Source organism: Carettochelys insculpta, chromosome 2, assembly GCF_033958435.1.
Source record: "Carettochelys insculpta isolate YL-2023 chromosome 2, ASM3395843v1, whole genome shotgun sequence".
Lineage (NCBI taxonomy): Eukaryota > Metazoa > Chordata > Testudines > Carettochelyidae > Carettochelys > Carettochelys insculpta.
The window spans coordinates 131,684,274-131,756,362 of record NC_134138.1 but is presented as its reverse complement, the minus strand read 5'-3'; the positions used below and the strand labels follow the sequence as shown (position 1 = coordinate 131,756,362).

General features: G+C 43.8%; 2 protein-coding genes across 2 annotated transcripts; both read right to left on the bottom strand.

The window, feature by feature from the left end:
* Positions 1–20,434: 20,434 nt before the first annotated feature.
* On the bottom strand, positions 20,435–62,029 carry VPS4B (vacuolar protein sorting 4 homolog B). The gene is made up of 11 exons (XM_074987774.1): positions 61,881–62,029; positions 51,186–51,297; positions 44,337–44,484; positions 42,122–42,189; positions 36,551–36,670; positions 35,896–36,052; positions 33,827–33,975; positions 33,560–33,641; positions 29,314–29,533; positions 26,328–26,468; positions 20,435–21,962 (listed from the first exon to the last, which is right to left on the bottom strand). The coding sequence occupies exons 1-11, from the start codon at positions 61,902–61,904 to the stop codon at positions 21,861–21,863; spliced, it is 1,323 nt and encodes a 440-aa protein (XP_074843875.1). The 5' UTR covers positions 61,905–62,029; the 3' UTR covers positions 20,435–21,860.
* On the bottom strand, positions 47,958–50,347 carry LOC142008678 (uncharacterized). Its single transcript, XM_074985936.1, has 2 exons — positions 49,101–50,347; positions 47,958–48,924 (listed from the first exon to the last, which is right to left on the bottom strand). The coding sequence occupies exons 1-2, from the start codon at positions 49,575–49,577 to the stop codon at positions 48,361–48,363; spliced, it is 1,041 nt and encodes a 346-aa protein (XP_074842037.1). The 5' UTR covers positions 49,578–50,347; the 3' UTR covers positions 47,958–48,360.
* Positions 62,030–72,089: the final 10,060 nt, after the last annotated feature.

Below are 72,089 nucleotides of genomic sequence, written 5' to 3'. Positions count from 1 at the left end.
ACATGAAAATGAGTCACTTACAAATGGTGGATTATTATCTGTTACTGGCTATGTCTACACTAGCCCCAAACTTCGAAATGGCCATGTAAATGGTCATTTAGAAGTTTACAAATGAAGTGCTGAAATACATATTTAGTGCTTCATTAGCATGCGGGCGGCCGCTGCACTTCGAAATTGACGCGCCTTGCCGCTGCGCGGCTCGTCCCGATGGGGCTTCTTTTCGAAAGGACCCCGGCTACTTCGAAGTCCCCTTATTCCCATCAGCTCATGGGAATAAGGGGACTTCGAAGTAGGTGGGGTCCTTTCGAAAAGGAGCCCCATTGGGATGAGCCGCGCGGCGGCGAGCCGTGTCAATTTCGAAGTGCCGTGGCCGCCCTCATGCTAATGAGGCGCTGAATATGTCTTTCAGCGCTTCATTAGTAAACTTTGAAATGGCCATTTACATTGGGGCTAGTGTAGACATGGCCACTAATTTATCTGGAATTCCATAGCGAGCTAACTATGATGTAAAAATCTCAATAGTAATGAAAAGCAGTGTACAAATAAGAGGTAATCTTAGCCCTCTAACTCAGATAGTTGGATCAAGGTGGTCAGAAATCCCAGTTAGTTTGTGTGTTTCTTTTACATTCTGTTCCTTGTGCTTATTGCAGATTTTATATTTGACTGCCTTGTCTTCATTAGCAACATTGCAGCCTGGCCATAATAAGACAACTTGGATTCTCCTCTTGCACTTCTCAGTGCTCACAGGGGCACAGTGAATTATGTTTAGTATTTCCAAGCTCATGCTTAATTGACACAGAACCTTATCCAGTGGAGAAATTTAATCTCTATAGTTTCTATACGTGTTTATGCTCAACAAGGTATGGACTTATTTTGCTGACCATCCCTCTAGAATTACTTTCTCAAGCTATTGTAAGGTTGGGTCATTATGGGCATCTCATTTAAGCTTGTCACATTTTGCTTAAGAAATGGGTATTATTGAGTTATATTTATTTCAGCCTGCTCCTTCTACTTTCTCCACACACCACCCTCTCTCCCCCTTTTTTGCAGGTAGTCTTGAAAGCATATGTACTACAGGGTATAAGAATTTTTGTACCAGACCTGTAATTAATGTGTACAGTACTTTAACAATTTCATATTTATTTTCTTATGTCTGGATGGAAATTTTACTCAATGGTTTCTGTAATTGGATGTCCAATGATTTATGGTCTTTTTTTCTACCATGATCTATTTCAGTCCATAAACATATTCATAAACTTCATGCAACCAAAGCCAACTGCCAGCATTTCTTTTTTGATCTCAGCACAGTTCTGCTGTGTTTTAATCAGGACTTTGGCTCATGAAGATCAGACTGAAGAATGACAGTTGCATCAGCTGAGATTAATTATATGTATACCAGTTGTTATGGCCTGCTTGTGCTCCCACTGGAATGTATGAGATATCTCCATTGCCTCTAGGCCTGCTCCAAATAACCGTATAGAAGATCTTACTTTCTCCATTGTCTATATGCAGCTTGCAGGAATTTTGGAAGCACTAAAACCACCTCCTTCGATGCTCTGCCAGGTCTTTTTCTAGACTAAAAGATTCAGCTGATTTAATTTGACCTGGTGAAGCTTACATTTTCTTCTGCCATCATGTAATAAGCCTGTGAAACACAGGCATGCTGGCAAGAGATTTGTGTTTATTTCCTTGCTCTAATTACATGACATAGGTCACGGGTACCAGAGATTATACATCAGTAGTCAGAATCCACTAATGAGCAGCTGCTGTTATCCAAGGGTAGTAGGAATTGTGTAAGAGGCTCTCCTGTATCTAACTCAGTCATCTTCTCCAAGCCAAGCCACTGGAAAAAAAGCAACAGGTAGGAAGCAAGAGAATCTGCATTATAATCCCTTCACACTACAACTTTATCTGGTATCCCTCCCAGCATCAGGAGTGCTCACAACTATTTTCACTGCTCTGTCCCCACACGACAACAACAGGAGCTACTTGCAGCCTAATTGCACAGGATGGCAAAGAAATAAACATCAGTCATCATCTATTTCCTGTCACTATTTCCTTCTATAAACAAGTGGAGAGGAGCAGATTTCAGATTCCTGTTGGCTTTGAAGGTCTGGGGGGAAAAAAAGGAGTTAAAGAGACAGACCCCATTGTTTTCTTCTTTCCATGCTCCTCCACACAACTTTCTTCAACAGAAAAGATAGAAGAATGGAAGAAAACATAACTAAAGGAAAAATGAAGACACCTGGTTCTTTGAAATAAGAATAAAGCAACACAAAGACAATCACTTTTCTTTTTCCCTCTTTTACAGACAAAGGAAAGGAGACCAAAAACAAGGGGAAAAGAGGGGATTAGAAAAAAAAATAAATGGAAGAAAGAAAAGCCAGAAAAAGAAGAAAGTACTGGTGTAGGAAGAGGTGTGGGAGGGGCAGAATAGCATAATTGAGGCGTAAGAAAGAGGTAGACAGAGATTGCTGCTTGAATGTCAGGAAAGGGACAGTTTACTATCCTGACCTTTTCCCCACAAAAGGCAAGAAATCCATCTCCAATGTTTATTTTGGCACAGCATGAGCACGCCTTAAACAAAAGAATGTAGAAAGAGAAGCATACACCTTCAACAAATACCGATATCAAAGACATTTTTATTGAAGTCATATCTACAACAACTGAAATTCAAGCCTCTGTCAGAGATCTGCCAAATAAGGTGAAAGAGTTAAAAGGCTAAATAGTCATACTGATGCTACTAAAGATTTGGAAGATCTGAAGTGCAAGCTTGGTGACTTTGACAATTATAACATCCCTTATTTTATGCACTGGTCCATAAAAGTGTTTTAGTTCCAGCCCCATGAAAATCTGATTGATGGGGAGGATTGGACTAAGCTGTTCAACAAAATACCATCTAAGTCTCAACACTGTAACAGCTAAAAAAACAGTAATGGCCTTTTTAAGGATGCATTGCAAAATGAGACAACCCTGCCTAGATAAGAAGGGGACAAGTGTAGACACAGCCCAAGTGTCTTAATAGTTGGATCTTGTACTTCTATAGATGGTTCTGAGCCTGTTGTCTGTGGACACCTTCTATTGATACAAGTGCTGATGAATGGTTATGTTACAATGTTAAGCAATTTGCTAACTTATGGAACAGGATTCTAAGTATATATTTTGAGTGTCCCTAGGCTTAGTGTCTTGACTGTACATATAGGTGGGTTATTTATATTAGTAAGCGTATATACAGTGTGTGGCAGTGCTTATACACACTTGTAAAGAAATAATTTCAGCACTGTCATTGGGGCACTCTCTCCTGGCAGAAGACTATTGTTGTAGGTAACTATGGGCGTTACAGCTAATGGAAGTGAGAAATCGTTATTGGCTTTCATGCTGACAGTAGGAAGTAAAGGGAAATATGGGGTGGGAGTCTATTATGGTCTACACACAATTTTGCATCAAAACAACAGGTCTGAATTTAAACTGATTTACTTCTTGTGATTCAAGCTGATACCTAGAGCATGGATTGACACCATAAAAGAACAGACAGGAAAGGACTTTGCAGAGACACAGGCCCTGGAATGCAATTGTCAGGTGGAGACGGTTGATTGCACATCAAAAAAGGCACTCCAATGACCCGTGCAATTATGGCAGCGATGATGATGACAATGATGTTAAGGGATAACCTATAAGATATTTAAGAAGTCTTGGCCAAATGAGGGACCTAACTGGTATTTACATTATCCTTGTCTTTCAATTGTGATTTTTAGGCTTGGTCTACACTTGGGGGCTAAATCGATGGCAGATATGCAATTCTAGCTATGGGGAGTAAGGGCACTTTGAAGTTGCACGGGTACTTCGAAGTGCCACGGGGAGAATTAGCCTAATGAGGTGCTACATATTCATTGCAGTGCTTCATTAGTATTCTCTGATCAGGCTGATTACCATGCCCTCTTTGAAAAGGGGGGCAAGTGTAGACAAAGCCTTGGTCTTTCCTGAGGGCACTACAAATGAACTATATGTAGATGGGGGTTTCTGGTGCATCTCCCCCCCCTTTTTTTTTGGTGGAAGGGTTGTGAGGGAATTATTAATCTTGTAATATTGGGAGGTATTTATCTATGAATATTTCATATTGTTTAATTTGTATGCCTGCTGTGTTTTCTTTGACATTGTATTTGAACACATCTATATGAATATGTTAAAACTTCTGAAGAATAAAAAAAACCAAAACAAAACAGCATTTCCTGAATGGAAAATGGTTTTGCTTACAGTAGCTGAGCTGCTACTTTTTCAACAGGTTTCTTTGTGTTTTTATTACATTTTGGCCAAATTCGTTGCTATTGTAAATGGGTTAAATTCCCCTGAAGTCAAGAGAGCTATGTTCACAGTTGAATGGTCATAAAAGAATATTTAAGCCAAGTATGCAGACGAGCCCCTATAGTGACTCAGAAAGTTCCGGGTTAATGGGCACAAAACAGACATCAAAACACTCCAGATCAACAAACCAGTTAGTCAACATTTTAATGGAATGGGGCATCCTATTAATGACCTAAAGGTATGTGTGTTACTGAATGAGAATTTTTGCACCGTTCTTCAAAGGGAAGCAGCCGAGCTGGCTTTTATATTCAAATTCAGCACATTAACACATAGTTTAAACCGGGACAGGAACTTTCTGAGTCACTATAGGGGCCGTCTGCATACTTGGCTTAATCTAATTCTTGACCTCCCCCCACCCCTCCACTCTCTGATTTGCTCACATTGATTATCTTTTTCTGATTTGTCCTCCTTGCTTACTGTTTTTGGTTCTCTGTGCCTTAAATATTGAGTCTGTTCTGGTCTGGCTATGGTCTGAAGAAGTGGGTCTGTCCCACGAAAGCTCACCTCATAAACTATTTTGCTAGTCTTTAAAGTGCTACTTGACTGCTTTTTGTTTTGATAGTGTATAGACTAGCACGGCTTCCTCTCTGTTACTCTGTAACAAAATGTTATGATCCTTAGGAAAGGAATAGATAGTAAAACAGAAAATATCATATTGCCACTATATAAATCTATCATAAGCCCACATATTGGTAATGCATGAAGTTCTGATCTGCTTATCTCACTAAAAAGACACCAGAAGTGGAAAAGGTACAGAGATGGATAACAAAAACAATCAGAGGTATGGAACAACGTCTATATGTGGAGAGATACAAAAACAGTATTCTGTTTTGTAAAGAGACAACTAAGGGGAGATAAGATAGAGGTCTATAAATTAATGGAGAGAAGAAAGCAAAGAGGGAAGTGATGTTTTCCCCTTCACAGAACATAAGAGCCATGGATCACACAATGAAATTAATAGGCCACATAAAACAAATACAAAGCAGTATTTCGCATTATGGGAAATCAATCTGTGGACCTCAGTGCCAGTGGACCTGAAAGCCAAAACTATAACTGGCTTCAAAAAAGAATTAGAGAAGTTCATCAAAGGCTAGAAGCCAAGATGGTCATGGAAGCAATGCCATGTTCTGGGTGTCCCTGAACCTCAGACTCCCAGATGCCAGGACTGGATGTGAGGGTATGGATCACCAGGTAGTTGCCCTCTTTTGTTCATTTCCTTTGGAGCATCTGGATCTGGCCACTGTTGGAAGACAGGTATAGGACTAGATGGGCTGTTGGTCTGACCCAATCTGGCCATTCTTATGTTCTTGTATTTTCATGAAGTTAATAGAGTAAACCCTCGAAATGCGCACTTTCAGACTGCGCTTAACTCACATTAATGCAAGTTAAGCGCAACTCGAGATCCCACTACCCCTGGCCCTGGCTTAATCCCCCTCCCCCACCTCCCTGCAACCCCAGTTCAACTCCACCCACCTCACCACCTCAGTGCATGTCTCCAGCTCAACCCCCCCCCGCGGCCTAACTCACCAACCCCACGCATGGTTCTGGCTCAACTCTCCCACCCCAGTTCAAACCCCCTGTGAGCAGATCTGGCTCAGCTCCACCCCCCCAGATCCCTCCACAGCCCTAACCCGCCTCAAGCTTAACCCCCCCCCTTTCCCCTCTCCCATGGCCCCAACCCACCACCAGGCTTAACCCTCCTCAACTGCTGCCCACAACCCCAGGACTTCCCTTCAAAAGGAACTCCAGGTGCTCATGTTGCTTCCCCACCTGCTGCATTCCACTGGGGAAAAAGCTGCTCCCCAACTTAAGTGAAATTCAAATATGTGAGGGTGCATGGGAACGCAACCCTTGCATAACTCAAGGGACTACTGTATTAGGTACTGTTTTTCATCTATTAGCTTTTTGTAATAAACACCAATAAGTTCCTGGGAGATGTAAACAAAATAAACCCCCCAATACAATGGGCCTGGATGACAGTCCACTAAGAGATGCTCCCCCCCACTTCACTTGAGTAATTCAGAAAGCTTACTCCTCTTTTCCATTTTCTGAGTTCCCTCCCTCTCTTTTCTAATCAGTTATTGTCAGGGTGCACACTGGGACATGGAAAAACACAAAATAAGTGGTGTGGAAACACATGAAAGACAGGAGCAGACAGATATTCAACACTAGAAAATTTTGGTAATTATCACTTGTAGTCTGACTGTCATACTGTTGCAGGCAGATATGACAAGAACAAATGAGTCAGAGGGAATTGTTTATGGTTTAGAGAGCACGTGCAATTTTTATAGATATGTGACATCAAGGTCCCTGCCTTGAATAACACAAGATTTAAACAGGCTCTGGCATCAGAAGGAGGTGGGGCAGGTAGCAACAAACCTAGCTAATTCATGACTGGCTGCCCTATGCCACTTGGAGAACAGAAGAAAATAAAATCATGGCCTTGCCCTCAAAACTTATATACATACTCAGGACTTTCAGTGACATTTGTCCTTGGTGATGTCCCAAAATCCAAATATAGGTCAGGATAGAGGATGGGAGCTCCTTGTGCTAGAGTTGAGCACTTGACCAAATCAACCCTCAAAACACATAGAATACCCACAGGCACTGAGACCACATCTGGGCTGAGTGAAGTCTTTGCTCTACAGCCATGGCTGAGAGCCAGCTGGCCTTTAGCTCACATGGTAGAGTGCAGGGCTTTAGACCCTATGCTTGCAGGCCCTATCCCTAGGGCCAGCAAGCTGGGTCTGTCAGTGTTACACACAGTCCCCTTTGATGCTGCAGAAGAAAAATAATGGCATTGTGCCAGTGAGATATAGGCATGACCTGAAAGGTTTTTGTTTTGCTTTTATTAGAAATTCTCGTATTGTCTATCATATTCTTTTCATGGAAAATTAGAGAGTTGGATGCCATCTTAGGTGTTATGAAAATGAAGTGTGATTCAGATGGAACAGGATTCTTATTTAGACTTGAAAAAAGTGTGTTGATTTTTAACAATACTGATTTGAACCATAGCACCCTATAAACAGCTGCAAGAAAATTCCTTGATAATTAAAACAAGCCCAATTTTCCAGTGAAGGGCTGAAAAATCTTCCAATTCGTATCTGAAATCTTCTACTCAGTCCTCCAGGTGACTGAGGTATTATGGAGCTTGAAGATCCTGATGTTTATAGGGCAAAACAAATTTCTTTTAAATATGCTTAAGGACTTCACACAAAGGGGGGAAAGTGTTTGTGCCCCCTTTCCCCTGCACAGGTCATTTTTATCTATGGTGTCAGCCTTGTTCTTGCGTATAATGCACCCCACAGAAATATTTACAAAGTTGTGATTATGAATAACACCACACTTGATTCTTATCCACAGACAATGTAATTAGTATGCTTGGTAAAAGAAGTGGGTGTACCACATTTAGACATTGCTCATAAGGAGGGCAATTGTAAAGCAACTTGTAATATCTAACATGGTTCTGCTCTGAAGGAAATGATGTGAATCATACTTGTGCAGTTACGCTTGCTGGTCTTTTGCATCCCTGCTCTCTGCAGACAGGTACTTTAAAGATCACGTCACAAATTCTTAGCCGGAATTACTTTCCCAGCATTTGTAGAAACACCTCTAGGTTTTAATAATCTAATGGACCAATTAACAGTAGAACAAAAGGTCATGGTGGATTTTCCATCACTGAGAAGTTTAAAAACGAGATCGGTTGTTTTTTCCAGGAATTATTTTGAGGAAGTTATTTGTATGAGCTGTGCTACACGGGAAGTCAGACTAGAATGACAATGATTCCTTCTGGCCTTGAAATCTATGAATTCAAATGTTACCGTGCCATGTACCCAAAAAACACAAGGCTTTTATCTTGCCTTTCAAGAATATTTGAGTACTGTTTATGATATCAAAGAGTGGTGGGGGTAGAGGGTTGTCTTCCCACTCACATGTACTAACTGCAATAGTTTAGGACCAGTTTAATTATGAAATTATGGAATTTTATGTTTGTTTTAAGTTTTCAAAGGAAACTTTCTCAGAAGGAAAGACTTCATACTCCAAAACATCTTTGTACGTAGAACACTTTTTTGCAGGGTTACCATATCTGAACTTGCAAAGAAAGGGGACATGCCTGAGAAGCAATATACCTGTATCAGTACCTACCAACTCACATAGCGTTAATGTGTTATAATACATACAGTACATTAATACAACATGAACTGGTGGTTGCCCTCTTTTTTGAAAGTTCAAATATGGTAACTTTTTTTGTAAATATTGTTCATCAGCACTACATTTTTAAAACTCTTTTCTAGCAATAGCCTGATGTGCTAATTAACAATGGGATTTTTTGTTTTGTTTTTCAGCCGAGGACTAAATTGTCAAATCAGAATTTCTCTTGATATAGGAAATAGGAAAATTTATCTGACAAGGTCCTTTCTCAGGTTATGTCGACACTGTAGGCTTTTGTTGACAAGATACCCATTTTATTGGCCATACCTGGGGAGTGTCCAGATTGCAAAGCGTGTTCTGTTGACAGTGAGTCGACAGAACAGAGCTGTTTTGTTGACAGCTGTACTCCGGTCGCCCCAAGGAAGAACACGTCTGTCAAGAGAGAGCTGTTGCCAAAGGTGGGTCTGGATGTTCCTGGGGGGCCTTCTGTCGCCAGAGAAGGCCTCCGGGACACTGCACACATGCCCTGGTGGACACCTGTCCACCCCAATTAATCAGTGCTCGATGGTTCCCCTCTCTGGCCCCTCTTAAAGCAGGAAGCTGAGAGTGCAGGAGCAGCTGAGCTACACGCCGCAGCCCCCACACCCTCACAGCAGCACCTTTTCTCAAACCGTCGCCGTAGCTGAGCACCAGGGAGCCCAAGACCCTCCTAGACCCTCACAGAAGCAGCCTCCTCAGAGGTGCCAGGCTCTACCCTAGGGATACAAGAAGCATGTCCCCTCCTGGAGTGGGGCAGAGAGCCAGGCCCTCCTGGACCTCTGAGCCGAGGGGGAGACCATGCAAGACTCCAAGACTCACTGCAGGAATGCAGACATTTGCAGTCACATGCCTGACACCCTCGCCCAACAGGGCCACCCCCAGCACCCCTGGAGCAGGTGCAGGTGAAAGAGCTGCAGCAGGGGTACATAATGGCCCAGGACACTCGGGGTAGATCCCCCATCCTCCACCTACGACCAGGAGCTGCACCGCACCCTAGGCATGAGGGGGGCACACCAATTACCCCTGGGCTGAGCCTGGACTTGGGCTCAAGGACTCATGGTGGAGGAGAAGCCCAAGGAGAAGAAGGACCAGCCATGGGAGGGCCAACCCCTGTAGGACCCAGACTCCAAGATGAGCAGCCTCATCATTGTCCCAGACCTTGTTCCCAGGAGCTAGGCCACCTCCCTGGCCTTCTCCGAGCTTGAAGAGGATCTCTCCAATGAGTGCCCCATGTGTCACACATCCCAGGGTGTGGGAGGCAGGTGCAGATGGAGAGGGCTGTGAACGTCACTTGGCCAGCTCGGGGGGACCTTGTGCTGTGGTCCCGCTCTCCCCTCCACCCCTCACACTCCCCCAACCCCGCTTCCTGAGAGTTCCCCTTTAGCGGGACACCCCCTATTCCCCGTGCAGGGAGTGCTGCCTGAGACTGTTACCTTCATGAGGAGGGCCCCCGATGGTGCACTTCCCCATGCCAAACTGGTTTCCTGAGCCTATGTCTAGACTGTAGGCCTTTGTCAGCAGAAGTTTGTGTTGGAAAATATCTCGTTACAAAACTCCTGTCGACAGAGTGTCCAGACACCAAGGTGCAGCAAAAGCGATTCACTCTCCCGACAGCGAGCAGCCAACAGCCCGGCCACTCTCTCGGCAAAACTGCCACCTGGTACCACATCAGCTTGGTTTACTGTCAAAGGGGGAGGGCATATATAGTGTGACCCTACAGGGATCAGTTGTGGGTCCCATATTATTCAATCATTTCATTAATGACTTGGATAATGGAGTAGACGGTATGTTTATAAAATATAGTGAGCACCAAGTTGGGAGAGGGTTATATGCATTTTGGAGGACACAATTATAATGCAAAATGACCTCAACAAATTAGATAATTGGTCTGAAATCAGCTAGACGAATCATAGAATCCTAAGGCTGGAAGGGACCTCAGGAGGTCATCTAGTCCAGCCTCCTGCTACAAGCAGAATCAACCCCCATTAAGTCATCCCAGCCAAGATCTTGTCAAGCTGGGACTTAAAAACCTCTAGGGATGGAGAATCCACCACCTCTCTAGGCAACGCATTCCAGTGCTTCACCACCCTCTTGGTGAAACAGTTTTTCCCAATAGCCAACCTACACCTCTCCCTCTGTAACTTCATACCATTGCTCCTTGTTCTGCCATCTGGCATTGCTGAGAACAGTTTCTCTCCTTCCTCTTTAGAGCTCACCTTCAGGAAGTTAAAGGCTATTAGATCACCCCTCAGTCTTCTCTTCTGTAAACTAAATAAGACCACATCCCTCAGCCTCTCCTCATAGGTCATGTGCTCCAGCCCCTTAATCATTTTTGTTGCCCTCTGCTGAACTTGCTCCAGCACATCCACATCCTTTTTATACTGAACACAATATTCCAGATGTGGCCTCATGAGTGCTGAATAGAGGGGAACAACCACTTCTTTAGATCTGCTCGCAATGCTCCTCCTAATTCATCCTAATATGCCATTAGCCTTTTTGGCAACAAGGCACAGTGTTTACTCATATCCAGCCTTTCATCCAGCAAAACCCCTAGGTCCCTTTCCCCTGTACTGCTGCTTAGTCAGTCAGTCCCCAGCCTATAACAATGCTTGGGATTCTTCCATCCCAAGTGCAGGACTCTATACTTCTTGTTGAACCACATCAGATTTTTTTTGGCCCAATCCTCCGATTTATCCAGGTCACTCTGGATCCAGTCTCTACCCTCCAACGTACCTACCTCTCCCCCTAGCTTAGTGTCGTCTGCAAACTTGCTGAAGGTGCAATCCAGTCCCTCATCCAGGTCATCAATGAAGATGTTGAACAACACCGGCCCCATTTGAAACCAACCACCATCCAGCTAATGAGCAATTGACCACTAATCGTTGGGCCCGACTGTCAAGCCAGCTTTCAGAAACGAGTACAAAGTACTACACCTAGGAAGGGAAAAATCAGATGCACAGTTACAAAAAGGGAAATAAATTGCTAGGAGGCAATACTGCTGAAAAGCATCTGGGAGTTATGGTGGATCACAAATTGATACGAGACAACGTGATGAACTTGTGAAAAAGGCTCATATTGTGGGGTATATTAACAAGAGTATTGTATAAAAGACATTGGAGATAATAGTCCTATTCTACACAGTGCCAGTGAGGCTCCAGCTAGAATACTGTGTCGAGTTGTGGGTACCACAGTTAAATAAGTGGACAAACTGGAGAAATTCCAGAAGAAAACAATCAAAGTTATAAGACGGGAAATCTTACCAGTGAAGAAAAGTTAAAAAATGTTCCATGTTTAGCCTTGAGCAAACTAAGGGGGAGACGCACCTGATAACAGTCTTGACCATGGTCAGCTGTTCTCCATGTTCACTCAAGGTAGGAAAAGAATAATCATCTCCACTTGCAGGAAGGGAGGGTTAGGTTAGATAGTAGGCAAAACTTATGCCCCACAAATCCATTTACAGATCCAAGCGTAGATCCAGTCCCATCCGTTACAATAGTGGTAAATTTACATAAAGGTAGATTTGTTTTTGCAACTGCCGCCATCAGTGCTCCTTTCACATTGATGCCACAGCTTCTCTATCCAGGAGCTTCTCACTTACTATAAAAGCATCTGAGACTGTCTGTATGAATATTGCTAACTGAGATTTGTCCTGTACATCACACAACTTGTCCAGGGGAGTGCTGAGGTTCTTGCATTTCTGAAGCTTGGAATACAACTGTGATTCAAAGGCTTCATTTATGTCAGAAACTCTGTGTTCACTGCATGGTTTGAGATCTGAAGGTCTGAAATTTTTCTTTTCTGATTTTTGTCTGCTGGAGATGGGATAGAAATGACATTTGCGAGGCATTTGTTAAACTTGACCTTGCAGGATGGTTTTCTAGCACCAGCTAGGTTCCAAGCAGCTTGATAGGAGACAACTGTAACAGTTTGAGATTGCCTGTTAAGTTTACTGAACACTTGAGTCTGTTTTTCTATTTGTCTTTTCAATGTTTTGAGTTTGTGTGTACAAAGTTCATTACCTTATGGAAATTCCCAGTCATCATGAGCGTGGTGTGTGGTGAAATGGCACTGCAGATTCAAAGATATGAAGTGTCCCAACAAAGAGTGACATATCAAACAGTGGTTTACCACTGTGCTCAACGAAAACCAAATATTGCATCTCCCACTCTGTCACAAAAGTTCTGGTTTCTTCCTTGTATTTTCGCTTGTGTTTACATTTCCCTTCTATATTTAGGGAAGAGTGTGTAAAGTCAGAAGTTGCTAAGAATCTCCTCACGAGGCCAGATACAGGGGCATTGCCATGCACAGCCTTTCCACATAGGGCCACTGCTGCCCTAAAGCAATCTCTTTGCTATTGAATATGGAGGTGTCATCAATTTTCAGGTGTAATGTTGTAATGGCTGCCAGGTGCCGCTTTACGGAGCTTAGGAAGTGGCCGGACCGTTTAAGGTGTAAAGATAGTAAAAGGAAGGTGTAAAAGTTACTTAAGGATTACAGGAAGGGGTGCTGAGGTAGGAGGGATGTATTTGCTAGAGTACCAGTGGGAAAATCTTGTCCATTTATGCAGGTAGGTTTTGCATGTGAACTGTGCTGTGCTATGCAACCATACTCTTTGACGTTCTGAGCCTTATAATTCCTGAGCAGAGAATCATTGAGGTTCCAGGGTTTGAGATGCAGTATTTGAATGTTGGGGTGCTGTGTTTGTGTTCCAGGTGTGATAGCTGATCAGGATTTAGTAGAAGGGTGATCAGTGGGAAGGAGGACATCCTGATGAAGGGGTACCGTGGTTGTCTGGGCCACAAGAGAACTACAACTGTTAATTTGAATTTTTCGTACTATCCTGTTGAATAGAGGTATTGGTGGGAAGGTGTATATGGAGAAACTGAAGACAAGCGTATTAGACAGCCTGGAGTGCAAGTCTCATTGAGGATGTTTATGTGGAGAGATTTTGCTGAGGTGGACCATAAGCCCTGAGCGGTGTGGTCCGTAAGGGGTGCTCCCCATTGTGTGAGAGAGGCATCTGTGGTAAAAGTGATGGATGGATCCTGTCATGTGAAGGGAACCCCTGAGCAAAGATTGAGAGGGATTGTCCACCAGTGTTCTATTTATTTCCATCCCGAGGTGGAATGAAGTGTTGTGTGCACCGAAGCACATGTGGATGTGTATCACCAGTAGAAACATGCTCCTGACTGTGGCTGAAGAGATCCAGCCTTTTAGTATCACAAGCCGAAGGGGTAGAACAGAAGTGCTGCTGTTTGCTCTTCTGATGAGCAGCTTCCACCTGCAGGAATTTCAGGGCTGGATGCGTAAATACGAAACTGGACCCTTGGGTGGGATGCCATTTCCTATCTGCTCTTTTGCAGGTAGGTGTGAGGGCTAGGGTTTGCTAGATGGTTTTGGTAGAGTCCATACCACGGTGGGAAATCCCTGGCATACAATGATCTTGATCATGATGGTGCCAGGGAATCTGAGAGGTGAAAAAACTGCCTCCGTACCCTCCTTGTCCTCTCTTGAGAAAGGAGCTGAGGGAAGCAGTGAGATGGTGCTGCCGTGCCTGGAGAGACATGAGAACCTAGGAGTGGGCAGTTGAGCACTGGAGAAACAAGGAAGTCCCTGTGATGGGTGAATTATAGTGCAGGTGTGGACAGTGCTGTGAGCTGCAGTACTGCAGCTGGCGATAGTGTGGTCTCTTGTCCAGGGCTGACAAGGGTGAACAGACTATCAGTGTGGCGGGAATGTTGTTTTGTTGATGCCGTGTTGGTGATCTATGCTGGGTTCAGCCATGGTGTGGGTGGCATGGCACTATCAGTGCTGTGTGGTACCATTGAGGGAGAAAGGCAACTTTCAGCTTACTGCCTCAGGCTCAGATGGGTAGTTCTTAAGGTGCGGGTGGTGCCAGGGACTTCTGGTGCATTATATGCATGGTGTGGCTGGTACTGTTGGCATCAAAATGCTCAGAGATTGCCTAGTGACTGGTGGATCCCTCTGAGGTGAAGAGGCCATGTAATTTGTTGAAGTCTCTCTCTCTCATGTAAGCTGAGGCACAGAGCATACTGTGGAAAGATTCAGGGCCTAGGTCTGAGGCAGGCTGAAGAGACTTTTCCATAAGCATAAGTTTTAGGTCCTTGCTGCAGTGGATGCATTTTTGGGGTAACATGGGCTTCTCCAAAAAGTGGGCACATTGGGAGTGCCCATCTGAGATAGGGATGGCATCCTTACACGTCATGCTACATTAAAACCTGGCGAACCAGACATGTTGTCTAACTAAGAGGAGAAAAAAAATGGGCAAGAAAAAGAAAAGAAAAAATGACCTGGGGGTAACAAACTTATCTAACTAAAGGCAGGTAAAAAAGAAGAAAAAGTTTTTTGTCTGATGAACTCTGCAAAGCTCTGTTTCAGATCAGGGACGGTAGAAAAGGAACTGAGGAGAGAAGCCACTCATGCACAATATGAAGACTTGGAGGCGCACAGGCCAGTCACTGTGCCTATGCGGCCCACAAAAAGACACCAGCCTAGAAACTTCCATTATATGGGGCAGGGTCGCATCAAAGTACCTGTGATTTAAATGGCAAACAAATAAATCATTGCTGAGACTTATTTTCCCCCAATCAAGAAACGAAACAACTCTAGTTAGCTATTGTTCCCATTCCAAGTGGTCTAACTTTTTGCCTGTTATGGCAGTTAGTCATAACATTCAATTTAGCCTTAGATGTGACGGAAGCATATTGACTGAAGATTCTCCTTTGTCCAAGTCATCAAGAGTCGAGCTTCTCTCAGAAGACATTAGCCCTTGTCTCGTTTGTCCATTGATCTCGGATATGACAGAGGAGCTCTCAATGTAAGTCTGACAGACTGCAAGTTCAGATTTGGATAGCAGGGGCTTGAGACCATACTGGATTGGCCTGAGCTCTTGACAATTTATGCAGCTGTTGCTTGTTTGGACCAGATTCCTTGAACCAGGCTGGCTCTTAGTGAATGACCCAGCAACCGTCTTGGGGTGAGACAGCTGAGGGAAGGATATGAGGAAGCTCTGTAGTGGCTTATACGGGCAATATCCCACTAAGACTATCCACATGGGAAGTGACTGATCCCAGTAGAAACAGGGATATGAATGGGTAGTCCCTTTGACAGAGAGACTTTTTTGATAGCATTTCTCCCTTTTTTGTCTTCCCTCTAATGAGTAACTGCAAAGGACAGTAACTGTTTCAATGCAAGGGAATAGGAATTAACTGAGGCCGTTAAATGAGAATCCCAAAAGGTGTAGTTCTGTAGCATCCTTATGCTTCAGTAGTGCAGACTATGACTTACCCTGGATGAGGCTTAGATAAGGTTGCCCAGGAAGGATTAGTCATACATCCTCCCCCATCTGACAGTGGATATAAATGCTACCCAGCACTTTTGTGAACACTTGCAGAGGTGGTTTGAAGTCTCATAAGGTACACCAATGGGCAAGAACTTGTACTGGTGTCCCTAAGATGCTGTTAGCCTAGCTCTAGGCTGCATCCAAGGATCTCCTTTACACGAAGTGGGTGACCCTGAGAAGCCCCAGCTGGCAGCTTGCATTGGTGCAGTTCTGCTGCAAAATCAAAGTTTAAGAAGCATCTGTGAGAGTGTCAAATTAGTATAAGGAGACTGCCAGTGGTCACAGCTGATGACATTTCTACAGTCAATTCCACTGATGGCAGCTAATGCATAGTTTGGTTTGTATCTTGAATTTTGATCATTTACTGATGTCAAGAAATGCTCCTGTAGCCTTGACTTTTTTATTTTTTATTTTTTTAAATGGGGGAGGTGGAAGGACTAGGACTAATATCAAGTAGGGCCTGTTTTTCTTTTGAAGATGTGGGACTGGTTCAGTTGCTACCATTGTAGGAGACTTAGGATGGCTGTCTGAATACCCCGATTCCTCCTCAGGCAGAAACTCTTAGGCTGTGTGCATTTTGTTTATCCATAGCTTGAGCAAGAACATACTTGCAATATGTCCGCCCACTTTAGCATTGCTTGTGAAAGGATGTGGGGACATGGTGTCACATGACAGTTCTCTCATTTATTCTTGTTGGCCTGATGCCCTCAGTAGTTTCCATGCCTGAAGTCAAGGGCTGAGCTTATGTCTGCCTGGAGTTGGCTGCCTCTCAAGAGCTTATATAGAGAGGATGTCACCAGTAGGGAAAAAAGGCATGCTTACCTTCAGTGGAACCACCTGGTTGATTTTTGACTATGCACACACTCTGGCCTAATAGCATGAGAGAGTGTGGGAAACAAGAAAGAAGTCGCAGGCCAAGAAATCTACCAGTGTCAGACAGCTTTCTCACATCTGGCTGCTGTCCCTTTGATTGCTCCATAGCTACTTACTGTGGAAGCAGGTGAAGGTGACAATGAAACATGGCAACTGCATCAGAAGCTGAGAGCAATAGCCAGGACCTTAGGGCCAAGTGACCCACAGCAAGCGCTGGAAATGAGAGTCCCTGAACACATGGCAACCTGCTGCTGCAGCTGAGAACTCGGCTACTGCTTTCCCAATCTCTTAGGTGTGGCACAATGTTGCAACCCCACTATTACACACACTCAGGGTACGCTGAGGATTATCTACTCCGGTACACTCCATGAAGATGGACAGGGCAGGCCAAGTGCTGAGTCCCCCCCACTTTTTGCAGTTTTATGCAGTTCTAGTGAAACAGATTTCACTTTGTGCTTCTTAGAGGAGTCTCATGGATCAGATTCTTCAGAAGCTGAATAGGACTGGGGACTTTATTTGTTGGGTGCCTAGTGGGGTCTGCATGTCTGTGAAACCTCTTTTTTATGCCTCATCTTGGATCTTCCTCCTCAGAAGAAATGCTTCAAACAGATGATTCATTGGCACGAAGGGGATAGGGAGCTTGTTGTTAGTCTTCTGTGTACCACTCTTGCTCTTAGAAAAAGAGGCTTTATACTGGAACCCTTCCCACTTAGGCCTTCTCAGAGTTCCACATCTTGTGTAAAGCAGGTATGTCAAACTCAAAGCCTACTGAGGGCCACTTAAATGAAAATGGATGGAGTACATTTTCTCTGGTGGCCCTGAAAGCTATCAGAAACTGGCAATTATTACTATAGATTGTTTTCTGTATATTTTATATTTTTCAGGTCATTTGAATAATAATAATTTTAGTTGAGTATGTAACACTTAAAATTATAAAACAATAAAATTCATATGATTAATAGTTCACAAAAATTGAGAAAAGACACCTTGCGGGTGGAGGGGGGGGAAGAGAGAGAGAGAGAACGCCGATGACAAAAGCAGACCCAAGAGAAAAGCCAAAACATCTGTAAGGAAGAAGTGACAGATGGTTTTGCAGTGAACATTCAAAGCCAGGTGTCAGAAGGCCTGAGTTCTACAGCTAGCTCTGCACAGTCTGTGCTGTCAGTTTCATCATCTCTAAAAATGAGAACCTGCCATACAGGAAGGTCATGTGTTACCCACATGAATGAATGAATGGGCTTTGAGGTCTGTGGCTGGAAGGAACAACAAGGGTTAATTTAAAGAAGCAGTATCTGAGGGGAATGGAGCCGTACAGACTCTCAGAATGAAGATTAGGGCTGAGGGAAACCGATCACCACCAGCTCGCCCCTGATGTTATGTTGCTAAGGGTATACATGAGTCAGAACATTTCCATTGTGCAGGCTTTGCTGTCAGTCATTGTGACCAGGTTTGAATGATACTTTAGCTGATTTTATGATTTCCCTCTCACCTTTGTACAGGGTGGGTACAACAGTGAAACCCCTCCCCTGCCCCAAGAGTGGCCTCTCCCCCCACATGGAGGTGAGAGTGTCCCCTGTCCCCCCCACCTCTTTCAGTGGCCACAGAAGACATCAAATCCAACATTTTTCCTACACAGAGGAAGCCGGGAGAGGAAAGGGCATTGGGTGGGAGAGGGTGGCCCCCGAGTAGGGAAGAGGTAATGGGGAGAGAGACCAGGTCAGGATCTCACAGCTTCTGTGGCTGTTGTCCAAAGTCTGCACAGGACGTTTCCTTCCATTTCCACCGAAGGAGAAACATCGCATTCCCCTCCTCCTTGTAGGCCCCCTCCCCCGCCAGTTTACATTGCACTCTCCTGCCACCCAATTTCTCTGCACAGATGGACATTCTGGGGTTTACCCTACAATTCCCCATTGCACTGTATTCTCCCTCCACCTTTCACAGACTCTTTGGGGCTTGTGCAGCCCCCACTGCACCATGCCCTGGCCCCTTGAGCCTTGCACTACCTCTGAAAGCACTACCCCCACCCAAGCTGCTTGAGGCTTGCACTGCACCCCCTGTATCCCCTCCCCATTTTATTCTGTCTCGTGCTCCTCTGCCCCTTGCTCTGTTCCCCATGGCTCCCTACCTGCAGCTGCCCCAGGCAGGCACCCCTCTCCACCTCAGCCAATGTGGGTTTCATCATCCCTCTCCTAGAGCCACCCCACACCTTTCTTTAGCATGCACAAGTGGAAGGGGGCAGGACAAACCCCAATCCCACCTCCTCAGACTGTCTGTGTCTGGCGCATGTGTATTAAAACCTCGTTACATGCAGCCCCCTACCCACGAGTTTGACATTGCTGGTGTAAAGGAAATTCCAGGACAGGGCCTGGAGCTAGGCTGACACTAGTGCACTCTAGACACTAAGTTGTAAAACACTGCAGGAGTGAATGAGGGGCCCTGCTGTATTATAGAGGGAGTGGATGGACTTCTCTTTGCTGTTTCTAGATCTCAAATACTAGCTCCCCCCCCTTGAAGCAATGCAGAAGGGACCAGGCAGCTGCTCTCTGGTCAACAGATATGAACAAGAGCTCCAGGGGCTGGGCAGGAAACTGCCCTTGACCTTTGATGCTATGATTCAACCTACCCTCTCCTCCACAAGGAGGGGAGGAGGGATTGCTTGCTGGCACCAGGAGTGCTGCTGTCAGCTGTGCCAAGCACAGGAGATGTTTCTTATGCCAGACCTGGAGATAAAGAAAAATGTAGAAACTGGCTTAAAAATTTGCTCTGGAGTGAGAGGAAGAAGGGAGCAGTGAAGGCAGAATTGATCCATCTGCTGCTGGAGAAGGAGATGAAATCAGGGAGTTTCTCAGAGATGGGAGACACACTTTCGCTACCTGTGACTGACAAATCTGGTCAGCTTGCAAGGCTGCATAGAGCATGGTATCCCAAGTCATGGATCTGTGAACCTCATTACAAATAAGGAAAGCAAGGTGTAAAGCTACAGCAGAAGTATTGAACACAGAACACTTTCCACAACTAAACAAAGTTACTGATTCACATTTGAAATATGTCCAGCAGAACATATTAACAGGAATTACAGAAAGGAGAACTGCTGGTAAGCCATAACATGCTTAAGACAGATGCCTGCAGTTCCAGGATAGAGCTCTGAGAATTACAAGATTGCATTAAAGTCTAACAGTTGAATTTTGTCAGGAATGTAAACATTTAGAATTATGCACACACAGACTGCAATGTGAGACACAGACACAACTACAGTAAAAAGTCTCACGATTTGCGAACTTAATGTTGGTGAATTCAATTATTTGTGACTGACTGCTTCCCCCGGGGCCCTGGGCAGGAGTGCTGGCGGCTGCCGCTTCCCCGTGGGGCCCCAGGCACCACCCATATTCGAGAAAAATCAACATTCACGAGGGTTCTAAACACAGAACCCTCACAAATGTTGAGACCTTACTGTATTTCATTGACATGAATGATGTAAAAAGGAAGTTGGGTGTATACAGACAGTGAAAGGTTACTGGAAAGGAAACAAAGTTTTAGCACTATGTGGATTATAAGAAATACCTGAAGACTGCTTCTGTGTAATAGTGCAAATGGTATCCATGATCTACAATAGAAAATACTGAAGGAAAAAACTCAACATAGCTGTTGTACTATAACATTTTACTTCATTTAAGTACAGCAAATTTTACCAGTCCTGATTTATACAGTACACAAAATATGTACATAAAAGAAACCCAAGCCCATCAAAAGGTATATCCGCAAAATGTGCAAGTTTTTAAATGCAAATTAGTTTAAACTAAACATATACAGGGATAGAATTTTACAGTAGTAATGGAATGTACTGTATTCTAAATAGCTCAATGATCTTTCATATCTACAGCGCAAACTTACAAGGCACTAATGAAGTGCTGACACTATAGTGTTGTACGTTATTTTCAGGCACATCTGAGAATTCATACTACTTTTGAAAAAGTCACTGGAACTAATGTGATTCTACTTTTGTATTGTATTCACAGGCATAGTTTCAGAATCCTTAAGCATTAAATTGATACATGATATCACTATATTTAAGGACAATTTAGCCCATCACCTCAAAGTTGTGGCCTTTTACTACTTACTAAATTTCCCAGGTTCTGAAAATAAGATCACAAGTTAGTTTCAGAAGTACCTCCCTTACAACATCCACAGAATGGTCACACCTTGCAGGCCTTCAATTATGTGATCTAATGCAAGTGCTCTAAACATTCTGTATGTCTGGTTAAAACTTCTGCTAAAAGTAAATCTGGATGAAAAGAAACCCTGTAGAACTTTCTTCAAAGACACTTAAGTTTTGGGAGTCTTTGCTAGATTGCACAGTGACAGGTGTCTCAGCTAGTAGAATTAAAAAGAAAGAAGTCTGATGTGTTAAGGCAATAATTCAAACACAGCATAGCAGAAAGAGTGCCAAATACCAGTTCAATATCAGTATTTATCATTAAGTACTGGCCATTATATAAGTTCAAAATACTTACTCCCATCACAGTGTTCTTTGCAGACTTATTTTACAAAACACCTGCAATATTTGATTTACTAGAAATGTCTGCAGTCTTTAACTGAAAATAAAGCAACTGATGTGCAGGCTAATTGACTGACATTCAGAACACTTGACAGTTATACATGTCCTCTCCCACTACAAAAAAGGTAATTTATTTTTGGGCCCCATGGGAGTTCATACATAATTTATAGCCAGGCCTATGAGATATTACCTAAAATATAACATTTAGTAAAACTTAACTAATTTTTAAGAGATTCCTAATATTTAAATACAATTTACCACATCACTTTTGCTTCGTCATATGATCCAAAAATTGTACTCTTAAGTATTACCTCTCAGTTGAAGACATTTAACAGACAGTTGAGGAAAACAATACAATACAAAAGCTCAAAGGGTCTTTGCAAAAGATCTCTTCAACTCCATGTGCAAAGAAAGAAGGAAGTGAATTTTTTTCTGTTGGCAAGTATTTGAAATTCCATTAATAAGGAGGCAAAGAAGAGAAAATATCAGGTTGAGTGTTCCACATTTTTCTTTGGTTTAGCCTTCCTGACCAAAGTCTTCTGTAAACTTCTTCAATTTTTCCAGATCCTGTTCATTGACTGTTGGTTTTGTGTTAGCTATTGACCTTAACATATCAGCCTGCCAGAGACAGAAGGTAATACAGATTAATATATTAAGAACTACACAAGTATTTTCATAAATACAACATTAGCAACAATATCACATCCAATAATCTTGCTGCTAATACGTATACTGGAAAAAAAAAATCATCAACTTGGACAACCACGAAACATAGAAGTAAAAAATTACACAGAAGAATTACTGAGCCTAAACTGTTATGTGCATACTTTCCATAACACAAAATATGGTCAATGCATAAAAACAGAGGCACATCAGTGACATTTTTAATGGAGACAAGTATCAAAGAGGTAGCCGTGTTACTCTGTATCTTTAAGAACAACAATAAATCCTGTGGCAGTTTATAGACTAACAGATATTTTGGAGCATAAGCTTTCGTGGGCAAAGATCCACTTCATCAGATGCATGACGCATGTAGTCTTCGCCCACAAAAGCTTATGCTCCAAAATATCTGTTAGTCTATAAGGTGCCACAGGACTTCTTATTGATTTCTAATGGAGGAATCTTGGTCAGTAAACTTTTAGGTTTAACCTTCTCCAGTGACAAGCACTGGTTCATCCATCCTTAGTGGAAGGGAAGGATAATTTCATATGCTGGGTCTGTCAATTGTTGCTCACTATCACAAGTTTAACTGCAATAATTTATATACAGGTGGGAAACAATCAGGTGTTCTCTGTGTACGCCATGGTACGGTAATATAGAAGTTGAACTGATGCATAAAGAAAATCTTTTATAACTAATATCTGGCAACGTTTATCTATTCATGACTGATAGCCAAACCCTCTCCAATTCCCACAAATAGTTCTTACTAGTCTCAAAAGGTTAATATTGGTGTTATTTCAATTCCACCAGCTACCGTCTTGACACACTGGAGTTTCCTAAACTTTTGCCTCTGTTTTTAGCAGCCTATATCAATGAAACTAGAATCCTGGAGATAGAAAGCACTTACTAACAAGCACTTATTAATATTCGGGACAAGAAACTGTAGTTTCAATCCTAGGTAGTACTGACGGACTGGAGTAGGTACATACATTGCTAATAATACTAAAAAAAAAAAAAAAACCCCTCTGGTAAGCACATTAAACATTAACAGGGATACTTTGTAAGCAAAATGAACTGACAACAAATACTATTTTTTAAAAGGAATTAATGCCTGATCTCATTAAGAACAAGAGCTGTTTTCAAACACTGAAAGAGAAGAATGTGGGATTTCTGCCAGCGAAGAACTTGAGCTCCTTAAATATGTCCAACAATACCAGTTATAATAATATGGGTCCAGATACCCTCAGGGGAGGGCAGAAGGGTTGAACTCCTCAAAATAAGCAGTTAAATCAACTGATTGCATACAAATGTTACTGTGTTATAAAATATATTGAGTAAGGTCTTTTATGAAATCTCATCATGTTCTAATTTTAATCATGAGACACACACATTCTTTTATTTCTACACATAGAAAAATGTGCTGCAACTTCCACAGCACCTTACAGTGGTGGTGAACACTCAAGCATCAAGGGGAGCCCCCCCAAAACAAACGTTCACATGAACATGGCTTCAGGCTTCATTGTCCAGCCTAGAAAAGGGCAAGGGTTGGAAAAGAACACAGTGGTTCTCAAACAAACCAGGAGGAAAATTTCATAACTTAATTAACCATGAATCATCATGGACCGAGAGAACAAAAAGAGAAAAAAAAAACCCTTTTAAAAGCAGGCCCGGAATGATGCTGAGGTTTTTTTTAATCTAGATAAACTGGGAAACTGTATTAACGTAACTTGTATCAGAAAAGAATCAGAGAGGTAGCCGTGTTAGTCTGTATCTTCGAGAACAACAAGAGATCCTGTGGCACCTTACAGACGAACAGATGTTTTGGAGCATAAGCTTTCGTGGACAAAGACCCACTTCATCAGATGCACGACTCATGATAACTCATGCATCTGGCGAAGTGGGTATCTGCCCACAAAAGCTTATGCTCCAAAATATCTATCAGGTGGCACAGGACCTCTTTTTGTATCAGAAAAGGGAAATCATCTGATATAGAAGTGTGAAGCCTGTGGTTATGTCTTCATGTTTATTTTCTGTGTAAGTCAGATATTTGCTTTCCTTCATTATTTCATCTTTGAACCTGTGCATTTTCTATTCAATAAAATATTTTGTTCATTTTTGTCCCAAACAGGTTTCTGTTGGGCAATCTGCCTGATGTGTGCAGCATGGTGAGCTGGTGGGGGGCTGGTGTCACACCAGTGGGGGCATGAGCAACATGGGAAAATCTAGGGAGACCCAGACCTATAAGGGTTAGAGTCATGCTGCATAAAATAAGCAAGCTAGTGAGAGCTAGGGTGTCACATTATACTTGTTGGCTGGCTACTGGTGCCACAGATCTGTTCTATGGCTGTACAGTACAAAGGTCCCTAAAGTATCAGACCTGATGGAGACAGTGTCTTTTACAGGCCTCGGTAGCCTCCAGAGTGTCACATCAGATCTCTATAATACCCAAAAGGTAGACAGAAATCCTGTTAGACCATCAGAGAGAGATGCAGGGCTGGACTTGCCAAGTTGGGTGTGAACAGTTGTGTACACACATCTGTGTATGACTAACTTATGCAAATAACCTCTGAGGGTGCATAGATATATGGCCAGCATTAATTTTTAGTTTTTCTTCATTTTGGGGAAAGAATATGAAGAAACACTGGAAGAGAATTAAACAACTAGTTTCTAAAAGAAAGTTGATTCCAGCTATAGGGGCTTTTGTACACTGAAGAACTGTATCAGAATGGATTGCAAAATTAGTCAGTCTCACATAACAGGTCTGATACAGACAGTAAAATGCATTTAGACATTCATGGTGAAAAATAGTTTGCCAATTTTTGTAATAAGGGCACAGAATCTCTCTCTCATTCACCCTCCTCCCCCCAAAGTTCTTTAAGTGCACCAAAGAGATTCTCGCTATGACTGGCTACTGCTTTCTAAACTCCCTAATCATGCCACAGAAACCATGTCAAAAAGATTTTTTTTTCTGGATTTGTCAACCTTGATTACTATTTTTGGTTCTGTGTGCCTTCAATATTGAGTCTGTTCTGGTATGGCTACGGGCTGAAGAAGTGGGTCAGTCCCACGAAAGCTCATCACCTAATAAATTATTTTGTTAGTCTTTAAAGTGCTACTGGACTGCTTTTTTGTTTTCATGTCAAAAGAGCGTCACTCAACTGGCAGATTATAATATATGCTTGATTCTTCTCCCCTATTTTTCAAACAAACAGATAATCGTAGGAATGTGAGGTGGCTTATTGCCCAGAAGGCAACAAGTGCCTTGGGGCTAGATCCTACTTAATCTGACATAAGCCTATTACTAATTAAAAGAGTCCATATGCAGATTACTTTTAATCTGAGTAAAAATTGTAGCTAAGAGACTCCAGATAGCAGTTTTATATCTGGTGAGCACAGATGACTTGATGAAATCTTTCATTCACTACTTGAATAGGTACACTATGGAAGGTGGCAGCTCATGTCTCTCCTAACTTTTTCTTCAGCCAAATATACCTATGTCCACTATTTTACACATATCTGGTCTTGCAATATTTCGGAAAAAAAAATAAGGCAGCAGTATCATGTATCAGATTTCACTATACTGAACTGAAATAGAGGGAGCTGAAGATTATGACCCTGCATCTTAGGAGACACTTGTTTGTTTCTCTGCACAAGATGAATACATTCTATACTCCAGACTAACAAAGAAAATATTTTTGGGAAACAAACAAGAAAGGGAATGGTTGGGAAGAGGAGGGAGTTCTCACACACATCTTTTTGCAAAATCCACTGAAACCACCATTATATACACACAATCACTTGTCACAAAATTGTATTTGATGACAGCAGTCTTCAGAATTAATTTCAATCTGTTAACACCAGCCTGCAGTGTACCAATTTACTACATTCCCTCAACCCAGCAAAACAATCCTGAGACATAGAGATGATACTAACGGGGAAAGAACAACAGAGATGAGGAAGCCCAGGGGTGTTCAGGTGGTAGAGCCCCCTGAAAAGCAGGGATGAATAGTTGGAGGAGCCCTCTGATAGGCTCTAGCTGCATGTCATGATGAATACTAGGAAGCTGTAATCAGGATGGGGAGAGTTGCCCCTGTATAACACAAAGTGTTCTGTACGGCGGAACAAACCATACCAGACAGACACATGACTAAAATGGCATGCTGGGATTAAATGAATGCGGATGGGTGAGCTCAACACTTCTGAAATCAGGGTACTAATTTAGGTGCCTAATTTCAAGCACCCACTTGTGAAAAAATTTGCTTTAAGTTGCTTAAAGTTATATGACGCAGGAAAGAACACATTTGTAACAAACAAAATGCTGACCATGGAAACAACAGGCTCCAACAGCTTATCCCCTGGGACATCCATCCAGGTCATTTCAATGGCATTAGGATCACCTGGGGAGCATGGAGTAAGCATGTCTTCCACCATAATATTTGGATTTGCCAGTGATGGTGCTCTTACCTGGAAACAAAAGAAAAAGTCCTATAAGTGAAGCATTACAGAAAGATCTATAGACCACAGACAGGAGCTAAAAAAGCCAGCCAATTTGTTGTTTGCTGCAGAAAGAGATCAATATTGAGAGAACTTTTCATTAGTTACTCTGCAAGAAGTGGGAAAGGAGAAGTTATTTTACTCTCGCCTTCCAAAAGGTTCACCACGGATAAGCCACTCTGTTTGATCTTATGTTTGTAAAAAGAGTTAACATATTACTGGCTACAGCTGAAGGATATGAAGAACATCTTGAGAACTGAAATAAATATTGGCCTTTTCTGAAAAGAGTGTCTTATTTTTAGTGGGACTTCCCTCCCACAAGTTTCCATTTCGTTGCTGAAGTCCAATGAAACAGAAGCCCAATCTTTCTTGATCATGAAGGTTGTGGTAGCAGCATCTGGATACAAGGGTCACTTCAAATAACTCATCTGCCACTTACTTTGCAGTTGGGGAAGTTTAAAGTTCTTGCTGATGAGTCTCAGTGCTAGCGAAGTTGCTTGAAACACTTTTGGGAAACAAGTATATCGACTTACATACTGGATTATGGAAATGCTGAGAGCACTAAGGGTTACGGCAACACTCTTCCCATTTTCTGGCAATAGTAGGGCAGATCCCCCAGTGCTATCAGTTTTCCCATGACTTTTGGATAGTCATCCTAGAGTGCACAGTAGATCGGAAACGCGCAGAGGTGTCTTTTAAACACTCAATGCACTACAATTATCTGAGCTGCTTTCCAGCTCCTGCTTTACAGGACTTGAAATGGAAAGTGGGGCCATCTACTGGGAGAAAAAAGGTAATGTTTATTATACATTATTTACAGTCATATATACAGTAAAATTCCTTTAATCTGGGACATCTGGGACCAGATAGGTGCCAGATTACCAAATTTTCCAGATTACTGGATGTCACAATAATCCTCACACACGCGTTCAAACCCCGCTGTTGCAGCTGATCACCCCCATGCCCAGCTGTGGTTCACCATTTTGCATGTCCCCAGCTTCCTCTCTACCCCCACGCTCCTGCAGCTTCACCTCCCGCACAAGCCCTGCCTCAACTCCAGCCTCCCAGCTACTCCTGCAGCCCTAACCCACCTACCCTTCTCGCATGGCTCCAGCCCACTACCCAAGCCCCGCCCAACTTACACGGTACGCGTATCTCAGGGGATGCCAGACCATTAGGATTTCCGGACCATCAGAGGCCGGATTACAGGAATTTTACTGTACAAATTATATATATGATCAGAGTTAACTTGCTAGACGCCTCATGTTTTAAGCAACATAACTAATGCTGACTGCTATTTTACATTATCATTTGCTGTATAACGTATCTATATTTACACTGCCTTTATCTGTGAGTGGATTTGCTCAATAACGCCTCCTAAACAGTAAGACTCAGGGCCACCAAATTTGGTACGTACCTCCCATCTGCCTTAACTGCTGTACCATCATCCCCTGCTTTGAGTCTCCTCTCTGACCTCAGCCCCCGCACCTCACAGCCCTCTGCCCCATCCTTCCTCACCCTGAACCCTCACTCCCACTTTCACTATTCTTCATGTTTCAGAAGTACAATTATGGAAATAAAGGATGCATGTTTTTCATTTATTTTCAAAAAAATATTTCAGTTAAAGACCCGAGCAATGCTGGGTACATCTGCTAGTCCTCAACAAATCAGAATATATGCAAACTACTTGTAAAATACAGGAATTTGGGGGGAATGTACTCAACGAGTCTTTTACCAAACAAAATATTGAATGTCAAAAGTAATCTGCCTCAGAACATACAAACATAAGAACGGCCATACTGGGTCAGACGAAAGGTCCATCCAGCCCAGTATCCTGTCTGCCACCAGTGGCCAATACCAGGTGCCCCAGAAGAACTGAACTGAATAGGTAACAGTCTCTCTCCTGCCATTCATCTCCAGCCTCTGACAAAGAGATTAAAGACACCACTCCTTACCTATCCTGGCTAATAGCCATTAAATGGGCCTAACCTCCAGGAATTTATCCAACTCTTTTTTAAACCCTGTTATAGTCCCACCCCTCACAGCCCACTCTGGCAAGGAGTTCCACAGGTTGACTGTGAGCTGTGTGAAGACGAATTTCCTTTTGTTTTAAACCTGCTGCCCATTAGTTTCATTTGGTGTCCCCTAGTTCTTATATTATGGGAACATGTAAATAATTTTTCCTTGTTCACTTTTTCCATGCCACTCAATTTTATGTACCTCTATCATACCCCCCCTTAGTCTTCTCTTTTCTAAGCTGAAAAGTTCTAGTCTCTAATCTCTCTTCCTAGGGGACCCGTTCCAAACCCCTCATCATTTTAGTTGCCCTTTTCTGAAACTTTTCTAATGCCAATATATCTTTTTTGAGATGAGGTGATCACATCTGTACTGGGTAGTCAAGATGTGGGCATACCATGGTTTTATACAAAGTGCAGTGAGATCCATCTTACCCTCTATCCCTTTTTTAATGATTCCTAACATCCTGTTTGCTTTGTTGACTGCCCCTGCACACTGTGTGGATGTTTTCAGAAAGCTAGCCATGACGACTCCAAAATCTCTTTCCCTATTAGTTATAGCTAAATTAATCCCCATCATCTTATATGTACAGCTGTGGTTATTTTTTCCAAATGTGCTCTTTACCCTAGCATCTACACTTGTTTAATAGATTAAAAATCTAAGAACATTCACACAAAAGTAACATGAATTAGCCATAAGATAAAAGCTCCAGTGCCAGAAATCCCAAAATAAAAGGCGACTGGAACTCTGAAAAACTAAGAGTTGGAAATTGCACAACTTACTTTTCTTACATACTTACTTTTTTAAAGTGAGTGGCTGATTGCACTTTCCTAACAGGCTGCATCAGTGCTTCGCGTACAATGATGCTTATGTCAGCACCAGAATAGCCATCAGTTCGCTTTCCAAGCTCTCGATAGTCCGATTCTGTCAGGCTATTGGGGGTGCTCCCAAGGTGAATCTTAAACATAGCAGCCCTGCCATGGTCCTCAGGCAAAGGAATATAAATACGCTTTTCAAACCTGAATTTAAAAAAAACCCACAAATCACTGTATTTTGCAGCTACTCAATGGAAAGCAGTCTATGCAAAATCAACAAATGGTCTAAGAATGAGAAAGAAAAAGGAAGCACTCTGAGTATTATAGATTTCAGTGTGCGCACACATGTATGTGAAATACTAGCAGTTTATTCTATAAGTTTGGTTTAAAAAAGCACTGTAATATCCATGGTAGCAAACTAAGTTCCCTCTAAATTGCGTACCTAATAAGCCACACACAGAGGCTCAAGGCCGTAGTGATGGGAGCACAGAGCTACCATCGCTGGGGGGCAGATGCTCTGTGGCTGCAAACTAGCTTAAGCCAGGACTTGCCCTGGCTGGGGAACAGGTGCCTCTCCCCCCAGGCATATTGACTACAGATGCTAAGATGCCAGGGGGCTGGGGATAGTCTTCTCTTCTGGTTACAACCTGCACCCAAAGCTCTTCATCTTCAGACCCACCCCAGAGCCCACATACCCAGCCAGAGCTCCTTCCTGCACCCCAGATCCCTCCTCCTGGCTTCAACCCAAGAGCCTTCTGCACCTCAAGTCTCTGCCCTAGCCCTGAACCTCCTCCCACACCCCCAAACTGTCAGACCCATTTCCTATCACACACAGTCCACGTGCAGAGCTACTCACTATGTGATACATCATCCTCATATTGACGCATATAACGAAAGTCATTCTGCACATGGACATAAAAAGTTAGAGGGAACACTGGTAACAAACATTTACAAAATTACATTCAGAATATTAGAACCCCTTTTCTTCCTTTTCATAACTGAAGCAGGGACATAATTCTCAGGGGATGAATTCTCAGTTATCACATAGCGAGTAGTTCTCCACATGGACAGTATATGGTAGGAAGTGGGTCCGACGGTTTGGGGGTGTGGGAGGAGGTTCAAGGCCGGGGCAGAGGCTTGAGGTACTCTAGCTTGCCACACGAAACCTGCTACCAGGCATTAGACGTCTCAGCTTGCTTTATGTTTGAAACAGCAGGTACCTCAAAGCACACATTTTAGGCTCTTGCAACATGGCACAGGTGCGATTCCCCTGACCACATACACACATTTGCACTAGCTTTCATCAAGCTGTTTATTCTTGCATTAGCGTGGTAAAAGCGCATGAGAATATGTATATGCAAGCAGGGGATTCACAGCTAGCCAGTAAAAGTAGATGTAGTCATAATGCACAGCACCACACAGCCAGTTAGCGAGCCGTAGTTTTACATCCTGGATTGTTGCATGCTAAAATCTTAAAGCAGATAAGCCCTTAGTCACAGCACACAGATTTTAATTTACCTTAGAAGAGCCTGAGGGACAAAAGTCCTTCAATATTCTGAGGTAGGGAACGTCAAAACAGCTTCAGCTGAACGACTTAATGCACCCGATTGAAATATCTCTATTTAATATAAGCTTTCTAAATTTAATCAATTGAAAAGTAACTTCAGGGTATGCCCAGTGCAACTCTGGTACAAAATTTCAGTATCCTTAATCAAGCCCTCCTTCTGATCTAGTATTAACTAGGAAGCTCTTAAAATGGTAATTTTCCCTGACAAGCACAGTGACTATTGTTCTTTGCTGGTATTATTTTACCAAAATGCAACAGAAGTGACTCAATTACAACTCAAATACTATACAATTTTAACTGAGGGTTTGGAAGGAAAAGCACAAAAAATTATAAATCTGAAGATATTTCAGTATTACTGCATTGTAAGTTATCTTAAAGTTTTATAATGAGAGCTGAAGTATTTCTATTTTCCACTGCAAAGTACAGCTGTTGTACTGCAGGTTAATGCAGAAATTCACTGTTAGCATCACAGAAGGTTGGAACCAGCCAGCTCTACATTGCAAGGCAAATGTCATTTTTGTGAACAGCTGATGGTATTGCCACATGGCCTGGTTACAAAAAAACATCATCTAAGTTGTAAGACAACTTTCCAACGTGGACACAATAGAATAATATAGTAAACCCTTGATTTAATGGAACCTGATTTAACGGACTGCGGCAATAACGGATGCTGCCTGCCAGGCCACCTCCGCTCCCCACAATAAATGCCAGCAGCTCACCAGAGCCGCCACCGCAGCAGCTCCTCCCACCAGGGTTGGGGCACGCGTGCAGGCAGGCAGCATGTGCTGACATGCTGTGATCATCCATCTCGCCCACCTGTTCCCTAATACAGCTCGTCTCTGCCACACAAGGTTTGGTTTCAAAATAAGTTCGTTTTTGCAATAGATTTTGCACAAAAAGTGAATAAAATAAGCAAGCATGGCCTCTGAAGATAGTGGTGAAAGAAGAAAAGAGTAAATTTGAGTGTTAAGCAAAAGCTTGAGTTAATTCAGAAGCTGGAGTCTGGCGTTTTGGTTGCCTGTGTATGTGAAGAATATGGCATAAAGGAACAGTGTCCAACATTCACAACAGCAAGGAAAAGCTGACACAGCTTTCATTAAGATATAGTGTTGATACTTCATCAAGTGGCTCAACAGTTAGTAGCAGGAAACATATGAAAGGTGCCTCCAATTTTGCAGGTTCGGATTTAATGGACTTTTGGCATTAAAGGACACCTCCTTTCGCCCCATTAGTCTATTAAATTGAGGGTTTACAGTATTCGTATGTTCACCATGCTACAGAGGTGGATTTTTCTGCTGAAACTCTGTGGGATAGCTACTTGGACTTTCTTGGAATGCACAGATACCAAGTCCCAATAGGACTTGGAAAATAAGTTATCTGAATAAATAATAATGTTAGTAAGCACCACAAAGAAAAGATTCATATTTTAAGTTAAAATAGCTATATACAAAATTTTAGAGGTGATGAAACACTGGACTACACTAGGAAATTAAATCTATGGCTGAAAAAAAGAGATCAAATAATCAAAACTACTTTATCTGTTTTTCAGCCATAGATTTAATATCCTGCCTTCTGCGAGTGTTCCACATGGATCCAGTTGCAGGAGGGGATAAAAATTATGATGTAGCAACACCAGACAGAAGATGGATTGTCAAGATTGTTATGGCAATGTAGGAAAAAAGTCACTAGTTTGATTTTGAAAGCAAAAGATAAATATTAATTATTGGAAAATACTGCATGTGATGTCTGGTGCGCTATACTTTGAAAGTACTGGTTAAAATAGTCATTTAAATATTTGCAGACAAAGTATAATATAGTCTCACTTTTCAGCGATGGAAAAGTTGCCACAAAATATTAGCTATAGGGTAGGTAGTGCAGCAAATCTATGCAGCAGCCCTTTACTGTACTTACAGTATGAAAATTAGCTTCTCTCTATTTAATCCACTTCAGAAAATTGCCACTCTCTGCTCAAGAAAATTTCAGGATTAGGTGCTTTCAACAATGGTCAGGCTCAGTACTCTGCATATGTGAGAAGACTGAGATGAAGGCACATAGACTTTTACATGGCACTAGCACAGGGGGCATCAACCTTCAGCATGTGGCCCATCAGGGTAATTGGCTAGTGGGCCACAAGACTTTTTTTTTTTATTTTTTATATACACTGATCTTCTGCAGGCATGGTGCTCCCACAGCTTCTAGTAGCCACGGTTCACTGTTCACAGCCAATGGGAGCTGTGACAAGTGAAGTGGGCAGGGATCAGCCAATTGCGGCCTTTGGGGGCAGGAGGGTGTGTGTGTCCATACACCTATGGACAGTCAATAAACTAAATGCGTCTCAGCCTGCTACCCAGATTATCCCAATGGGCTGAGTGCCAAAGGTTAACAGCCTTTGCACTAGCACATACTGCATGAAACCAACCACTGTCCTGAGTGGGATTATTTAAGGTGACCACAGGACCCACTGCCCACAGTCAGGATCTAGAAGTACTGTAGAGTTTTCCAGCATACAACTCTTCATGCTTCCAATTAAGGTGGCTGAAGCAATATAGCATTTCTAGACATTCAGAGATTAAGACACCACCTAACTGCTAATGAGTTAATGCTTTGTGTGTGTAATATGAATTAGAATATTTTACAGAACAATACAAACTGTGTTATGTTACCTTCTTCGGATAGCAGAATCCAGGACCCAAGGTATGTTTGTAGCTCCCAAAACCAAGATTCCTTCATTGTCTGCACCAACTCCTACACCCGAAAAGGTCATAGTTAATAACGAATGTTTCTCAAAAGCATTTTAAAACATCTTGAAAGGCTAATCTTGTAAAATTACAAGTTATCCTCAGTGATAGTCATTCAACTTATGTACCAAACAAGCCAAATACTGACATTAATTGCTTTAACTAACTGTTCCTTAAAGCCAATAATCTTACCTTGCATCTGAACCAGGAATTCTGTTTTAATTCGTCTTGCAGCCTCACTTTCATTTTCACTTCTTGACCCACATAGAGAATCTATCTCATCAATGAAAATAATAGAAGGTTTGTTTTCTCTGGCAAGCTGGAATAAGTTTTTCACTAATCTAGGAAAAAAAAATATTTTTCATGAGAAGATAGTGAGTTGATAGTACTGTTCTACAAAAAAAAAAAAATCAAGCTTATGTCAGGGTAAGGTAATAAGGTTCATAAACATGATTCTAAGTAAGCAGTTGAGGATCTGTAAACAAGCTAAGTTCTTTAGCTCTGCAGATCAGTGCTTTACTCTAAATCAAAGTCATCTGGCGATGCGGGAGGGAAATGAGGACTATAGGGTGATTCAGTCATGTTCTAACTAGGGAAAGAGCTGTTCATGTTTGCCCTTTGTCCTTTACTAGATGGTCAGAACACAAAAAGAAACAGACTCACTTATTGCTCCATTACATATTAGATGTAATTTAAATCAATTTAAGATACTCTGAAGGAGTAACAATGAATAATTACTTTGGCCAATACTGCATCTGGCAGAACATTAGTTCTCTTCACAAGAAGGAAATGGACAGAAAGTTTGATAAACCCGAGGTCTTACACATTTTCAAATTGATTTGTTAAAAAAAAAAAAAATCTTTAATATAAAAGTTTATGCCTCAAGTAAAGCTCTAAAAAAATGCTTCAAAATGGTGGTAACAGATACCAGACTGCATCTCGAATTTGTTCCAGTTACAAGTGAGAGAATGACTTCTTTGTGTCACTAGAAAACCCAATCTGAGAGCTTTAGCTTTCCTGCTTTTCCAACGCCACCAGTAACCCTGACTCAAACTCATATGAATTATAAGAATATTTAAAGTATCTAAAATATGTGCATTAACAGTAAATGAAAGCCACTCTTCCTCAGAATCACTGATGTGATGAGCTTGCATGTTCTTCTATCATCAATGAATTCTTCCCAGGAAAAACAAGATGCGCAAGACACCTGCTTATTTTAAAAAAAAAATATTAAAGAGCTCTTTGTGCACCTTAAATGAAACAAAAAACCACCAATATTTACTATTTTCTCCTTTAAAGGTCGCTGTTAATAAATCTCCTACATTTATTTTTAAACACAAAAAGAGAAGAAAAATGACCCTCAGCATAAAGAGCCACACACAATGAAGTCCCTCTTTTCATTCAACAGCTGTAGAAGAGAGTCAAGGTTGATGTGGGGAAGAACTAAGTTTCTTTTCCTTTTGCCATTTATTTTAATGAAACATATAAAGTAAGAGCGCCAGAAATTTTCCAAGAAAATGGCTGGCTTGTGAACCTCATGTTTCAGAAAAGTTTGGGTTTTTCCAAATTTTTACCAAATATTAGTCTGGAACTCTGACTGGCAGGCACTGGGGGCCCTGGTTTTGAGACTCTGCAGCTCTACCACGTAGGCAGCTTGAGGCCGGGGACCCCTTGCTCTGATCCGGGCTCAGCAGCGCAGCACAGAGCCTAGAAACACTGGATCAAGCCAGTGCTCTCAGGCTTTTCTGTTGCTGAGCCAAGAGCCTGGAAGATTCTGGGGGCACCTAGCTCCCTAGACTGTGGAGTCAGACAGGACACATGCCAGGCCGATCAAAAGCTACAGGTTCCAGACTCTCCACCAGCTTTGGAGAACAGTGGACAAGAATGATGTCTGTTTCGCTCAGGAGATCAGTGATCTCTGGGAAAACGTTTAATTACAAAATCCATCAAGCTTCTGCACTCCCAGAGCAAAATTTCTTGGAATTCTCCATTCCTGGGAAATTTCCAAACAAACAAATTTTTCTTTAAAAAAACAAACACAAAAATAAACCAAACTTATTCTGAGTTTTGGGCCAGATCTACTTTACAACCTACCTCTAATTATAACTATTTTTGAAAGCATCATATCATTCTGCAAGTATTTGCAAAAAGAAAATAGTAGTGATTACATTCTTGGATTTCTGCTGACAGTACATTTGTTCTGAAATGCAGCAAATAAAATCACTTAATCTTTAAAAAAAGAATTCAACTGGGTAACTTACTTTTCACTTTCACCTAACCACTTTGAGACAAGATCAGAGGAGGATACTGAGAAGAATGTAGAGTTGTTGGCCTCTGTTGCCACAGCCTTTGCCAAGTAAGATTTTCCTGTTCCAGGAGGCCCAAACAGAAGAATTCCTCTCCATGGTGTTCTCTTTCCTAAGAAAGTTATATTTTATATAATATACTTTTTTTTAAAAAAAGAACTCACCTGAAGAATTTTGATAGAAGAGTCAGTTTGGCATAGGAGTTGTTGGGAAAATGGAATTCTCATCCAAGCTTTTTGAATTATATATTTATTCTTTTTTTTTTTAAGTTGAAGAAGTTGGTACTTGTTCATTTAGCTTAGTATACAACTTCACATTTTGATTAATAAACTACACCAACCATAAATGTAAAAAACAAAGCTCATAAATCACTAAATTTAAAGTTCCACGTGAGATGAGTTGCTCTTGAACCACCCTCTCCTCTCCTAATACAGTTTTCCAAATGCTCCCACAACAATTCCAACAAATGACGGAACAGCAGCTCTTAGCACATACCTAAACAGAGTTCACCACTATTACAGCATAAAATACTTCCTGCACCTCGCCAGCCACACCACTCTCCCAAAGTACAATTATTAGGACCAAGAATGTATATTAAAACGTATCTCACCTGTAAATAGATGAGGAAATTTAATGGGCAATATCACTGCCTCTTTAAGTGCTTCTTTGGCCCCTTCAAGACCAGCAACATCACTCCACTTTACATTTGGTCGCTCCATAATTATGGCACCTGCAAAACAATGGACCAGATAAATTAGGAATTACTTTCCATAGGTCAAAAAGCCTCTATTGTCAAAACAAGAATTAAAATCTTGGGACTCTTGGTTCAGATGTGAACTGCTGCTCATGAATTCCAGCACAGCTCCCACGAACAGCACAGCATGTTTAACTACTATCCTTAAGCAGGACTGCATCCTTCAAGTTCTGTTGGCTAATTAGACAATGACTGAGCCAGCAAGTGAGAGTGTCCTAGAGATAGACTATTATTCTTTAAAATCATTTAGTTGTTAATAGGCACTGCCAGCCACAGTCCTCTAAAGCAGCTCCAATAGTTTCTAAAGACTTTAAGATTCTATTTCAAACGCAGTAGCTAGGCCCTTATGGGACTCCTAAGACTTGAGTTCTATTCCTGGCTGTGGTAACAGGTGACAGGATAACTGGGAACAAATCACTTCACCTCTCAGGATTTCAGGGTTCTCATCTGTAAAATAGGAACAAAGCCCCCTTTATAAAGCACCTCCTTAGGTCTATTTATGAGAGATTATTGTACTCTAGACTAGACTAAATATGATTTTTTTCCCCTTCTGCCAAAGGAAGGAATTGACTCGATTGCTAAGAAAACAGTGAGTCCCAAAGGCCTCTAAAAGAGGGTGTTTGCTTCTTCAAGATGTTTGCTCACACCCGTTCTACAGTAACAGATTCAACACATTAACAGCTGGTTTGAACTGAGATGTGAATTTTCTGGGTCATTATAGGGGCTCTTTTGCACACTTGACAATCTAATTCTTGACTTCCACCCCCCTTCTGCCCCTCTACTCTCTGATTTGCTCACCTAGATCATTTTTTTTTTTAATTTGTCAACTCTGATTATTTTTTTGGTTCTCTGTGCCTTAACTATTGAGTCTGTTCTGTTATAGCTGTGGTCTGAAGCAGTGGGTCTGTCCCACGAAAGCTCATCACCTAAAAAATTATTTTGTTAGTTTTTAAAGTGCTACTTGACTTTTTTTTTTGTTTCCGCAGTAGGTATGTATACGCTTCACATGTACCACTGCTGGAAGTTCTTTCTGTAGCAGTATCCATGGGGGAGCATCTCCGGCAATCCCTGGGAGCATTGCTTTCACGGGCTACGTTTACACTACAGTAATTTGTCAACAGAAGTTTCTGTTGGAATTTACCTTCCGACAAAATTTATATTAACAAATCGCGGCCAGGCTGCCATGAGGATTGAAAGAGCGATCCGCTCTGCGACAGAGCGGCTGGACTGCCCAGCTGCTCTCTTGACAAAACGGCCAACCAGAAGCACAGCACACAGGGCTGCCCAGTGTCCTGGAAGCCTCGTCTGCCAGCAGAGGGCCCGTCTGTTGATGGAGGTGTCTGCCTCATGGGGAGCAGCAGAAGGCTATCACAACAGAACACCTTGGGAACGTGGACACTCCATGGGTTTTGTTCACAAAACTCTGTCGTGTAAACACAGTCATGGTGTGGTACAAGGGATGCCACACAGTCTCCCCACCCTCAGTGAGGTCTGTTAGACTATTCTATTGTGAAGTGAATGCTGAAAGTATTTTAAATACGGTTGTAAAAATGGAGGGGGGTGGGGAAGAGGATTAGAGGGGTCTAGAACCACAGTGAATGAGGTTATACAAAATTTACTCAGTGCATTTAAGAGAGTTACATCTGCTGTGGTGCTAAAATGTAAAACAGGTCCAGGGCATATGGAAAGATCAATGAGTAGTCATGGATCATAGTTTCACAAGATTCACTAAGCCATTAAGAAACACATCTCTCTGGTCTTGACTTGGTCAAAATTACAGTGCCACATGGCAGATTACAGTCTTGAATGACCAAGATGGATTCAAAGAGTACCATTACAGGTAGGCCTCACTATTCACAGGGGTTATGTTCCACAGAAAGATGTGAATGGTGAAGACGGAGAATACCAGGAGATGAGGAGCAGGGAGCCTGAGGGTGGTGTTTGCAACACAGAAACAACACATATTCTGCAAAGAACACTTTATTGCTTGTGGTTTAATAGTTAACAAGCAAGTTGAACAGCCAAACTGGAAAGATAATGCAATCAATTTCAACTAAACCATAATCACCCAAAACAGTTCTTTGGGCTCACTGCCTTGGAATCTTATTGCCCCTTGTGGGCAGGGCTAACAGGTGGGTTCTCAAAGGAACACTGATGGGAAGCTGTTTAGTACTGATCTTTCAAGTCCTTTAAAGCTTCCTGTTATGGAAGCACTGAAACAACATTGTCCCTTATGTTCTTCTCCTTTTTTAAAAAACAAACACACAGCAGACTCACTAATGCCAGGTGGTCTAGCTACTGAGGTCTTTGAGATCACTTGCCAGCTGATTCAGTAATTCAACTTCCTGTCTTGATGTCATCACCTTTTTTCCCTTCTTACCTTGTTGATCTCTGTCTGCATCACTCACTTTTTCTTTTCAGTGTCACAGTTAAGGCTGGGTGTTCCTTTAGTAGCCTTAATGTGGTTGTGTGGGAGCTCTGAGAAAGTGTGTGCACACTGAATCATGTGGGCAGATGATGCAGCGCAGCGTGGCAGGTGCAACGAACTGTAGTTCAGTAAACTGTGAATGGTGAGGCCTTCCTGTACTTACATCAGTATGGAGAATTACAGTCTGAATCTCTGAAACAATCCTTACTGTCATGTTGGCCCCCAGTCCCTACTCAAAAGGCACTAGATGCTCTTCATACCAACCCTGGCCAAGGAAATATTAAACAGCATACTTAGACTGTGTCTACACTAGCCCCAAACTTCGAAATGGCCATGCAAATGGCCATTTCGAAGTTTACTAATGAAGCGCTGAAATACATATTCAGCGCCTCATTAGCATGCGGGCGGCCACCGCGCTTCGAAATTGATGTGGCTCGCCGCCGCGCGGCTCGTCCCGACGGGGCTCCTTTTCAAAAGGACCCCGCCTACTTCAAAGTCCCCTTATTCCGACAATCAGTTATTCCTAGAATAAGGGGACTTTGACGTGGCTTGCCACCGCACGGCTCGTCCCGACGGGGCTCCTTTTCAAAAGGACCCCGCCTACTTCGAAGTCCCCTTATTCTAGGAATAACTGATTGTCGGAATAAGGGGACTTCGAAGTAGGCGGGGTCCTTTTGAAAAGGAGCCCCGTCGGGACGAGCCGCGCAGCGGCGAGCCATGTCAATTTCGAAGCGTGGTGGCCGCCCGCATGCTAGTGAGGCACTGAATATGTATTTCAGCGCTTCATTAGTAAACTTCAAAATGGCCATTTGCAAATGGCCATTTCGAAGTTTGGGGCTAGTGTAGACATAGCCTTAGTGTTCTACTTTAGATTACTGTAAATACCATGACTGACAAGAAACTACCAATGGTTATATACAGAGTCAGAGATCTAGCGGCATGTGTGTGAATGGAAAACATATGATGAAGACACACAGCACTCCTTTGGGGCAGACTACACTATTAAATCTCACCAGCTGGTACACTATAGCATGACAAAACCCCTGAAGAACGCGGTGGTCAATTGAAGTAAATCTGAATGATAAAGTGAAAGTGGTGATCAGCACATTTCAATATATGTGGATTAGGAAAGATCAGCATTAAGGTCACTGGCTCTTTAACAGTCATTTCTTTCTACCAATGATTCACCTCTATATTACAAAATTCAAATGGAATTCTCCAAATCAGTTACACAGACAAGACCAATTGTTTTCTATTGTGTACAAAGCTACTGCTTTCTTCTTCATTCAGTCACTAACCCAAACAACTGACGTTGCTGAGACAAACTCCAGATCACTATTCCCTCAATTACCAACACAATTTCTAAACTGTGTTTGAATTTTTCAAAGCTGGACAGTGGACAAAAATGTGCCAAAAGAAAAGACACAGAAGAGCTTCTATAACTGGATTATTAACTAAACAAACACTAAGAAATATATAGGTAAAACACTCTCCTTTACATAAAAGTTTGAAAAGCATGGGAAACTTGAACAGGGAAGGAGAAGAGAAGTGGAGGATATATTCTGGCCAGTAAAAACATCTCCTTTGTGGTGGTGAGCATGGACTAACCATCTGGGAGAAAACTGATCATGATCAGAAAAATCAAGGATCAATAAAAGTTAGTCTTTCAGATATTTTTTGTCTTTATCTGTTTAGATTATAAACTTACTGGGGCAGGGATTCTCATATAAAAGAATACCAGTCCTGGGACTTTTCCTTGCAACAAAGCCTGCTGCCAGCTTTGTGCACGTATCTATTCTGGAGATACCACCACTGGACCTAACCAGGTTATACACAGAATCACAGGCACATTCTTATGTTCCTCAACTAACATCATATATGCCATCATGTGCCAACAATGCCCAGATGCTTTGTATATTGGACAGATGCCAAACTCTCTCAGACAAAGAGTTAATGGGCACAAAACAGACATCAAAACATTCCTGACCCACAAACCAGTTAGTCTACATTTTACTGGAGTGGGCCATTCTGTTAATGACTTAAGAGTCTGCATCTTATTGAAGAAAAATTTTCAGTCTGCTTTAGAAAGAGAAACTGCTGAACTCTCTTTCATATTCAAATTCGACACATTAACACATGGTTTGAACTGGGATGCAAATTTTCTGGGACATTATAGGGGGTCTTTGGCATACTTGGCTTAATCTAATTCATGACTCTCCTCCCCTCCTCCTCTGCTCTCTGATTTGCTCACCTTGATAATTTTTTTCTGATTTGTCAACTTTGATTACTGTTTTTGGTTCTCTGTGCCTTAAATATTGAGTCTGTTCTGGCATGGCTATGGTCTGAAGAAGTGGGTCTGTCTCACAAAAGCTCACTTAATAAATTATTTTGTTTAGTCTTTAAAGTGCTACTTGACTGCTTTTTTGTTTTGATAGTATATAGACTAGCACGGCTCCCTCTCTGCTACTGTTCATACAACAGAGTTTGTGTGATGACTACCATGACCTGAGTCTCTAGGTACAAATGGTAAAACTACAAATATTCATTTGACCTTAAGGAGCTTTTCCTGTTTGACTCAGAGTTCCCTCCTGGTGCATACAGTAATTCAACCAGTTGCATGGGGTTGATGTAGATTGGAATTATGATACACAATTTCATAAAACACACCATCCCAAAGACTTGCTTATAGTGAAAGCACAGAGGGTGCCAGGTGTTCAGTTTTCAAACAAACACCTGGACAAAAAGGGACCCTCCCCAGCCCTGTGAAAATGAGCAAGTGAAGAAGGCTGGGGCAGGAAAGGGCAGAAGGAGAGGGGATGGAGTTAGTGACAGAGGGAAGCAGGGCTCGGGCACCGGGCTTTTTTGGGTCAGAAAAGTGGCAAAAAAATACACTGCAGCATGTCAATCCACAGCTCTTTGTAGAGGGAAAGGAAAAAAATAATCAGGAAATTAATAAGTCACTTGATAAAATGATTTCTTTAAAAAAGTGCCAGAGCTACCTTGAAGTTGATTTTGCAGTTTCTTTTTTTCAGGATCATCAGACTCTCCTTCCCCATCACTGTCATTCCTAATTCAGACAAAAGTAATAAAATATTCAACTACAAGGAAAGACACCTGTCTTACATAAGACAATTTTGTAAAAGAAAACTACATTCTACCTCACACCTTCCATCACTTTGGTAGACATGTTCAGGGAAATGTGTTTTTTCACATTTTGTAAGAGAATTCTATAGATTATTTGAAGGCCCTACAACCCTGTTAAATGAGATCATTTAAAAAAAAAGTATAAAAAGTCAAGCTGTGTCATTCTCAGCACCATGTAAAACGTGATTTCTTCTTCAAAATATCTTTGATAACTTTAATTTAGCATGTTTTAATAAGTTCTATCAAATTTTTAACATTTCCATGCTTTTTAGAAACTAGATATGGCCTAAATTTCACCTTTGCTTTTTTTAATTAGATTTGTTACAGGTATAATTAACCTTTTTCAGTGCAGGCTGATCAAAGCAAACATCTGTATGTTCAGAGCAACAACTGGAGTTACCCATAAGATCCAACTCGTACCATGCTCCTCTTTATGCCTTTACTAAGAGCAGACGTAAGAGAAATCTTTGGCTGGGGGAAAAGCCATCATAGAGGACATGTCATATGCGTAGTCTTATAGCCATCACGTTCAGGTGGAACATGGTACAGCTTTGAGCTTTTACAAAACAAAAAAAAAAATCCCAAAGCAACTGTTGCTCAGCTGACCGGTACTATATCTGGAGAGTCCGTGGCATATATGCATGAAGAATTTCAGAGACAAATCTCTCTCTCCCCCTCCCCCTCCCCCTCCCCGCCCCCCACCCCTCAGATTTGTAAATAAACTGTATTCAGTATAGCTGTAAATGAATGAAGCGATCATTAGGTCTAATCTATCAGTCCTCATCCTCAAAAGAAAGATATACAACGCATTCGAAAGAGGAGACCTGGGAGCTTAATTCATCTCTCTGGTAGACACTAAAATTCAGACAAAGCAGACACTGGATTTATGGTTCATTACCACAATCCATAACTCTCTAATCTCCTCTTTTTGTCCTATAACTACAGAGATGTTAATGGGCCACTATACCTTAAACGTCCCTAAAAATACATTCTACCTACGTGGGGTATATAATCCATTCCATCTTGCATTTAGCTGTGATACTCAGAATACCTTTCCCAGACCTGAAGAAAAGCTCTGTGTGGCTTGAAGTCCTGTCTCTCTCCTCAACAGAAGTTGATCCAATAGGATATTGCATTTCTTCCTTGTCTCTCTTGCTAACAGTATAATAACTGAATATGGTATCAGTGCATTTAGAAGATAAAATTAGTTCTTCCTCCTTACCACCACCAGAGTTCAGGAGACTGCCTTCTTCCTGAAAGTACTGACTATATTAGGCATTTAAAGCAGAGCACTACGCTGTCCGCTGCATTAGAGCCCTCTGAGACCATCTACAGAAAAAACATGGAACCTGAACTTTGATACGAATGAAGCAACAGTAACGGATTTTCATGTGTGCTATACTGTGACATGCAAGCTGTGTTCAGTTATCAATCTGAGTCAATGACAACTTTAAACCCTTTCTACAAATTGATTACAAGCCACAAATAAGGACAATATTTCTGCAAATCAATTAAATTTTACTACAGTTTCAAGTTTCAATGAAAAATAAAATATTATGTATAAATGTAATTATCTAGCTGTTCAACAAACACCGTTGCCAATAACAAATGTTCAGTGATGCAGATTGGATATGTGATAGAGCTTCAACTTCTGGAGCACATGTTCAAAACTGTCCCAGGTTATCAATGGTTTAAACCTAATATCTGGTGGTTTTCTGAAGCTCTAATTTTTAAAATTAGGCAAGTCACTATGTCAGAAATCACCACAGTTGTCATCCAGCAGAAACGCTAATAAGCTGTTGATGTGAATTACTGGAGTTAAGGGCGACTGCAAATTGACATTGCTAGTAGTGCTGAGGCATACTGGTAATGCTAAAAAGGAAAGCTTATAGTATTAGTATGTATGCTGTCCAGATTGTTTAGTTAACTATTATACTTCAGTGTTTAGTATTGATCATATGATATATTTCATGCACATTGAACATGTTTTCAAACAGTAAACTTTAATTCTGGCTAAGATGGAACATGAAAAATATTGCATTTTGGTTTACAGTTTCCAAAAACCCATACCCTTTTTCTTCAGCTGGACCAGACTCTTTCACTGGCTTTGGAGCTTTCTCTTTCTTCTTTAGATATTCCTTCAGTTTTTCTGCCCTGTCCAGATACTCTGTACACTTCGCTCTGATACTCTGTTTTGCTTTATCACCCTGCGCTTCATCTTAAAAAGAAAAAAAATTGAGAAAAGGGTTATGCATTACTGGCAGCCAACTCCCTCACCCCTGCACATAAATCAAACAGAAAAGGGTAGTAACTCTGTCCCATTTTTAATACTAAATTTAACAGAACCTGTAAGAAAGTAGCGAGTAATAGTTTCTCCAGTCTCAATGAAGAAAAAGTAAATTGAAAGCCTCGGACCTGCAAGAAATCTTGTTACGTGCTTACTATATGCTTATGCTTCCATTATCCACCACATTATCTGATCACCAGCCAACTATTTCAAAAGAACTATTCCTTATCAAGTAGGAGAGCAACTGATTGAGCTAACAGATTTTGGCTTAAGACACACTTTGAACAGGACTCTCTATTGAATGGGAAGCCATGGCAAAGAGCAGAGGACCACGATGTCATGTTCACTATGATTTGCTTTCCTAAGCAGTTGAGCTACTGTGGGTTTTTTTATCAGCTGGAGTTTCTTCCAGTGTGAGAGACTTCACTCCTACTTATGAGCTTCAGTACTCAAGTCTGCAGATCATGAGAACAGCTGTCACTCTGACCAGAGTTTTAATGTAAGTATGATGTGCAACTTCCTAGCCAGTTTTCAATGTTTTTGGATCTCACGGCTATACGGTTACCCAAAAGCACTGACATTAAAATGTGGAGGGCTGCACATAACACGAACATTGAAAGGGAAAATGCCTCTGATAACAAATTAGGAGGTAGAAAAACCTTCAAAAAGCACTCTCTTCTTCCTACAATAATCACCTCAGTTTTACTTGGGTTCAAATGTAGCAAGATGCTTTCATCCAAATGCTGATTTGACCCAGGGATTGAAGTTAAAGGTACTCTAATAAATGAGATATTGTCTTGTGCATTGTCTAACAATCCTAGAGATCTCCCACGAGCTTTAGACAGATGTTGAATGATATAATGTAAAGTCACTAAGCCCTGTGAGATTCCACAGGTGAAGGCTTTAGATGTACAGGATCAGTAGCATACAACAATACTATCAATTTGGTGTGAAAGGATTCAAGCCATTTCAGGGTAGTTGTGTCTACCTCAAAGCATGCCAGGAGTACTGGTGATCAACAGCATCTGATGTCACAGTTGGCCATTAAGATTAAGAAGGGTGGCTCTCCCTTGGCTATCAGCATGAGATAGTCATCTTTGCATTAAAACTTGACCTAAAGCTTGATTAAGAAGAATCAAGTACACTGGCAGATGGATGGGTTCTTGATTAGCTAGCTTTAAAAACTACTGTTAATGAACAACAGTTTAAGAGATCAGTAGCGCCACTCAGTAGTTTTTGTTTGTTTTACATTTTATGTACTTGACTCCTTTCTGGAAGCTTCAAATTTCTTAAAACAAAACAAAAAAAAACGAACAAACCCTTGTTTTTCACATTAGACAGGGGAGAGGCATAAAATCGGATCAACCTTAGTTCTGTAAGTTAGCAAGCTTGTCTTCCTCAGCAACAGAAGCTGGTCCAGTAAAACATGTTGAAAAAATATTGCAAGTTACACATCAAAACAAAAACACACACACCCTTGATTTTATACATAATGGGTGTGTCTACATTAGCCAGCTACTTCCAAGTAGCTGGCACAATGTCGAAATAGCACCCATAGTGTCTATACGCGCCGTGTGCTATTTCGATGTTGAAATCGACGTTAGGTGGCAAGATGTAGAAATCACCGTTCCCATCCGAAGGTGGGAATAGCGCCCTACTTTGACATTGAAAGGTGCGTATAGGTTGAAGGATGTGTGTAGACAATCCACATCCCACTACTTCGAAATAGCAGGGTCCTCCATGGCAGCCATCAGCTGAGGGGTTGAGATGCTCAGTCCAGCCCCTGCAGGGCTCAATGGTCCCTGCGAGCAGCAGCCTTTAAAGCACCACAGACCCGGATTTCCTGTGGCAGGAAGCTGAGAGCGTACAGGCAGCAGCACATGCACGTGCTAGCCCTGCACGCCCTCTACAGACCCCAACCCATCTGCCTACCACCCATGGCATTGAGCCAGCCCCCCGAGCGCCCCCAGGGCTCCCCTCCTGAGGGGACCCAGGCACCCCCAGCAGCCAAGCGGGGGGCCAAAAAGAGGCGGGGCCCCTCATGGTTGGAGGCTGAGCTCCGAGACCTGCTGGGGCTCTGGGGTGAAGAGGAGGTGCTCCACGTGATGGGGAGCAAGTGGCGGAATGCAGAAGTGTTCGCCCGACTGGCCGAGGGCCTGGCCGCCTGGGGTCACCCTGTCCGCACTCGGGATCACATCCGGAGTAAGGTGAAGGAGCTGCGGCAGGGGTATGCCCGGGCCTGGGACTCAACCAGCTGGTCTGGGGCCGCCCCTGCCGCTTGCCCCTATTACAGGGAACTCAGGGCCACCCTGGCCCCCGGGATACCTTCTCCCCCCCCGGCCACCCTTGACACCATGGCCAACGAGCCCCAGCAGGCCTTGGAGCTGGAGTCCAGCCCAGAGGCCAGCCCCGCACCCTGGAGCCCACCCGAGAAGCCTGCCTCAGGACAGCGGAGGACGGGTCCAGCAGCGAGGAGTGGGGGCTCCTCATCGACCTCCCCTCCCGGAGCACCAGCCAGGCGTCTGCCCACGGGGTTTCCCCTGACCGTGGCAATGGACGGTCAGGTACGTACCCCACAGAGCACACATCCATGGGCCACGGGGCAGGGCACCAGACACGACCGGGCGTCTCACACACCCCCAGCGGACCCCAACGCACAACTGCCCAGCCACAGCACGGTCCCAGCACGGCAGCATGGCCATCAACGCCCGTCAGCACACGCACCCATGGACAGCACTGTGCCTTAACCCCGGGGGCAGGGAGACCCAGCACTCAAGGCGGGGCCGGTGGAACGGGCCACAGGCCAGGGCACTGTACTAACAGCCTTCCCATCCCTCTCTCCCTCTCTGCAGCTGCACCATCCTATGTCCCTGACAGCCCGTCAAAGGTCAGCCCCCGCCAGCGCCCGGAGACACCCCCACGGCCAGCAGGATGGTCCTGCCACTGCTGGACCCTGGGGATGGCCCCTGTGGACCCCCATCTCCTGGCAGCTCTCCGGCGGCAGATGGAGGTGGCGGAGGAGAGACTGAGGTTCGACTGGGAGGAGTCCACCTGGTGCTGGGTGGCATGGGAGGACTTCATGGGGGTCTTCCAGGACATAGCCGGGTCGATCTGGGAGGCTGTCGGCCAGCTCCCACCCCGCCCCCCTGCTGCCCCCTGGGCCGCCCTCCCTGCCGCTCCACCTGATGTCCCCCTGCCATGCCGCCTGCCGCCCCACCCGCCTCACCACCTGCAAGCTCCCGAGGACCAGAGCATACTGGGGCTGAAGACCGGCCAGTGGAAGCATCCCAGCCATACTTGCCGGTCCCCCCAGCCAGCCATGCTGGGGACTGCGGACACGGGGGTGTGTGAGCGTGTGTGTGTCGTGAGCCATACCCGCAGGTGGTTGAGCGCCTCTACCCCCACCCGGGACTGATGGGCCAACGGCCGAGCCGTCCACTGGGCCATGTATATAGTTGTCCCCCTTTTTGTATATTGGTTGCAGTTTCTGTTGTGCACAAAACAAAGTTAGCAGTTTTCAGAAAAAATAAGGTTTTATTTTCCAAATAACTGGAGGCGTGTGCTTGTTTGGTGGGGGGGGTATGCGGGTGTTGGGGGTGGTGTGTGGGCAGTGCGGGCTGTGAGGTGGGGGGTCCTCCAGGGAAGTGCTCAGGGGTCTCCCTGATCGAAGTGGGCCCGCAGGGCCTCGCGGACCCGTACCCCCTCAGGGTGGGCCTGGGGGCTGAGTGTAGTGGCCAGCTGGGGGAAGCCCATGCCAGTGTCGACCGCCCACCCTGGTCGAAAGCCTCCCCCTTGCTCTTGGCAATGCTATGGAGCATGCAGCACATGCCCACAACCTGGGGGATGTTCTGGAGGCCAACGTCCAGTCAGGCAAGGAGGCACTGCCAGCGGCCCTTCAGACGGTGGAAGATCCTCTCCACCACCTGGTGGGCAAGGTTCAGGCAGGCGTTGAACTGCTCCTCGCTGGTATTGAGCTGGCTGGGGTACGGATGCATGAGCCAGGGCTGGAGGGGGTAGGCTGCATCTGCCACGAGGCAGAGGGGCACTGTGGTAGGTCCCCGCCTCCAGCCAGCGGCACAGGCCAGAGTTCCTAAAAACACAGGTGTTGTGTGTGCAGCCAGGCCAGCCCACGTACACATCCTGGAAGCGGCCCCGACTGTCTACCATGGCCTGCAGGACCATGGAGTGGTAGCCCCTTCGGTTTATGTATCTTCCTCCGCTGTGGTCCAGGGCGCAGATGGGGATGTGGGTCCCATCCAGGGCCCCGAAGCAGTTCGGGAACCCCATGGCGGCGAATCTGGCGACGGCTGCGTCCAGGTCCCCAAGTCGGATGACCCTGTGGAGCAGCATGGCGTTAAGCGCATGGACCACCTGTGGGGAGGGAACACAGGCGCCCATGGGGCTGTGCAGGGTGCCCCAGGGCCCTCCCCCAGGCACCTCCCCAGGTACCCCCCACCCAGCCCCTCCCTCCCCAGCACCTTTCCCTCCCCAGCCCCACATCCAGCCCCCCTGCCCTCCCCAGTGGGTGCGTGCCCAGACCCCCTTACCTCCACGACAACAGCCCTGACCGTGGCCTTTCCCACTCCAAACTGGTGTCCCACAGAATGATAACTGTCTGGAGTGGCCAGCTTCCAGATGGATATTGCGACCCTCCTCTTGATGGGGAGGGCGCGCTGCATCCAGGTGTCCTGGTGCCTCAGTGCTGGGGTGAGCCACTGGCAGAGCTCCAGGAAGGTCTGCCAGTGCATGCAGAAGTTCTGCAGCCACATGTCATCATCCCACTCCCGCATGACCAGCTGCTCCCACCACTCGGAACTGCTGAGGTAGCTCCAGAGGTGGGGGAGCAGCCAGCGGGGAAGGAAGAGGGGAGCCCAGCGGTCAGGGGCATCCCCGTCTGCCTCCGGGGAGGGCTCCTCTGGCAGGAACCACTGGGCGGCCTCCCGGGCAGCACCTAGCAGGGCGCTTGCCCCCTGGATGACTACCTGGAGGGCCTCCTCTTCCTGCTGCTGCTGTGGGGGGTCCATATCTGCCGAGACTTGGTCTGCGAGAGTGTGGAGAGTACCCTGCGGACCTTGTGCTTTGCAGGCCGGGTGTGTCTGGGAGGGTCCCTTTAAAGGAGCAGCTTGCTGTTGACCCAGAAGAGCTAGTCCAGCCTGACCCAGTCCGTGGGCTTTCCTGGCCCCTTATGTCGATGGGGAGCGCTTGGGTGTGTGGACGCTCCGCATTTCCTTCCAGGGCGGCTACTTTTGACATTCCCCATCGCTACTTCGACGTTGAACGCACCAGCCCTGAAGGACGTGTAGACGATATGCGTCGAAGTAGCCTATTTCGATATCTTTACTTTGACATAGGCTACTTCAACGTAGTGTGCTAGTGTAGACGTAGCCAACGTTCCAGAACTGTGCCCAGTATTGCAGAGGACACAAAAACACATTCCTTTGCCCCATAAAACATAATATAGACAGACACAAAAGACAAACACAAATTATCCTGAATGATTAAAGGGAAGTTATTTAAGATTTTGTTAAGTTATTGCATATGTAACAGCACTTCTAACTTGGGGTAAGATTGCATTGGCAGGCTTGGCAAAAATGACACATTTGAAAGTGGAATTTAACTAAGAAAGGCATCTCCTTTGCACATCAAAGGCAAAAGTACGAATTCAGGTGGAGGAGGCAACAGAGAAGGAAGCATGAAGACAACAGCGAGGGAAGAAAATAAAGCAGGGGTGGGCAACCTGTGGCCCATCTGGGTAATCGGCTAGCACACTGCAAGACATTCTGGTCACACTGCTGCCCAAAGGCACGGCACCCCACAGCCCCCACTGGCTGGGACTCACATTTCCTGGCCACTTCCTGCAGCTCTGACTGGCTGGGAACAGCAAACTGTGGCAACTGGAAGCTGCAGAAGGCCACGTCTGTGGACAGCGAACATCAGCAAAACGTCTCGCAACCTGCCAGCAGATTATCCTGATGGGCCACAGGTTGCCCACCACTGATATAAAGGAAACCATATTAGTAGGAAAAAAAAAAACTACACGTTCCTTTGTCCAGAACCTTACAAGTTATGCATAAACAGCTTGAATTTACTATAGAAAGCTGCGAAAGTGAGGAGCATGACACTATTTCACCAGTAAGACAGCAACTTCTATGCAGTCACTGTGTGAAGACTAGCTTTCCAGATACTACCTAACTTTCCCCAGCATAAAAAAGGAAAATATATCCACACAACCCCCCATTCTTTCAAAAGAACAGGCCAGCAATCAAAAACATCAGGTTGCTCTTTCAAACAAAAAAGGCACTCTTCCTGAAACAGGAAAGGAAGAGCGATTTCTAAATGAGTGCTGCATTCCATTTACTTTTGTAAAAACACTTTGTGTCTAGACACTCCATGGGATCTCTTGAAAGAGCCCCCTTCTTTTGCAAACTGTTTCAAAAGAACTTGCTAGTGTAGACGCAGCCAATATGTGCACTTAAAGCATAGCTGGCATTGAGAGAGATTTCGTATCTTTAGATAAAAGACTTGCCCATACTTAGAATGGAAGGTATTCACCATGTTATCAGCTGAATTGCAATGTTATATAATTTAGCTATTTACCGCAATTTTTCAAAAACTCATATGCTTAGTCTTACATTTAACTACATGGAGAAAATATTGCACAGCATGTTGGTACAAGCGGAGTGCTTCCTCATAGTTTCCAGCTTTGTCTTCTTGTGCTGCCTTGCTAGCAAGGTCTATTGCTTTCTGTAAAGCAAACAAAAATGTGATTAAAATGATGGCTAATATGCAAGAATACAGAAAAATCAAGTGAAATTTAAGCTGTTGCTTTGATTGTGGATACCTTGCCTTTATGATATGAATATCTACTACACAAACAAGTTGAAGATAATTGATTACAAATCCATTGGCACGCTTCTTATACAGTACTGACCACAGGATAGTTTTCAAAGGGCTAAAAATATTATTAAATTGTGACTACTATAAAATTAACCTGCCTTTAACTGGATCTCTTTCCATCTGTGGTAATGCAACATATTTAACTTATTTCTAGAACTAGTAAAATAAACCTCAGGCATTCATGTGACCAAATGATCTCCATATTCAGCAAGAGAACTCACGCTTGTCTTCACTGATAAGCAAATCAGTCTTGTAAACTCCAGAAGTCATAATTCACCCAAAAAGGTAAAATTAGTAGAAATGATATAAATTTACACAAAATATCAAAAATCATTTCTATTACAAATTAAATTACACTATGGCCTTCTACTACCAAATGAAAGAAAAGTACTACACAGAAAAAACTCAAGACTCCTGGCAGCTGGGTTATATAGCTCTTACCAACATTTTTGTTTTGCTTAACTATATTGTGATTAATCTAGAGGTATTGTTTTACAAACCATAATTATACTTAATTTTAACTTTTTTAAACTCTGTGCTGTTTTGGTTTGTATTCCAAACAAATATTTGCATTTATAATTACAAGTTGTTATCCTACTGTAATAAACACTATGTAGGACTCCTCCATGCACTTATAGCTACAAAACAAAGGCCTTATGATGGAACAATTGCTGTTAGGTATCTCAAAGAGAAGGACAACCTCAGAATAAAATAATAAAATAAAACTAAACATGTTTTAAAAACAGTGATTTCTAGGTGGAATAGTAGAGACACTTTGCATTAAAGGCACTGTAGCATTTCCACTATAAAGATTTCAGTTACCAGCTGCACTGAGGAACTTTGACCCAAGCACCTGATATTAAGATCTGGTTGGGGGTACAGTCCAATTTTTTCAGTCTGAGCTATCCACCTATCTCAGAGTGAAGAACAAGAAAAATATTTCCTTTTAATAAATAGAAGATGCTCTAATGCTGAACTAGTTGGGGTAGGAACAAGAAATCTGACAAAAATAGTTCTAATTACAAGTTACAACTTTTCAAAGTTCTGCTAAATCATGTCTCATGAACACAATGCATGTTTTTTTTCTATTACACACTTTTAAAAGTAACATTACAAAGAACAGAGGCTAGTGGTTGAATGTGAGAGAATAACTTTGTGACACTCTCTTAAGGGTGTGCCAAGCCACTCATCAGTTTCATGCACGCTTTATGGAGATTTTCTAGTGCGTCTGCCTTGTCATACACAGTGCAGAGTGCCATTCCTCAGGTGCCAGAAGTAATCTGTAAGGCGCATGATTTAAGGGCCATTGTAGTGGTGTCTAGATTTTTTGTGTGCTTTAAAAGCTGAACCGAAATGGAGCTTAACTGGGTAACTTTAATATTCAAGTCACAAAATGCTAAAGCTGAAGTTGCATGTGCTACCCTAAGTCTGCTGCCTTGTGACTGTGTTGCAAGACAGATCATTACATATTCACAGTATTGTCGACAGCTGAGAAAAATGCTTTTTGCCAGGTGCGGAATCAATGATGGAGGACTCCACCCATCCTTACCTCCTGATAGATCTTGTATATAAATGACTCATAATTCTGAGAAATATTGTATGAACATGCTATCATATGCATAAGGAACAGAATCAAGGTTGCATAGACAGCTGTAAAACAGACACATCAAAATTAACGATTCTACAAACATGTGGAAACTTTATTCATACAGGTCACCCCATTAATATAAATGTTTCTACCTGCTTGAATAAAAACTAACATTTACATATTTGCATTAATTTGGCCTATGCAACTTTTAGGTCCTTTTCTTGCAAAGACTCGTGCTTAACTCTATGCCCCATGAGCAATCTCAATTAAAATTAATCAGGCTACCCTCAGTAGCAAAGTTCAGCATGTGCACAAGCCTTTTCAGGCTCAGGGTCTTATCTTCTTTTAAGGTAGTCTGGCAGAATACAGAACGAAATCCATAAATATAAAATCCATTCTATGGGGTAACCAGAAATAGTCTTGCACATGACCTAATTCACGCACACATGCGTCCCAGCTCACCTCCCCCAGCTGGGGGCTCCAGCTGCATGCTTAGGGCTCCCCTCCAACCCCACCCCCCAGCCCCCATGTGCCTCATTCACCTCCCTGCCCAGCTCAACCCCTCCCTCCCATGGCCCCACCTCACCTCCCTGCCCCCACACTTGGGGCTCTGGCTGTCAGCTGCTGCCAGCGTGCACAGGGACTTCTATCCCCCCTGCCAGCTCAACCCACCCCTGCCCCAGTTCACTCCTGTTCAATCCCCCCTCTGCCTGGCTCAATCACTCCCCCCGGGTCACGTTCTGGGCTCTCAGTCACCAGTGCTGGTGGGGCTCCAGCTGTCAGACACTGCAGGCGCATGAGGCTCCACCCCACCACCTAACCTCCCCCACCTCAGTTCACCCTGTTCAACCCCACCCCCAATTGCCTATGGCCCCAGCTCATGGGGCTCCAGCTCCAACCTCCCTACCCACCACCCCTGCAGCCCTGGCTCCAACCCCGGCCAGGCTCTACCCCCACCTCAAACCCCTGCTGCCCGGGTCCAACCCCCTGCAAGTCCCAGCTCAACTGCACCCTCCCACCACCCCTGCTGCCCTAACCTACTTATGCGAAATTCAAGATACGCGACGGTTGCGCAGAACGCAAGCCTCACATAACTCGAGGGATTACAGTATAAGGGTATTTCTGACTTACGAGCAAACCGAGTTATGACCCCGTGTTTGGAGCGTAACCTGTTTGTAAGTCAGAGACTACCTGTACAGGAAACTCAAGAGAATAAAAAAAGGGCCTCACAGTAAGGCCTCAGAGTACACAACCCCGCTCTTACGCAGTTGACCCCCCCAAGTCATATAATAAGCCCTCGCTTAGGAGGCTTCATGTTCGCACAATGCAAAACTGCTGGGGTCTCAGCCTGCCTAGCTGCCTACAGCTGCATCTTGGTAGGCTAAGAGCCCCTTCCCGCTGCCTTCCCAGAGCATCGCTAGGCACCGCTCTGGGAAGGTAGGGGGAAGGCCTATAGATCGCCTTGCGGACAGCCAGGAAGGCTAAAACCCCCTTCCTCGTGCTTGCCAGATCGGCACCATTTTAGACAGCCATGCTGGTTCACCCCCTGCCAGCTCAAACCCCCCAAACTCCCCCACCCCCATGGCCCCAGCTCACTCCCCCCCCCTTAACCACCACTGCTGCAGCCCTGACTCCAACCCTCTGGATGGGCTCGTCCCCCATCCCAACACCCTGCTGTGTGAGTCCAACTCCCTGCACGTCCCAGCTCAACTGCACCCTCCCACCCTCTCCTTGCCGCCCTAACCAACCCCAGGCTTAACCCCCTGCCCCTCCCAGGGCCCGAACCCATCTCCCCAAGCCCTCCCCGACTTATGCAAAATTCAAGGTACCCAAGGGCTAGATGGAACACAATGTTCGTGTAGCTTGAGGGATTACTGTATTTTTAAACAAGAGGATAAAATAAGAGAATTGTAGATACAGCAGCAAACTGAAAATTCACATCTGCATCCGAACAAATTTTTTTTCACTTGGCAACAATCAGTATCTGCCTGATACTTCTAGAGCTAAACTGAAACCGACACGCCTGCAAAAATGACATACAACTGGAAAGCTAGTCAATTTAGAAGCATTTATATTGCAGTAGCACCTAGACCTAACAAGACCAGAATCCTTTTGTGCTAAGCGTTACACTCAAAGGCCACGTCTACACAACCAGTTTCTTTTGCCAGAAGTCACCGTCGACAGACAAATTTCAACAAAACCTCTGTCGACAGATTGCATCTACACACAGCTTGCTCTGTCGACAGAACTGCCAGGCTGCACTGCCCTCTGGTGACAGAACAGTGGAATGGCAGCTCTGCAAACAGCTGCCTGCAACCGGAAGCCCTCTCTGTCGACAAAACTGTTCACAAGTTAACTCTGTCAATAGGGATGTTACAACCTGAATGGGGAGAGGTATAACTCTAATGATTAAAGAGCTCATTTCTGTTGACAAACTCTCGACAGAGTGCCTTAGCTGTGTAGCTGTTCCTCGAGTTTTGTTGACAGAAGCCCTGTTCTGTCAACAGAAGGTGTCTGTGCAGACGTGGCCAAAAAGCCCTACCAAATTCACAGTCCATGTTGGCCAATTTCAAGGCCATAGGATTTTTTAAATACCAATTTTCATGATTTATTTAAATCTGAAATTTCATGGTGTTATAATGTAGGGGTTGTGACCCAATAAAGAGTAGGGGGACCCACAAGGTTATTGTGGGTGGATTATAGTACTGCTACACCTACTTCAGCACTGCTGCTGGTGATGGCACTGTTCTCAGGGCCTGGCATCTGGAAAGTGATAGCTGTTGGCAGGGATCCGAGCTCTGAAGGCAGAGGCAATGCCAGCAGCAGACCAGAAGTAGGGGTGCCATGGTAATGTATTGTCACCCTTACTTCTGCATTACTGCGCTGCTGGGTCCCTGGCAAACAGCTACCACTCTCCAGTCCCCCAGCCCTGAAGATAGCACAGAAGTAAAGGTGGAAATACCACTGTCCCTTTAAAATAATCTTGGACCCTCCTCTGTAACTTCTTTTTGGGTCAAGAGCCCCAGTCTGAGAAATGCTGATGTCCCCCCCACCACCGACCCCATGAACGAACTGTCAGTTTAAAAAAAAAAAAACAAACAAACAAACCATAAAGCTTGTATTATGGTTTGACACTATTTTTTTGAAACTAGTTTTGGAAAAAAGGACTTGTAGCAGCCCAAAACATTTATAGCTACAAATTTCAAATACAAATTGGCTAGCAACAATTTTGTTTTGAGGATTCTGAATATGCTCCTCCCCTCTCTTAAAAGGCTAAGTGAACCGGGTATGTTGTATGGCTTTGTGCTAGTTTTGTGTACGGAAAAACCTTTCAGGCAGTTATTACTTTACTTCCTATAACAATGAGAGAGGCAACTCTTGATTTAGTTCTAAGCAGAGCACATGAGCAGGTCCAAAAGGTAAATATAACTGGACCGCTTGGAAATAGTGACCATAACGTAATAAAATTTAACACCCCTGTGGTGAGAAAAACATCTGCAGTCCTACACTGGGGCATTTAGTTCCAGAAAGTGGAATTTACACAAAATGAGAAGGTTACTTAAACAGAAAATAAAAGGTACAGTGACAAAAGTAAAATCTCAGCGAGCTGCATGGAAACTTTTGAAATACACTATAATAAAATCTCAACTTAAAAATGAATACCTCTAATTAAAAAAACAGTAAGAGAACCAAAGAAGTGCCACTGTGACTTAAAAATCAGGTAAAAGAAGAGAGACAAAAAGGCAAAGTTTGAAAATTGGAAGTTAAGCCCCAGTGAGGAAATTAGAAAGGGGCATAAATTCCATCAAGTTAAGTGTAGAAATAAAATAAGAAAAGCCAAAAAGAAGTTTGAAGAACAGCTAGCAAAAAACTCAGAAAGTAACAGCAAAATATTTTTTTAAGGACACCAGAAGAAGGAAGCCTGCTAAACAACCAATGGGGCCACTGGATGAATGAGATGCTAAGAAGCACTCAAAGACAACAAGGTCATGGCAGAGAAACTAAATGAATTTTTTGCTTCTGTCTTCACGGCTGAGGGTATTAGGGAGACTCCCAAACCTGAGGAGTTGTCTCAGATTGAGGTGCCCTTAGAGCAGGTTTTGGAACAAACTGATAAACTTAACAAGTCATTGGGGCCAGATGACATTCACCCAAGAGTTCTGAAAGAACTCAAACATGAAATTGAGAAACTATTAACTGTGGTTTGTAACCTATCCTTTAAATGATATTCTGGACCTACTGACCAGAAGACAGCTAATGAGATACCAATATTTAAAAAGGGCTCTAGAGGCGATTCCTGCAATTACAGACCAGTAAGTCTAACACCACTACCGGGAAAACTGGTAGAAACTATAATAAAGAATAAAATTGTCAGACAAATTGATAACAGTTTGTTGGGGGAAAAAGTCAATATGGTTACTGTAAAAGGAAATTAAGCTTTACTCGTCGGCCAGAGTTCTTTCGGTGGAGGTCAATAAGCATGGGGACAAGGGGGATCCAGTGGACCGAATGTACTTAGATTTCCAGGAAGCCTTTGACACGTCCCCTCACCAAAGTCTCTTAAGCATAATAAGTTGTCATGGGATAAGAGGGAAGGTCATCTCATGGATTAATAACTGGTTAAAAGACAGGAAACAAAGGGTAGGACTAAACAGTAACTTTTCAGAATGGAGAGGAGCAAATAGTGGTGCCCCGCAAGAATCTATACTGGGGCCAATCCTACTCAATTTATTTACAAATGATCTGAAGAAAAGGGGTAAACAGTGAGGTGGCAAAATTTACAGATGATACTAAACTGCTCAAGATAGTAAACAAAAAGAAGCATGAAATGCTTCAAAAAGATCTCACATAACTGAAATTTAATGTTGATAAATGTAAAATAATGCATATTGGAAAAAATAATCCCAACTATACATAGAAAATGATGTATGGTAAAGCTACTCAAGAGAGAGATCCTGAAGTCATTATAGAGAGTTTACAGAAAACATCCACTCAATGTGCTGCAGTCAAAAAAGCAAACAATATTATGAATTATTAAAAAAAGGGATAGAGAATATATTTTGCCCCAATATAAATCCATGGTATGCCCACATCTTGAATAGTGAGTACAGATGTGGTGACCTCATCTCAAAAAATATATTGGCACTGGAAAAAGTTCAGAAAAGGGCAATAAAAATAATCAGGGATTTGGATCGGTTGCCATATGAAGAGAGATTTAACAGACTGGGATTTTTGTTTTAGGAAAGGGGAGACTAAGGGGGGGATATGATAGAGGTATATAAAAATCATGGCTGTTGTGGAAAAATTGAATAAGGAAAAGTTATTTACTTGTTCCCATGAGAACTAGAATGAAATTAATTATCAAGTGAAATTAATTGTTAACGGGTTCAAGAAAACAAAAGGAAGTTTCTCTTCATGCAAGACATGGTAGTCCTGCAGAACTCCTTGTCAGAGGAAGACCAGGACTTTAACAGAGTTAAAAGAAGAGCTAGATAAATTCATGGAAGTTAAGTCCATCAATGGTTATTAGCCAGGATGCAAAGGAATGGTGCCCCCAGCCTCTGTTTGTCAGATGCTGGGAATGATGACAGGAGAGGGATCACTTGATGATTACCTTTTCTGTTCAATCCCTCTGGGGCACCTGGCATTGGAAGACAGACACTGGGCTAGACAGATTTTTGTTCTCAAACAGCTGTGGGACGGGAGAGACATTTTCAAAGGCATTGTTGCCTTTGAAAATTTTCCCCAGTAAAATATTTGTTCAAAGTTTATTTTGGAGACTAAGTTGTGGACTGCATGCTTTCAATAGAGAAAGTTGTAAACAATCTGAACAACAAAACTAGCTACCTCTCAGTTAATCCAATTTAACATCCTTGGTACCTTAAGAGCGTTCTCCAGAAAAAGAAAGGGCGAATAGGGCTAATGAGGAAGAGGGCTTCAAACATTAAAAGTTGCACAAAAGGGATTATTTTGTACTTTCCAGATTTCTTAACATCTACAGTTATATTTGTGTATGAACCACGTGAAGAGATTAGCGGATGCTTTTACATTTTTATCTGATTTTATGTAGTATACACCAATATAACAAAGATATTTAACTGCTAAAAATTTAAAGTAATATGCACCTATGAGGTAAATGTTACTATACTCATTTCTCTTATACATAGTTCTAACTATGCCAACTGTGGTCCAGGGGAATCACAACAATTCAGCAACAAGGCTATTTCTAACAGTTTCAACTACTGTACGGACTTGTCCTTAGTTTCTTGTACAAACACCCCTATTTGGATTTGGGATCTCTTTAACACATCAGAAAAAACAAAGCGGATACACAGCAAAAGCACCAGTAGAGATCTAAAGAGAAGCAGCACAGCAGCTGTATTGTTAAGCTGGTTTTGGTTTGACTGAACCAGTGCAAAAACATTTTGATTTCAGGTAGGTTAAAAGAAAAGGAAATTGTTTCAAAAGGAAGACCTTTTAAATGCTGAGCCATCATGTGCAAAAAGAAATCTGAATTTGTCTCTCACTAAAAACAACAAGCAAACTCTTCCATTCTGGGTGGGATGAGCATGTGAAAAGACTGTTGTTAAAGCAAATCACCAGCAAGGAAGGAGAATGTATTATTCTCGGACATGCTCCTGCCAAACAAACGTAATAGGGATGTTAAAAGAGTTTACCGGTTAAATGATCTCAGAGGGGTACCCATGTTAGTCTGTAACTGTACAAAAAACAAGCAGTCCTATAGCAACTTAAAAAAATCAACACATTCATTTATTAAGTAATGAGCTTTTATGGGTAAGACCCACTTCTTCAGATTTTCACAATGCAGCTGAAGAAGTGGTTAAATGATAGATCCCACTGCTTGGCCTGCTGCAGCCATGTGATCCCACAATCCAGGCCCACCATGGCCAGAGTTGTTACAACCAAAAGTGGTGGGCCAGAATTAACTAGCCTGGGACAGTTAACTGGTTAGCCTATCAGTAAGCCCGATTCTCACCAGTATGCTTACTTGTTAACATCCTGAAAACAAACTCTACAAAATTCATTGACCACATCTGAAAACCACTTAAAACAGCTGGAAAATGCTCACAGATGGTACCATGCCTCAACTTTTAAAGACAAAGGATAATACAACAGGCTAGACTGCTGGACAGTCTAGGTCATCAATTTTATTGAGGAAAAAGAAAGGCTCTTAAAGAGCTATACTAGTAGAAATAAAAATGCATATATATACAAGCAGAAACTAGGGGCCTAATCTATAGCCAGTTGTGTCACACTGTAGCTATTTCCAGTAAAGGTGTGACTTTATTTTTTGTGGAAAAAATCGTAATAGTTATATTAGCATAATTACTTTTATAGCCATTATCAGTGCCTTCATGCTAGCTTCAACTACCTGTACAACTTCTGTGGAAAGGCAAGGAGAGAGGAAACGTCATACAAAAGACAAAGAAAAGTGATTGTATGTCCAATAGAGCAAAAGATCGAGTAACAAATTACAGATCTCACTTACTCTAACCTCGTATATACAGTAGCATGGGGATGGATATTTTTGCAAATCAAAAACAAAAGATGACAATGGAAATGTGCAGTATTAAATCTGTGTGCCATTCTGAGGCTACGGCTACACAAGAATTATGTAGACAAAAGTGGGGTTTTGTTGACAAAACTCACAGAGCATCTACACACAAAATGCATTCTGATGACAGAAACAGACAAAAAAGATGTGTAGATGCTCTGGGGACCCTTTTGTTGACAGATGGGATCAAAAGATCAATCCACTTTTATGTGTAGACGCGATCTGTTGACATAAATTTTGTAGGAATATCTCGTCCGACAGTAACTTCTGTAAACAGAAAAAATTTCAAAAATCAAATGGAGAGAGAAACCTCTGACCTGTAATTTATTTGTAAACTTAACTCCATTAACCATTGATTAAACAGAGACTGGGAGTGGCTCGCAGCTTACAAAATCAGCTTCTCTGCTCTGGGTGCTAACATCTCCCCACCAGACTCTGACAAAGGCTCACATCCCCCTGTCTGATCTGACTTGTTTTTTCCTCTTTTGATAAGTGCTGTTGATACTGGGCCATTTCCACCTTGCTGAATAGACCTTGCCAGCTCTGGCCCTTCTTCTTACTAGGACCCCTCTCTTTAAATACCCCTCTGAAACCACGTCCCCCACTCATGCAGCTGATGAAGTGGGTCTTTGCCCAAGAAAGCTTATGCTCCAAAATATCTGTTTAGTCTATAAGGTGCCACAAGACTTCTTGTTCTGTAAACAGATACTTCTCGCATAGAGGTAGGCCATGAGTATGGCAGGGATGGGCAGAAAACATCAGTGCAGGCAGCCCCTGAACCAGGCCACGACCAACATATGGCCAGAGGGGACAACCCCAAAGCATCCTGCAAAGATCTGCTTTTGACAATCTGTTTAAGCTATGACAGAGGGGGCCTCTTTCGAACGTCTCAACCACGGCATTTTAAAGTCTCGACGCAGACAGGACAAGAGATGCTTTAACCCAGGTTAGCTGGATGAAGAGGCCAGCTCCTACCTCAAACGCTCCCCTTCCCACGCTGGGGCTCCGGCACAGGCCGGTAAACAAACGCGACTTAAAGGAACCCCCGGGGCGTTTCACCCTCCTTGAGACAACCCTCAGGAGGAAAGACACCGCGCTCCGGCCGACAGCACAGCCCCAGGCGTTTCGGGAAGGGGAGGCGCCGTACGGACGGACGCACGCAGCACCCAGGGTTCGACTCCCCCGACCCGCCGCCCGCCCGTCCGTCTCGCCCCGCCCCACCCTACCCCGAGGCGGCACTAGGGACCCCAGCTCCCCTCTGTCTACCTGCAGGTTGGAGGTCGCGGCCATGTCAGGGGCCGCCGTCGCGCTGTGTCCGGTCCCTGGCGCTGCTCCCCGCTGCGGAACCCACCGCCCGGACCCCGCGCTACTTCCGTATCCAAAACGCCGCCGGAACCCCCTCCACTTCCGCCACACGCCCGCGTGACTGGGCGTGGCGTGACGTGCCGTCGCCTTACGTCATGTTACGTCACGCAGCCTCTGCCTGAGCAGAGGCTGGGAAGAACGTGAGCAGGAGGGAGTGGTGGGGTGGGGGGAGGGCCTTGTGTGCAGGCGCGCGCACCTTCCCCTCCAGCGGGCGGATTCCAGTCAGCGATGGGAGCGCCGTGGAGTGGCGGGCTGCCTGTCAGTCAGGACTAGGCCCCGCCCTCTCCTCTACCTGTCAATCAAGTCGGGGGCGGCGGTGGGCATGGCTGAGGCCAGGCCTTGGGGGCGGGGCTGGCCGAGGTAGCACCGCCCCATATCCAGCATAAATCTTCTGGATTTATGGATTTTATGGGGCGCCATGGTGTTTGCGGTAATTTGGCTCAAATTCGGTGGTGCCCCACACAGCTGTACAGTTTGTGCATTGGGAGGGGCAGCCCTACTCCCCCATAGCTAAGCGCTGTTTAAAATTGGGTTGGAAACCACATCCCTAGCTGTCCCCAGGGTTTTCTGTTTAGCTGCACAGCGCCGAGCACACTGGTGTAGAGCTCTGGACCCACGACAGGAGGTGGCAAAGGGGGTAATTGCTAAAGGGCCTGTGGACTCTTGGCTGCCACCACCACTGGCAAACGAGTTGAGCAAGACTAAGACAGGCTTTCTGCCAGCCCTTTTGGCATGCCTCTGCCGGGAGCACGCTTACTCCTTGAGCAAATACAAGAAACAAGACTTGCGCAGTGGTCTCACCAAATATAGCCTTGTGATCTATCTTTATATACAACCAGAAGTTGGTTCAATTAAAATAATACCATGCTTACTTGGTCTGTTTGTGAATTTGGGCGGAAACTGTCAGTCTCAAAGGGCATGAAAAATGAACTATTGAATCAGCAGAGTACTGTTTGAGAACCTGAGACTGAATCTTCAAGTTCTACTGATGTGAACTAATTGAATTCAGACGGACTTGTAGCCATGTAAGAACTCAACAAAAAGGGTTTGACAGCTGATTTTTAAATTATTTCAATCTATACACATTTTAAATGGTTGCTAGACTCTTGCCCTAGAATTCCATTTTTATAGTGCACCATTAGCTTTGATTTAAGTAAACTCCCTCTCTTCCCAAAAAGAAACTTTAATTTTTTTGGATTGTGTCAGGCTTTCATGTAATCAGATTTGTATGTGCCATGAGAGATGAATGTTGTTATTTTCAAAACAGGCACTTGATGAATTCTGTTTTGGTTGGGAGCAGTAACTCACCCGAGCTGTTTTAATGAAATACAAGGCATTGCTGTATTCTCCATATTAGAGGAAATGACTCATAGCAAGTGTCAAATTATAACCCAGTTGTGAGACATCAGCCTCCTGCTGGTAAATCAGTTTCATATTTTTTTCCTTCATCTTAGTATAATTGCTTTCATCAATGTAGTAGTTCAAGAACTGTTCAGTTGGCTCATAGCTTTCCTCTCCCCAGCTCATAGGAATTATAACAAAATTAGGTGATTTTCTAACATTTGAAATACCAGCTGTACAATTTTACAGCACACAATTTTTATTTTTTCAAATAGTATCCCAGTTGTTGATCTATTTATTTAATTGGTATCATTACGATAGCAATCCAAACACTATTGCTGGGTAAGATTTATTTATAGAGTGCTTGATGTGTACATAGAACTTTGCAAGCATGAAAGAAAACATGGTTCTTTGTGCCAATGCTTATTAACTGAAGCAATTACAAATAAAAAAAGGCAAGCACAGAAGTGGGAAGAGAGGAAACAGCATTGGCAAGCTGTAAGAAATATCAGAGAGGTAGCCATGTTCATCTGTAGCTTCGAGAACAAGAAGAAGTCTTGTGGCACCCTATAGACTGACAGATATTTTGGAGCATAAGCTTTTTTGGGCAAAGACCCGCTTCATCAGATGCTCCCTGCTGCGGAACCCACCGCCCGGACTCCACGCTACTTCCATATCCAAAATGCCATCGAGACCCGCTCCACTTCTGCCACATGCCTGCATGACTGGGCGTGGCGTGGCGTGGCATGGCGTGGCGTAGTGTCACATCATGTCACATCACATCACGTCACTCAGCTTCTCCCTCAGCAGAGTCTGGGAAGAATGTGAGCAGGACGGAGACGTGGGGTGGGGGGAGGGGATGCATCTGATGAAGCAGGTCTTTGCCCACAAAAGCTTATGCTCCAAAATATCTGTTAGTCTATAAGGTGCCACAAGACTTCTTGTTGTTCTGTAAGAAATAAGTGATTCTAAGGAGATCTCAGAAAGAGGAGAGAGGTCACTGGGTGCCCAGTAAGTAGGAGGATGTTCCAAACATAAGTACTAGCACAAATAATGAATTATTAGTGTACTTGTTGAGTTAAAGAAGTGAATCATCTTCTTAGAGGAAAGTGTTTGGGCAGACATTAGTGTTGGAATAATGCGAGAAGTATAAATGTTAAGGATATATCACCATGCTGGTTATAAAAATGACCAAAACATAGCTGACTAAATGAACAGCTGCACTAGCCATCTGCAAAAGCATCCACTGTCTAGTTTTTAAACCATCAGCATGATAACTTCGAAGGTTGCGCGCAGTGATGGGCAACCATGAATCATGAGTGGTCCTCCTTCACCTCAGTGGACCATAGCAGCTTATGGCCCACTGGGGTTCCATCTGTAGCCATGCAGCCCCCACATCTGTGCCTCTCCCCCATTCACCTCTTGCACACCGGGGTATCGGAGCCCCACACTTACCTGCTCCTCCTGCTCCCTCCCTGTTCTTTTGGAGCACTACAAAACGCTGGATCCGTCCATGCTCCTTTCCCTCCCTCCCAGAGCTTCAACAACTATGAATAACTGATTCATGCATTCCAGCTCTGGGGGGGGAGAGGGAGAGTGGGGAGGGAGTGAAAACCTGGTGATGTGCAGTGCTCTGAAAGAGCTGGGAGGGAGATGGAGGAGTAGGAAATGCGGGGCTCTGATAACCCAGTGTACGAAAAGTGAGTGGAACGGGTGAGGGGGGCAGACAAGGGATCCGTGGGTGGCAGGAGGGCCGCAGGTTGCCCACCACAGGTTTAGAGCATAAAGGTATGGGATGTGCTGGGGTAGAGGAGAATTTTGATGGAGAAAAAAATTATGTAGTTCACTTTATATTGTCCATTTCTAGCTCATTCCTGAAACCACATTTTACTGTATGTCCTTTCACCCTCTCCAATATGTTATATCTCAAGGCTATGTATTTGGCCACCTTTGTCATTCATGCTATTCCATTCAGTAAGGACCTTGGTTTATGTAGAAGATACACAGCCTATTATATTTCTCATCTCTCGCTCTTCCCCTTCCCCATCCCTCCATCTTCTTCTATGTGGCTCCCTTGACTGTCAGGTATTACTTAGATCATTACTACTTCTAGGGGAATGTTTTTGTCACTAAAATTTCAAGTTCTTCCTGTATCTGTGATTTTGAAATTTGTATTTGTAACATTCTAATCATCTGTATTTTACTCAACCGCAGGCCTAACACATTTGGGGAAGTCATGACACACACAGGCATGTAAATGATGATTGTTTCTCCTGTGGAAGCAGTCACACATGCGCACCACTGGAAAGACAATCAGCTTCCATAGATCTAAACCATAAACAAACACCTCCAGAAAGACAAGCAAGCTTCTTAAAGATCACCCTCATCTTCCATTTTTCCAGCTACCTCTTCCTGGCATGGCAGTCCAATACTCACTTTGCATTCACTCTATCCTCCTGCACACAATCTAGTCACTGTTTTCTTGGCCAGCCCCTTATTTTCCATCCATGAACTCTATTCTGATGTGTCTCCCTCATAAGATCTCTTTCATCTGTCTATCATACAAGCACATACCAATCTCAGCCTCCTCTCTTGCACCACCTAAAGCAGGAGTTGGCAACTTGTGGCTCCGGAGCTGCATGTGGCTCTTTAAGGAGCCACTTGCGGCTCCCAGCGCTGCCGCTGCTGAAATAATGGAACTAAATTGAATTGGTTTAACAGCCAGCATCAAACTAATTCAATTTAATTCCATTATTTCAGTGATGGCAGTGCAGGGAGCTGTCCACACTGCACGTGGGGGAAGTGAGCAGGCTGACGGGTGACAGAGTTTTCCCTTGATGGAGCTGCCCAGCCATGCTAAAGAGGGAAGGGGAGGGGCGCTTTCCCTCCCCATGGGTCCAGCACCTCCTCCTGGGCAGCGTGGTGCCCCACAGCTCCTCTTTTTGCTGCAGCAGCCCCCAGCTCTCCGCTCAGCCTCGGGAGCCAGTGAGTCTGCCAGTGGCTGGGAAAGTTGCAGACACTTTTTGGCCTGAGAAGTATGGGGGGGACCCAGAGTGTGGGGAGGGACAGTTGGAGGACCCAGAGCATGTGTGTGGGGAGAACAGAGGGTGGGCAATAAGATCTGGTTTCAGTGGGCAGGTTGGGGCAGGGCAGCTGAGGCGGGTTAAACCTGGGGATGGTGCGTGATTTGGCACTGATAGGGGTTAAGCCTGGGAATGGCGGGGTGAGATGGGGGGTAAAGCTTGGGGATAGGGGCAGATTTGGGGGCTGAGGCGGGTAAAGACTGAAGATGGAGGTAACAACTTTCTAACTGGCACGAATCATTGTGTGGCCACTGTTCTTAAAATAGGGGTGGCGAAAAGTATAGTTTGATGTTATTTATTACGGATCCTCTTGCATTTCGTGCAATGCAGCTCTTCAAGTACATTAGATCCTCACTTTGTGTGGACTCAACTTATGTGTTTTTATATTAACACAAGTGGAGTCCTGGGGGACCCCACTTTCTTGCACCCTGCCTCACTGCTTACCCATGTGCTGCCAGCTGGCTCAGGGGCTTAGGAGGCAGCTCCTGCCTTGCAGCAGCCTTACATTGCACCTTCGGGGTCAGAGAGGGGGTAGGTACAGCTGGAGCTGCCCAGGGCCAAGCCACACTGTGGCTGGAGCTGCTGCTGCCCAAGGAGCCCTACAGCCAAGAAACGCCATGGCTGGGGGGTGGTGGGGGTGCCATGGCTGCTCTGCATGGCCAGCAGTTGGAGCAGGAGGCACCCCATCCCGCCCCGCCCCGCCCCAACCAAGCCCCTGCCCACCCTCAGGGGGAGCCGGAGCTGCTGGCTGGAGCAGAGGCTCCAGCCACTTGCTTCCCCCAGCCAGGGGAATTTTGGGGATCTCTCCAAACTCCCCTCTCCAATATATGTAAAATTTGATTTATGTGGAGGTTGCACATATTGATTTTGTAACTGAATTTGAAAAACTGGCTTTTCTTGCTATTTTCATCGCAGACCCCTGACCTAAAGGATGCTACAAACCTTGGTCTTATGTCTGATGGCATAATCGTACCTGTGGCCCCCTGTGGTACATATCTGCTTGCAAATATCTAATTTCAGTGGCTTCCAGCCATCTCAAGAGCCTCTTCGGTTGCTCATGTCTTAGATCTGTACAGAAGAGCTGTTCATTCCATGATTTTGCATCGCTGTCCCTTAAGTAGTATGGGTATCTGTTATCACCTATCATTCTACTTTTCTTGCACCAGACCTCACTGCGCTCAGGAACACTACTTGCAGTTCTTTGTCAATTTCTCCATTTGTTGCTAGCAGGCCCCAAGTTATTTAAACTCAGAAACCTGATTTAGGCACTGGCCTTTGGCACTGGTATTATTCTGTCTTGGTTTTGCACTAGTCTCCCACATGACTTTAGTCTTTTTTTAGAGGCCTAAGTTTTTCAAGGCATCAATCGTCTTGACCAAAGTTTCCTCACTATCAGCCATAGTGGAATTTTGTCTGCACAGATCAACTTCATACCACCTTTCATTAGGGTTTGCTTACTTATGACGTCCAGCCCAATTTGAATAATACTGAACCAAGCGCTGATCCCTGATGGGGCCCAATGTTCACCTTGAAACCTTCCCTTGCACAGCAGACCATCACCACTTTTATCATGGAACCATCACACAAACCATTTGGATAAATAACAAGCCGTCCTGTGTAGGCCTGCTGATGGCACGGGGAGGTGGGGGACAACAAAGGGAACAGTTGCCCCCCAGGCCTGGAATTTTAAAGGGACCCAGATCTCTGGCTGCTACTACTGTGGCAGCGGCGGTGGCCAGAGCTCTGACCCGCTTTGAAATGCTGCAGCAGTGCTGCTCTGGCTGCACACGGCTGTAGGCAGGTGGATGTGAGACAGGCCAGCCCTGTGGTCTGGGAGGCACTGAGGGCTGACTGCCCTTGTCCCAGCCCCTTCCACTCTGTAAAACCCACTTCCTCTGATGAATGGAGTAGAAAAATGGAATCCAGGTTTATATAGCAGGGAGGGGAGCAGTAATAGTGGGGGAAAAAAGGGTTACCTCTCACTAGTAGGAGAAGTTAATGAAGCAGATTAAGTAGGATAAGTCCCATTCCTACGATTATCAAAGCTGGGAAATTTGCTCTTATGATGTGTGAGATAAATGAGATTTCTGTTCAGGTCAAGGTGAAATGTGTCAGCTACAGACTAACCTGACTACTCCTCTGAGACCGTTTGGATAAGTTCCATCAGTACTTAGAACCGTAAGAGAGACACCCGCAATTGCCTAGGCACTTTGTCAAAGGCCAGTGACCTTTTCCTCCAGCTTCTTTTTCACCACCTGTCTGTTGTTATTTTTCTTTTCCAAATCCAAATTGCCCCTTCCCTAAAAGGGGAATTGAACGATCTGTGATTATCTCCAACAGTTACATGTAGGGGGACAGCAGGTGAATTCCTCAGCACTTTGAAAAATCATGTATGTCAGCCTTTTGTCTGAATATGAGCACCTGAATGGACTTGCTCCATTCTCTTGGGATTTCCTTCTCTTTCCAGATTGCACACCGGACTCAGGTGAGCCAGCATACACCAACCACTATCTAGGCTTTGACCATTTCCTCTGCGACCACTTTACCTGGACTTGCTGCATTTCCAGGTGCCATCTTTGGAAGAACTGCCTTGATGTCTGTATCTGACAGATGAACATTTGTAATTACTGTATTCTCACCATTAGTTTTGTATGCTATCTCCCATCAGAAGCAATCTGTCCCTACATCATTTATAAATAGTGAGTTCATGCCATCTTCCTTACTTTTGTTTCTTGGTTGTGAAACTGTATATATTTTCTTTCTGGCAAGTTGAGAGAAGCTGTTCAACTCATTACATAGCTAATCTAAAGCTAGATTTCTTTTAAAGAAAATGGGCCAAATCTGGGAGTCCTTACTCAGTTCTTAAACACCCAAAAATCTCATTGAAATCATAGGTTGGTTTGCCTGAGTCAGAACTGAAGGAAAACTGAGCAATGACTTTAGGATTTGGTTCACCGCTTCCATGGAACTTAGAGCATCCAATGCAGCATGTGTCAAAGACAAAAACACTCGTTTGGCCTGAGACATAAGTACACTTCATTGTTATTGAACAGATCCCATTATTCAGTTCACAAGTTATCACATTCTTCTAAGAATCCATTTAATATAGTTAATATTTAAAATTAAATTTGTTTAGTATTATTTGTTATTGTGGTATTACCACAATAACTAGTGGTCTTATCTGAAACCATGTTTCGTTCTTAGGCACTGTACAATCACATTATTAACACAGGTGTTACAAGATGACACTATTCCATATAGTATTTCAAGTTTTTTAGTGTGCAAGTAAACGATCAGTCTTTTTAGTTATCAATATTTATTATGCAAAGTTCTGTGCAAAGGCAGTGGTCTCTGGAGAGGGATGTGAGCTGTGAAAGCAGCAGGGAGTTGGCTCTCCATCGTGGCCTGTGATTGGAGTTAATCCCTGAAGCTGAGTTACTGTTGGGCCGAGATTCAGGAAAAAAAAATTGATTGCTCAAATGCTGTTTGACCACCTCTGTTCTTGGACTGGTCTATATGTCTAAATTAAATAAGTTGGACTTATAACATCCCCAGTGTCTGTATCACTGATTTCTTTTCTATTGTGAAGCCAATCTGCAAGGCCCCAGACACCTGCTTACAATCAGTATTGGGGGATGATGTGAGAATAGGACACTGCTGTCATATGGAAGGGCAACAATACAGAGACAATTCCTTCACTGATTATCTTTCAGTCTGAATCATCATGACTGAAAGGATATGGGGAAAGGAAACAATTATTTCTGTTTAATATATGATGACCCAAGGCACAGAAATGTTGGCTTGTCCCAGGTCACACAGGAAATCAGTGGCAAAACTGGGAACGGAACCCAGATTACTGTACCTTAATCATCGGACCTACCTTCCTTCCCTTCCAGTTTAAATTGCGGATCATTGTGGGAGGAATGTTGACTCCTCACTGGTGTGTAATCACCACCTAGGTCCTTGGAGATAAGAAATAATAAAGAGTAGTTGGGGAAGATTGTGCCTGATAGGCACAGATCAATATTGGCGATGGGGTGAATACAGCACAATCCCACTTACAGCTCCATGTATAGAAAGAACCTATGCTTGCTGCACCGTCCCTACTCTTCCACCTGCCTTCCTAGGACATTATCCGTGTTACTTACTCTTACAATTTTCGAACAACTATTCGTGTTCTTATTTTAAACAGCTTATCATGGTCCCCAGATGTCTGACAGCATCCTTGCAAACTTTTGCCCTTTGTCAAAATGGATTCCATGCTCATAACTTTCTAAGGGACCAAAGCTTCAGCAAAGATGTTTGCCAAGAATCAAAACAAATCTAGGCCCAATTTATGTTGAGTTGCTTTCGTAGAAGCACCAGGGACTTTAGGACCCTTTGAAGATACTAGTACAGCATGGAAGGGCCACTTTCCTACGAGCCCTCTAAGCATATAGGCACATCTCCTACCATATGGGGGGCAGAGATGTCAACTTTGCTCTGAGATTTTTAGGGATGTTCATGAAAAAAAATTACGGCCGAATTAGAGTGGTTGCTTTCACTTCTCTTTCACCCCCTCTCCTCCTCATCGTTCCATTTTCGCCACACAAATTTGTCACCTTTCCTTCCTCTCCTACCCTCCCTGTCTTTGGCCAAAAGCAGGCAAGCTGTAACCTCAAGGCTCTCTCTTCACTGCACTCATGATCCTCCCACACCTCCCTCCACACAGGGAAAATGGGAGGATCACCTTTAGGAAAGGTGCACGTCTATGCTGCATCCGGGCCTTATTTACCTTGGCCAGTCCTGGTCATAGAATCATAGGGCTGGAAGGGATCTCAGGAGATCGTCTAGTCCAGCCCCTTGCTTCAAGCAGGATCAGCCGCAACTAAGTCATCCCAGCCAGGACCTTGTCAAGCTGGGACTTAAAAACCTTTTGACCCTGGATCCTCTCCCCAGGATGATCATCCTCTTTTTCTTTTCCTCTGTTGTTTTCTGTCTCTCTTCTTCTGCCACCCCCTCCTTTCCCTCCAGCTGTTCTGTCTCGGAGATTGCACAGTGGCAGGCTATTAGGAGGCAAGCTGTGGCTGTTAGCAGGCTTTGGAGCACAGGATTCCCAGCCCAAGTCACAGGTTTCATGTTGTGCTCTGTCTGCCCTGTGTGGATTCTGCTTGTGTGCTCTAAGTACTCAGATCATGTTAATGTAGTCCAGTGGGGTCCACATGATGCAGTTAAAGCACAACACCCAGCCTGTGGGTTGGGCAGCAAATCCAGCAGCACCTCCAACCCATTCACAATCACCACAGCTTGCCTTCTACCATATCCTTAGCTGTGCATGTGTGCTATGGGGAGGTGGAAGAGAATGCCTCCACAGCCATGGTGATCCAGTCATTCACCCAAGCGATGGTGCGGGGCCAGATCATATCTATGTGATACATGTGCCCTTTCAAAATTATTAGATTTAAGCCTGAATTAGTAATTTCATAATTACATGGAAAATGGGGTTGATTATGGACAATTAAGGAAGGTTGGCATCTCTGTGGTGGGATTGCTCCACATTTACTCTGAGCTCCATGATGGGGCTGAGTAGGCTTTGGGTTCTTGTGGATCAGTGAGTAGCTCATCCAAAGGGTGTTCTTATGTCCCATTGCATCCCAGCTCTGCCCTGCTCACGCCACATCCAAAGACCTCTTCTTGGGGTATTAAT

What these genes read in the sequence shown, in the direction of transcription:
- VPS4B (XM_074987774.1), bottom strand. Translation starts at nt 61,904, where the DNA reads ATGGCCGCGACCTCCAACCTGCAG. An exon ending in GGTCCAGCTGAAGAAAAAGG is followed by an intron (nt 42,190 to 44,336) that starts GTATGGGTTTTT and finishes TGTCTGAATTAG; the next exon opens with GAATGACAGTGATGGGGAAG. An exon ending in ATTCCTGGTTCAGATGCAAG is followed by an intron (nt 33,642 to 33,826) that starts GTAAGATTATTG and finishes TTTCGGGTGTAG; the next exon opens with GAGTTGGTGCAGACAATGAA.
- LOC142008678 (XM_074985936.1), bottom strand. Translation starts at nt 49,577, where the DNA reads ATGGACCCCCCACAGCAGCAGCAGGAAGAGGAGGCCCTCCAGGTAGTC. An exon ending in TCAGGGCTGTTGTCGTGGAG is followed by an intron (nt 48,925 to 49,100) that starts GTAAGGGGGTCT and finishes CCCTCCCCACAG; the next exon opens with GTGGTCCATGCGCTTAACGC.